Here is a 72089-nt window from a genome sequence, read left to right as displayed (position 1 = left end):
TATTTTTGGCTTGACTGACCCAACATTGTCAATTGAATTTGAAAATCTAATGAAAAGTCAGTTTGAAATGAGCATGATGGGAAAAATTAATAATTTTCTTGGTTTGAATATAAGACAGAACAGGGATGGAATCTTAACCAATCAAGAAAAACATACGTAGAACTTGCTTGAAAATTTTGGAATGACTAATAGCACGAAACTAAGAGTACCAATGGCAATATGAACAAGACTAACTCCTTCGTTAGATGCTCCTGCTGTTGATTTAACACTTTATCGAAGCATGATAGGGTCTTTATTGTACTTAACTGCAAGTAGACCTGATATTATGTTTTCGGTTTTCAATTGTGCTAGATATCAAGCTAATCCCAGAGAACCTCATTTGACTGCAGTGAAAAATATTTTTCGCTATCTTAAGGGAACAGTTTCGTTAGGACTTTGGTATCCTTCGAAAACGAGATTTTTCATTCAAGATTTTTCAGATTCTGATCTAGGAGGATGTACTTTGGATAGGAAAAGTACGAGTGGTGGATGTCAACTATTGGATGGGAAGTTGGTGAGTTGGCAATCGAAGAAACAAACTTGTGTGGCTATATCAACTGCTGAGGCTGAATACATTGCTGCTGCTGCTTGCACATCACAAATTATTTGGATTCAGAGTCAACTTCGTGACTATGCAATAAACATGAAAAAGATTCCCTTGTATTGTGATTCGCAAAGTGCAATTCGCATTTGTCATAATCCAGTACAACATTCAAAGACAAAACACATTGCTCTTCGATATCATTTTATCAAAGATCATGTGGAAGATGGGAATATTGAAATTCATTTTGTTAAAACAACTGAACAACTTGCTGATATTTTTACAAAACCTCTTGATGAAAAATCATTTGTTAGAATTTTAGCAGGTTTGGGGATGATTGATGCGAATTCAATTCCAAAAACTCAAGCATGAAAGTTTCGTTCAACAGTTATCAGTCAAACTTGATCAGATGTTACTGTTCATCCAGAGGCTTCACATGGCTTCGCGTCCACATCTTTTCGCATTACGATCATAACAACTAAGGTTAGGTTTACGATTCATTTTGTAGTTTTTAATTTTTGAAAAATCAAAAATCCAAAAAGATTTTATGTTTATTCATTTTTGTTTTTGAAAAATTAAAAATCCAAAAAGATTTTATTTTGTTATGTTTTTAATTTTGAAAAATTCAAAAATCACAAAAATATTTTTGTTTTCTTTGTTCTTTAAATATTGTGTGCTGTGAGTTTAGTACAAGGCTTAATGCGAAGAGGTCATGATTATGTGTTTCTACGGGAAGGTATCAATTTTTTTTAAAAAACTAGTTAGCATGTCCCTAGAAGCATGCTTTTGTATGTAGACCAAAAGCCTCAACAAGACTCTATGTGTGAGAAAAGAAAGCCTTAATGAAATTATCACATGAAAATTTCTTCCCAAAAAGGCTTATATTCGCATAAGTCAAAAGAGCTACCTTACTCTTCTCATATGAGTTAAGAGTTTTCTATTTTGTCCATTATAACAGAGGTATACTTCGATTCTTAACCAATCTTTTTATACCAAACAATTCTTTCAATCAAAATTTTTGAAGAGATTTGTCCTTGAGGTCTTTGATCAAAACCAATCAAAACCTAGACAAATCACAAGTCTGTGTTTATGATCTAACATCATGAGACCGTGATGGAAGTGAAACCCAAAAATCATAAACCTTAAGGAATTGACGTGGAACATCGTTCCAGATTTTAACGAAACTTTTGTTTCTGTACCAAAATTTTGAAACTCCAAATCATATTTAATTCGCATGTGTGGTCTTGATCAAACATTCGCAACCCACGATGTTTGTTACCCAACAAGATCCAGTTCAAATTTTTTTTATGAATATGATTTCTGTGTGAGTTTTATTCGCAAATCCAAGCCAACTTGTCACTGCCTACATTGTTCATACAAGTAATTTCATTTACAATTTCTCACCTTATGTTAAGGCTGATATGTAATGAAATTTGAAACCAACCCAAAATATCTTTTAAAAGAAGCCCTTTGATACTTATCTAAAAGTATTCGATTGTAATTCACGGGAAACTACACAAGCTGTTGATTATCTCTCTTGATGATTAACGAAGCAACCTTTGCCTGGGGTTTAACTGCATTCATGTCAAATTGAATTTTTGACATCACAGAATTCCAAAAAAATTGTTTCTCATCTTATTCTGTTGACACAATGCACACACGAAATCCTTGAGGTTCTGAGTAAAACCAACTCAGGCTGATGATTTCGCAAATCTGGCATATGACTTCACTTTACATCCCAAAAGTGAAAGAGCCTTGCCTCCATGCGAAGGGTTTTAACGGTTCAGATTCTATAACGGGAAACTTGACAAGCTGTGTACTCAAGATGGTTGGTATTCTATCCGGTTTTCAAGGAGATGTGACAGTTACTTTTAGAAGCATGGCTATCTTTTGCAGTCATGATCCGATTTTCAAGGTGCCACATCGGATAACATTAAATGTATCCCGCTTTAATTTCAAATCAAATTAGGGAAACTATAAAAGGGAGATCAAGATCATTGTATACGGTTACGCAAACAGAACTCTCACACACCTAAAAAGATTCAAACTTGTTCAACTTCATCTCTTTCAAACCCTAACAATGGCTGCCACTCAATCCAACACTGATGAAGTTCTTTCTCAATCTCTGATGAAAATCCAAAGCACCAATTATCAAGTTGATCCGAATGTCTCTTCTTATCCTGAAGGATTGAAGATGCTCATCGTTGCCCTGAAACGATCATCCCTGTCCACTGCCATGTTTAGTTCCTTCTCTGTTCCGATGACATGGTTATCCTTGGCAGCTTCAACGGCATCATACAACCATACTACTGATGTGATAACCTTCAACTTGATAAACAACAAACGGGTAAAACTTTCCAAGAAGATGTTTGTTGAATTCTTGCAGATTCCGAACAATCCTCCATTTTTCAAACCTGTTAACCCTCAAATCATTCACATGTTCAATGAGATGGGCCATCAACTAGAGCTTGAGAAGATAAGTGACTTTCGAAATTCTGGGTTGCCGTGCATATGGAATTTCTTGTTTGGTATTTTTCTCAGATGCCTAACAGGACGCACAGTTGGTTTGGATAGGGGACGAATGGAAGTATATGCCATGGTTATGGGCTTGTACTATGATATCAGCGTCGATTATGTAACCCATTTATGGAAGGAATTTGTTAAGAGTCTCGAAAACACAAATTCTGAAAAAGGGATTTTGTGTGCGAGGTATTGGAGCTTAATTCTGGAGAAGGTATATGAAAAAAGAAGGGATTCCAGTCACGGAGGATGTTGAAGTTGCTGAATTTTCTCTATATCAATTTCCTAAGGTAGTGGAAGATGATGAGGAAATTTTTACTCATGTTGCTCGCATTCCAGATGCGATGCTTAGCAAGGTCTCTCAAACTCACAAGGTCTTGGTGAGATATTTGAAAACAATCGATTAATCGGTGCCTACTGGAGTGTTATTAGATGTTGTTGCACCATCAAAGAAGAAGAAGCACACAAAGAAGGATGCGAAAGGTCCATCTTCGCAACAGGCTCAGGATGCAGATGTTCATATTGAAGAGACTTCATCTAAATCGAAGAAAGAAACAATACCTTCCAAGTCTGGGGTATTGAAAACGATTCGCAAGACTGAGGTGAGCAGTAAAGGAGTTATAGTTCGCAATATTCCAGCTCCGGTCTCTCCAGGATCTAAGAGACAACGTGCTCAAGATGTTGCGAAACAGATGCAACAAACATTGTTGAAAAAGCGAAAGCTTATTATTCGCAATGAATCCTCAGATGAAGAAGTGGTTCCTGACACCCCACTAATCTCTACACCGGTAACACTTTCTGATCCACCTGTTTCAAATTTTCAAGTTTCGCAAGTTTCCTCACAACCACTCGAAATAGTCACTACCAAATCAGTTTCTGAGGAGATACCTATTTCTAATACGGTTGTCAACGTATCTGATACGGGGGCACCTATCACGAGTGTTGAAACCACTTTACCAATCATCTTACCCATTTCTTTACCACTTGTTTCATTTCCATCTACAACTCTATCCACAACCTCATCAATTTTTGATCATCCACTTCAAAACCCATTTACAACCCTTTTTCCCTCACAATCACCAGAAACTCCTCAACCTTCGCAACCTTTATCTAATAATGAAACTGAAGGAGGAGCCTTTGGAGGAGTACTTGAAGACATTCATTTTGATTCAGAGGAGGAGGATATTCCTGATCATATGCTTATGACAGGAAAGCAATTTAAAATCCTGAATCATAAGTTGAATGCCATTATTCAGTCGCAAGTTGATTCTGGCAGGATGTCTTCTATCTCAGCAATGGAGGTTGATATAATGCTTAAGGGTGATGAGAAGCGTATAATGGAGAAGGTTGATCAGTCTGATAAAAATAATGAGCTTCGCATTAAAGCTCAAAGGAGTAATTTTTCTTCAGTGGTCCAGGACTTAAAAACTGTTGCAAAAGAACGCCATGTTCTCTTTGTACAGGATGTGAAGAAAGTTTGGGAGGATGTCAACTTTAAGCTTGAAGAGTTGAAAACCGAACTTGCGAAGGAGCTCAGGGATATTACTTCTCAACATGTTGAAGTTCAAAAGAAGATTGATGTGGTTGCTACAGAATTGCAAAAGGTTGATGTTGTCCCTATCCTTGAAGCTAATCACAAAGATACCCAAGAGAAGTTTGATCAGCTGATCAAGTTGGTGACTGAGCTAAAAACTGTGGTTTCGCAATCTTCATCTCATCAAATTCTCACTCCTGAGTTCTTGTCTCAAAAGGTTAATACTTTAGAACAAGCAATTCAGAAAGCTCTTGCACCAATCGCAAATTTTACCTCTTTACTACCGAAGAGTGCCCCACCTGCTTTCACAGGGGTGCAAGGGGGAGAGAAGAATTCAAGTAAAGAGGAGGATGCGAAGACAGTAGGAAAAGTTATATCTACCCAGCTTAAATCTACTCTTCCAATAATTACTATGCCTATTTCCTCAACTACAATAACCACAAGACCGATTGCCAAAGGAATTTCGATTGGGGAAAAAGAAGGAGGTTCGAGTTCAAAACCTCAAACAGATGTTGTGGGAAAAGGAAAAGGGATATTGTACGAAAAATCGAAGGAGGGGAAGAAAGCTGAGGCAGAGGCTGAATTAGAGAGAATGAGACAAGTACAAAGCATCATGAGGCAAAGGGCAAGTGATCCTCCCACGATGAACAAAGGAGATCCTGCGAAGCTGTACTCTTACGAAACCATAGAGTCAAAAGTTGTGGGGAGGGAAATGTATGAATTCGAGAAGAAGCCAAAAAGAAGTTATGATGTTGCGAATTTAGACAATTGTCAGCTAGATTTTCCAATCAACGAAATGCTCTTCATTACTGCTCAGTACAAGATTAGCGAGAAGTTTGATAATCCTGATGATTATATACACATGAAAATCAGATTTCATGTTGTATTGGGGAAGAATCCGGATGAAGTTTGGTCTTTAATGAAGATCAAAAAGGTGCTAACAATCAAGAAAGATATGATGTTTGAAGACATGCTTCAAATTTTCCGTTACTTTGTTATTCGAGCAGACAACAAGCAGTATGACTTCACTGTAGCTGATTTTCCTCTGATGAACTGCAACGATTTGATTCAAGTGGCCCTGATTTTGAAGCATATGGAAGAGAATAAGCTCAAAGGCTCTGAGACTGAAGTGTTCAAGATAGGCTTCGCACATGTTAAGACATACATCGACAATTACTTCGATTGTTTGGCTCTTGCTGATGAAGAATTGGCGAATGTGTTGGGAAGAGAAGTGAACGTTCCTTGGGAAGAAACCTTATCCCAGTCAGCATTATCGAAATATGTTGTTGGGGAAATATGCCTGAAACCTTTCGGCATGGTGTTTTCAGGAAGAGATACGAAGGGGAAGCCCAAGAAATTCTTGTTTAAAGTCTCAGAGGTGGAAAGATATACTTCTTCGCAATATACACACTTTATTGTTCGTATGAACAATTGCAAGAAGAACAATGAAGGAGACAAGAAGGATCTCAAGAAGGTGATTTCCTGGTATGGAGAAGTGCGAAAGACAATTCACTCTGTTGTTCAAAAGCTTATGGACTGAATAGCTTCGACTGTTTACAAAGGGGGAGATTGTAGAAGCAAAATTGTAAAAGTCGAATAGTGTGTTTGTTTAGTTTCGCATCTTTATGTTATTTTACTAAGTCAATTTTGTGCGAAGTGTAATGTTTAGACTTAGTATATTTTTTGTACACTCATGTTCCCTATAAATAGGGACTGGGGATAGAAGTAGAGGATAACTTTCAGAAACGCAAATATCCTTTCTGCTTATTTTGTAATCAGTCTTCATCAATATAAGATCTGATTAATATTTACTCTTCGTGTTCTAACTTTTCAATCACTCAAATCATATTTGCTTTCATAAATCTCGATAACAATTCTCTTCATTGAAGTATTTTGACAGTACTTCCAAAATCAAAAATTGGATAAGACTCAGAATAAGAGAAAACAAGAACATGGAATGAGAGATTATGAATTTTGTATGTATACCAGAAAATCTGATGCATTTACATAAGCTTGACCCCAGCTAGGGGCTCTGCCCTGTAACATCATGTTTCTCATCATTTCTTATTTCAGGTTTGTGGGTCGGAAGTCGATTGTGTAAAGGCTTTGGGCCTTAAGGAGGTAAAGATTAGAACTTATGGAAGGAGGTAATGATGGTTGAGAGATCTAACCCTTGAATTGTGTTTTGGGCCGAAGGGTAAAAAGTGAAAGTCATAGTATGAGTTCTTGCATGAAATATGAATTTTTGTTCGAGAAGTTTTTAGTCCAAACTATCTAGATAATATTGTAGGGCTCTTCAACACCTTTTTGTTGATATAAAAAATGTTAAAAACGGAGTTGGAACGAAGAAGTTATGACCGTTTAAAGTTAGGATGATTTTGGGTTAGCTGTGTACGCTGGGCGTACGGGGAGTACGATGGGCGTACTAGGCATCTCTGGTACGTTGGGCGTAGGCGATCAGAATCCAAACCCTATTTTCATGGTTTGAGCCCTATTTAAGCTTCTTAACTTCCCCAAACCCATTCCACTCTCAGCCTCCACCCCTTCAACATCCTCCCTTGAAACCCTAACCCTAGTTTGAGCCTTTTGAGCAGAAAAAGGTATTTTTAAGTGCTTTGGAGTGTTCTTGGTGCATCTTGGAGAAGAAGTAGCTCTTTGGAGAAGTGTTTGTTGCGTTGGAGCTTGTAGATCCAGACCTTGTTCACCTTGATCTTTCTTATGGAGGTATAAAGTTTGAATCTTAATGATGAAATTGTTAGATCTAGCTAGTTTTGGGTGTTAAGAAATTTTGGTCACTTTAAGTGCATAAGGTTTAGATCTTGAAAGTTTGTGACCTAATTATGGATAAATTTGGAAACTTTATCCATCTAAACATCATAATGATTCAGATCTGAAGGTTGGAGACTTGGACTAAATGGATTAAGTTGAAAAAGATGCATTTTTGGTCCCTTTGAGACTTAAAGACTAGATCTTGTTTGTTGGGACCATTCTAATGGATAAAGTTGGAAACTTTATCCAATATGAAGCTATTGGGAACCATAAAAATGTGATCTTGGTCCTTCTATCCCTTCCATGAAAGAGTTATGATGTCTTAATGGATTAATAAGTTAGGGTTTTGGTTGTTGGATCTTTTCTAGCCATGGAAAGTCATAAAGGTGGAAAATTTATGACTTAAGTCGATGTTTTGAGTCTAGATATGAGCTCTTGACAAAAGGTCTTAAGTGATAAAGTTCTTAATGGAGAAATAAGATCAGGTTGCATACGTTGGGCGTATGTAGCTGCGGTTGACTTTGACTTTGTTGACTTTTGACTAAGTTTGACTTTAGGTCAAACTTGAGAGTTTTGGACTATTGATTAAGGTTTTACTTGGTTTTTGGTGATTAGTGGATTTGCAGGAGCACGCAGTGCAGAAAGGGAAACGCGTCTCAGTTTTTTGGGTTCTTCATTTCAGGTGAGTTTTGCCTCATTATACCCGTGGGTCGAAGGCACTAATACCGACCCACTAGTTTGGTGATTTGTTAGTAGACGGATGCCTTAGGGACTGTATATAGTCATGTAGGATAGACTGAGGACTCCTGATCTAGGTTTTCTTGCTTATTCCTCGTTTGGTTGTGGATTTAGAGTAGGATCACCTGTTTGGGTGTCTATCTCACCCCTGAGTATATACGCACGTGTATTCCTTAGATTGTTGGTACTTAGTATGTTGTTATGCTGTAGTGATCTGTTAGATCTGTTATGACATCTGGATTCCATGTATTTCTACTTTGGTCCTTGGCCTAATTAAAGTTTGCACTATTGGTCCCTTATTAAAATATTCACACTTCATGAACCGGATGACACCCTTCAAAGGTGACACCTTCAGGAGGACCGTATCCCTGACTTGGAACTCCAGGGTCGAACGGCGCTTGTCGGCATAACTTTTTTGCCGACTTTGAGCAGTCTGAAGTCTGCTCCGAACCTACTGGATCCTCTCCGTCGTCTTGAGTACCACTTCGGTACTCCCCATGACTCTCGGTCCAACCTCACCCCAACAAATCGGAGTCCTGCACTTCCTCTCGTACAACATCTCGAAAGGAGGGCGGTAGATGCTCGTGTGGTAGCTATTATCATAGGAAAATTCTGTCAAGGGAAGGTAGGTATCCCAGCTACCACCGAAGTCTAAAACACATGCCCGCAGCACATCCTTCAAAGTCTGGATGGTCCGATCGCTCTGACCATCCGTCTGCGGGTGAAAAACGGTGCTAAAGTGCAAACGAGTACCCAACTCGTTGTGAAACTTCTTCCAAAATCTGGAAGTAAACCGCACGTCTCTGTCTGAAATCACGGAGACTGGAACTCCATGTCGAGCTACCACCTCTCGGATGTAGATATCGTCCAGCTTCTCGGTCGAGATGCTCTCCTGGATCGGTATGAAATGGGCACTCTGTACATAATCGTCTCCCCGAGATGAATAGAAAACCTAGATTTGTGCGCCTCCTCCATCAGCACCTGGCGCACACCTCCATGATACGGAACCCACACCCTACGGTGTAGTGTTAACAACCCACGACTATCATAGTCGAAGGAGGAAACCTGACACACAATACACTTGCTCTTCCGATGTTCCTCCTTCATAGCCTCCTGCTGGGCCTCTCAGATCTGTTCCAACAGTGGAGTCACTATTGTCAACAACCCACGACTATCATATTCGAAGGAGGAAACCTGACCCACAATACACTCGCTCTTCCGATGTTCCTCCTTCATAGCCTCCTGCTGGGCCTCTCGGATCTATTCCAACAGTGGAGTCACTATTGTCATCCGCAAACAAATGTCTCTAATCGAGGTTGTCTTGTGGCTAAGAGCATCGGCCACAACATTGGCCTTCCTCGGGTGGTAGAGGATCTCACAATCGTAATCCATCGCCACATCTAGCCACCGAAACTGCCTCATGTTCAGATTTGACTGATCCATGAGGTACCTCAAACTCTTGTGGTCCGTGTAAATGGTACATCAGACCCATAGAGGTAGTGTCGCCAAATCTTGAGGGCAAAGACAACCATTCCCAACTCCAAATCGTGCGTCGGGTAGTTCACCTCGTGAGGCTTTAGCTACTTCGAAGCCTAAGCGATAATGTGCCCTCTCTGCATCAATACCGCACCCAACCCTGAGATGGACGCATCACAATATCCCACAAAAACCTCCACACCCTCTAGCAGGGCGATGATCGGCGCCTCGCATAGCCTCTATCTCAAAGTCTCGAACGTTGCCTGCGGGTCAGGCCCCCAGCAAAATGCAACGACTTTCTTCGTCAACCGGGTCAAAGGCACGACTATCTTGGAGAAGTCCTGAATGAACCTCCAGTAATAGTCTGCCAATCCCAGGAAATTCTGAATCTCAGATGGAGACTTCGGAACCTCCCATCTCATCACGGGCTCCACTTTACCTAAGGTTGTTAGGTAAAGTGAATATACCTAACAACCTTATATAAGCTTAGGTACCTAAGCTCATCAAACTACGTCATTTTGCATTAAATTTTCATTGCAATCATCCAAGGTTCTTAACCTTCATCCCTAAACTTGATTTACTTCAAAAAAATTTGGAAATTCATCGTTATATTTCTCCTACATCCTCTCATTTGTAGCGATAGGATATGAAGCTCATCAGGTGGTATTCGATTGAAAGACATGATGTAAAAGAAAGATATTGGTGAATGTCCAAAGATTTTGGAAGTAATCAAGTTATAGGGTTGAAGTTTAAGAACCTTAGGCGATTACAATGTCAATATGATACAAACCGATGTAGTATTATGGAGTTAGGTACCTAAGCTAATATAAGGTTGTTAGGTATATTCACTTTACCCATATATATATATATATATATATATATATATATATATATATATATATATATATATATATATATATATATATGTTGGAACTTTATATATATAAAGGAATTGCAAGTTGGCAATTTCCTTTGTATCCCACATTTGTGGGGAGAAGAAACTTTTGAGGGTTTATAAGCCTATTCCCTTGGTAAGCCTTCAAAGGCTTTAGTGGATCAAAGGAATGGGCCAAGCCCACGCGCGCGCCTAGCCTAGCCTAGCACTAGCCGACGCCGCGAGTGCGCGAAATGACGCGATTTAGGCGCACTTTGCACTTCGCACGACGCATCGGTCGCTGGGAGCTGAGGAGCTTCTATTTTTGGTGAGTTCGGGTCAAGCCGATTTGACCGACCCGGTCAAATGGTTGACCGAAGTTGACTTCGTAATGGATGAGTCATCGGGGAATTCTAGAAGGATCAGGAAACGGCTTGCTTGGAGAGCAAGCTGTCGCCCTAGGGTTTCTGGGGCCGGCCTATGGGGGCCCGGTTTATGCCTTCTAGGGTTTCGATACCTAAAAATATAGCCCCCTAGGAGCCATTCAGAACACACACGAAATCTGAAAGCTCTCTCTGTAACATCCCAAAATTCAAGACCAAAAATTTCTTTTTAATAAAACATTACTTTAAACAAAGACATCATTCCAAAACATAATCTGAGTATAAGTTTTCAAAACACTTGTTTATTATCAGAGTAAACATTCCCAGGCTGACTAATCTATAGTGTGTGCCATGCGATCACCCCGAGCTCCTCCCTCCGCTACCGGAAGTACCTGAAAACAAAGCTGAAAACCGTAAGCACGAAGCTTAGTGAGTTCCCCACCTTACCACATACCACGCAAAAACACATACTGCACATTCTGGGCCACGCCCGCTATCTTGGGCCTCGCCCTTCTACTTCGGGCCTCGCCCGTTATAACGGCCCCGCCGCTCCAGGCCCCGCCTGGCTTCGAGCCCCTCTCGGATACAGATCTGTTTCACTTAGGCCTCGCCTGTCACAGGGCCTCGCCCACTAACATATAATAGCACATAAACATATCACATAACATTACATAAGCTAAACATATACTAACAACTCTTGCTCTAAGGCCTCGCCTATCTCTGGGCCCCGCCCGAGTCCTGATACTGATGAGTGATGGAACCTTGTCCATACTCCTGCTGATAGTGAGGTTCGGGCCCAGCCCACCCTCACTCCTTTCCTAACTTGGGCCTCGCCCCTGCTCTGCTGCTACTGAGATGTGGAACACCATCCACACTCTGCTATTGGTGCGATACGGGACCTCGCCCTCTCTCACCTCCCTACCAGGCACATACAAGTATCACACAGACAACAAGTATAAACTATCACATAAACCGCTCCTTGGGCACCCGCCCTCTGTCCTTGGACCTCGTCCAAATATCATACTAGCATGCTGTGCCTAGGGCTAACCCCCGGGTCTTCTACTCATAACTACATGGGCCGGTATTGTGGCCGTAGACCCATTCATACAAAGGGAAACTCACCTGATACTGCTGAACTGCTGCTGCTAACCCCTTTGACCGCTACCTGACTGCTAACTCCGAACTGCTGCCCCGCTAGCTCCCCGAGCTACCAATAACAACCCAACACTTAGTCTAACTGACCTCCAAAGGTCAACCAAGTCAACTATGGTCAAAGTCAACCTTCCAGGTCAACCCTACTCGCCGAGTCACCCTACTGACTCGCCGAGTTCATAAATCCAGAGTCCTTCCACTCGCGACTCTACTCGCCGAGTCAGCCCCTGACTCGCCGAGTTTACTGATTCCCGATTCCTGTCCTGTCCAACTCACTGAGTCCTGGCTCGACTCGCTGACTCGAGTCTTAACTCGAAGGGTTGGGGACCACTCGACCTGACTCGCCGAGTCTAAGAACAGACTCGCCGAGCACACGACAATCTTCATCCAACTCGCCGAGTTCATGCCTGCCTTCATCCGACTCGACGAGCTGTTCATCCCACTCGTCGAGTTCCTCTTCATCTTCAAGCTACTCGCCGAGTCCACTAGAAGGACTCGTCGAGTCCACTAAGATCCACTTACATGCAGAGGACTTCCGAGTCATGCATGAGCTCCAAACTGTAGATCTACCCTCCGCAAGCCTATTTCCCACGTAAAGTTGCAAACTTTACATGTAGAGAGGGAGATCTAGGCAATATACACCCATAGCTAGGGTTTAGGACCAAAAGACTCCAATTTCCACTCAATGGTTGATACTTTCTGGGATTCCATACCAAAACAAGCATGGATCTGAGGTAGCAACCTCAGATCTGGACCTCAAGCTCAAGATTGGTCTTAAACATGGCTTAAAAGCCCCAAAACTCATATCCAAGGAAGATCTAAAGGAGGAAACGAATTGATACCTTCCAATGCTCTAAAATGCTTCCAAAACTTCAGATCCAAAGCCACTCCCTGATGCTTCAAAGATTCCCACTCCTTCTTCTTCCTTAAAACCACTCAAAAATGGCTAAAAGCTTGAATGAACACAATGGGGGCTTAAGGTGCGGCGTTCTGGGTGTGAGAGGCTGTAAAGGAGCCCTAAGAAGAAGATTGAGATGCTTAAATAGGCTCCAAGCCCCGGATTTAGGGTTTTCCTCGCACAGACCAGACTCGCCGAGTCCACTTGGCCGACTCGTCGAGTTGGTCACTTTCTTATTGACCCGGATCCCGCTCCGACTCGCCGAGTCCTTCCTTGGACTCGTCGAGTCCCTCTTAAATTTAGGGTTTCCTTTACTTCTTGGCTTTCAAAATCCTGGGTGTTACAACTCTCCCCCACTTAAACTGAACTTCGTCCTCGAAGTTTACCATGGCCCACCGCCTGCGATCTGCCTCCAATACCCAACACCAGCCGCCTACCTGCGCTGGTCTTCCACCGAATACTGCATTGAACCCACAGAGGTTCTCCAGTTCTTTCCTTGCGCAAATCCCTTGCCTTCCCAAGGCAAAGCCTCATAACCGACTTTTCCTTTGACACTGTGAAGGTCCTATCCTTCACTAACTCCATCACCTCCCTGCTATTCCCAGAACGGGTCATCACCGTCAGCACTCACTGACACTCCTTCCTGCCAACACTTGGTGTCGAGCACCCCTCGACTCAACTAACTGAACTCCACCACACGCTGCATACTCGCACTGCCACCGACTGGCAATTCAGCTATTCCTCGACTGACTTCCTGATAAACTGGGACCGCCCTGGTCCCTACCAACCTATCAATGACTGGATTACCGGTTCCCACCGGTAGCTAGTCCCAACACCATCACTGGTCGCTCTCAGCGACTTCCAAAGAACCTCGACCACCTATAACTGCTCAAACAATCCTGCCATCCAGGCACCACAAACCTGGGATCCCCGATCCCCCTATCTTGACACTAGAGTCCTTTCCAGGTCCCACCTGCGCTGCTAGAACTCACGGGCCTCGCCCTCGGGTCTCACCCAACCATACTACTGAGTAACCCTTCTCCCAGGTCTCATCTACACTGCTGATCTCATACGGGCCTCGCCCACGGGTCTCACCCAACTATATCCTGGAGCGGCCTCTCCCAAGGTCTCACCTCTCTAGAGCTATACAGGCAACTCCCTACTACTCTCATCCACTACCCATTCCTGATCCCTACCTGATCACTAGGAGATAAAGGGCCTCGCCCCGACTCCGCTAACGAAACTACTAAGGAGTGCTACGGCTTACCCGTAGTCTTACAACACCAACCATAGCCGACTACTAGTGAATGCTACGGCTGCCCCGTAGTCTTACAACACTTCCTACCACTGACTGCTAATACGAAGGCACCCACGTGCCATTGGCTTCTTAAGATCCTTATTCCGACTCCCGCGAGTCCTTCAGGCGATCCACAACCTGAATTCTCAACCATAACCAACCATTACCATCCCACGCGCTAGCTGATATGGAGTTTCTCAAACTCCCAACCCTGAAATCCTCAATCCATCAAACGTTGAACTACTTCTTTTCCCTCTCGGAGGTCACGTACTCGTTCTGGGTCTGCGTACTCCTCTCTGGGCACACCCGGAGGATTCTCCCCCACTCCGATCCTGCTTATCCCTTGCTGCTCAACACTCAAAGAAATCCCGATCTTTGCTACCATTCCATAACCCATCTACTGAGAAACCCCAAGCCCGCCATAGCTAGGGTTTTAGACAATCCATCACAATCACTGCACCACTCTGAACTAGCGAAACGTACCAAATCCCTCCCAAGCATGCTACAGTTACTGCATCCTTCGAAACCTTCTTCAATAGAGCACATCCCCCTAACTACCATACAAATATCCAAGGTATGCAGATGGCATATAACTCGATCACAATCAACCAATCAAAATAAAATACTCATACCGATAATGATGCAGAACCATAACAATGAAATCATGCACAAAACAAAAGAACTGAGAATGGAAATTGCATACCTGCAACGTCCGGCGATGCTCGCATCTCCAAAGTCGTCATCTGGAAAGCCCTGCTCCCTGCTGCAGGTGCCTCTACCCGGCCCTGACGGCCATCTGCGATCCTCAAGGTTGCAGGGGCGGGTGCCATCACCCGTCCTGCTGAAGACAAACTGGGGCACTGGACCTTCTTGTGGCCCCGTTGGTTGCAATGAAAACATATCATGTCTGATCCCTGCGCGGCGGTAATAGTACAATCCCTGCTAAAATGACCAGTCCGACCGCACTTGAAGCAGCCAGACTCACCACCGCTACCACTCCTGCACGCGCCCCCGTGCGCCCTGCCACACTTTCCGCACCGACTGCGGTCCTGATGATCCCTCGATCTGAAATCCGATCCCTTGGGCCTTTTGCCCGAACCCGCTGATACCTGAACCTCATCCGGCTTCCTCTTCCGGATCTGCTCCAAATCAATTTCCCTTTCCCTAGCCCGAGAAATCATATCTTCCAGCGTCTTACAGCTGGACCTGCTCACGAACTCCCTGATGTTGTCCCTCAACATCTCATGGTACTGAGCCTTCTTCATCTCCTCATCCGCTACATACTGCGGTACAAGAAGAGCCCTCTCCCTGAACTTGGCGGTGATCTCCGCCACAGTCTCAGTAGTCTGCGTCAAATCCTGAAACTCTCGTGCCAGCTGTTGCACCTCAATAATCGGCGAAAACTCCGCCCTGAACCTGGCCGAGAAATCGCTCCAACTCATCGCGTCCAACGCGGCATCATCCCCCAAAGCATGACCAATCTCCTCCCACCAATCCCTCGCTCTGTCCTTCAGAAGACAGGAGGCGAGTCTAACCTTGTCCCCCTCGGGACACTTGCTCGTACGAAAAGCGTTGGCAACATCAGCCAACCATCTGCTGCTAGCAATGGGGTCCCTAGCCCCATGATAATCTGGTGCCCCGCAGGCTCTGAACTCTCGAAATGTCAAGGTACGCGCTCCCATCAATGCCATCATCTCAGTACGGAAGGCTCCCAGCCTCTCCTCCAAGATCTCCAGTATGCCCTCCTTGACCGTGCCAAAGATCACAGGAGTCTGAGCTAGAATACTGCGCGTAACCTCCTCTGATATCAACTCTCTCATCCGCTCCTCGAGCTGCTCGGTCCCTGAACCCGAGCCTGATCCCTCTCCGGCGCCTGATCCGCCCGCTGGTCTCTCTCGCAATGTCACCATGCTGAAAATATACCACAACCAATATCAGAATACTCATCACTGATACGAGACCAAACATGCCCTACCAGGTCCCCGGTCTTGCCTCTGCCCTTCCTGAATCGAGTACGGATCCTCTGCTTTCAGTAGTACGGGCCCATACTACCTTCCACATCTATCCGTACTTTCCTCAGGAATTGCTTTGACTCCACCAGGTCCCTTATCCACTAATACTGCTCCCAACTCTATCTCATCCTAGGCTTACCCTAGGGAAACCTCTGACTCAACTCAAACCAGTCCTCAGCTGCTGAAGGTCTCCTTGTGTTGCCAATTAGCCATCACCTGAATACCACCACATGTGACTAGGCTCAGATAATCCTTCAAGTATAAGACTCGTTCCTACAACGGTTGGACTCAAACAAGAGCTGCGCAATAGGACCAAATCCAACACTCTGAGATTATTCAACCCTGATCACATGTGGCGTGTCGTATCCACCTAATGGCTAACTCCCATCACTCAGAATCCCACAATGCACAAAGCAAGCAGCATTCGGTCAAGGGAAAATCTAACCATAACATACTCAAGCAATCATATCCACATAGCAAGAACCTGAACTAGCATGCAACACAAACTCATAAACTCAGGCATAACCTAAACAAGCTATCCTACTACTGTCTAATCAGCATTATCATGCAGCTCAAAAGCACAAATAACAGGCACATAAGGCATCATCCCTAGATCCTTAGTCCTATTCTAGCATGCTGTTCTATCCACTGATAATCATAACATAACTTGTATGGGTATTTTGGGGTACTTACTTGAGCTCGGTTGATTGCATGCACCACACCTCTTTTCTCTTTTCAAAGTTCTTTTCTTTCTGAATTCTTTTTGCTTTTCTAAAACTGTTTTTCGTTCTCAAAATTCTTTTTAACAAACTGTCTTTTCACTTTTTTTAAAAAACTTTTTATCCGACCCCTCAGTTTGAGTTCAGGCACACCCGAGAGTATGCCCGAATCCCTCAAACCAAGGCTCTGATACCAACTTGTAACATCCCAAAATTCAAGACCAAAAATTTCTTTTTAATAAAACATTACTTTAAACAAAGACATCATTCCAAAACATAATCTGAGTATAAGTTTTCAAAACACTTGTTTATTATCAGAGTAAACATTCCCAGGCTGACTAATCTATAGTGTGTGCCATGCGATCACCCCGAGCTCCTCCCTCCGCTACCGGAAGTACCTGAAAACAAAGCTGAAAACCATAAGCACGAAGCTTAGTGAGTTCCCCACCTTACCACATACCACGCAAAAAACACATACTGCACATTCTGGGCCACGCCCGCTATCCTGGGCCTCGCCCTTCTACTTCGGGCCTCGCCCGTTATAACGGCCCCGCCGCTCCAGGCCCCGCCTGGCTTCGAGCCCCGCTCGGATACAGATCTGTTTCACTTAGGCCTCGCCTGTCACAGGGCCTCGCCCACTAACATATAATAGCACATAAACATATCACATAACATTACATAAGCTAAACATATACTAACAACTCTTGCTCTAAGGCCTCGCCTATCTCTGGGCCCCGCCCGAGTCCTGCTACTGATGAGTCATGGAACCTTGTCCATACTCCTGCTGATAGTGAGGTTCGGGCCCAGCCCACCCTCACTCCTTTCCTAACTTGGGCCTCGCCCCTGCTCTGCTGCTACTGAGATGTGGAACACCATCCACACTCTGCTATTGGTGCGATACGGGACCTCGCCCTCTCTCACCTCCCAACCAGGCACATACAAGTATCACACAGACAACAAGTATAAACTATCACATAAACCGCTCCTTGGGCACCCGCCCTCTGTCCTTGGACCTCGTCCAAATATCATACTAGCATGCTGTGCCTAGGGCTAACCCCCGGGTCTTCTACTCATAACTACATGGGCCGGTATTGTGGCCGTAGACCCATTCATACAAAGGGAAACTCACCTGATACTGCTGAACTGCTGCTGCTAACCCCTTTGACCGCTACCTGACTGCTAACTCCGAACTGCTGCCCCGCTAGCTCCCCGAGCTACCAATAACAACCCAACACTTAGTCTAACTGACCTCCAAAGGTCAACCAAGTCAACTCTGGTCAAAGTCAACCTTCCAGGTCAACCCTACTCGCCGAGTCACCCTACTGACTCGCCGAGTTCATAAATCCAGAGTCCTTCCACTCGCGACTCTACTCGCCGAGTCAGCCCCTGACTCGCCGAGTTTACTGATTCCCGATTCCTGTCATGTCCAACTCACTGAGTCCTGGCTCGACTCGCTGACTCGAGTCTTAACTCGAAGGGTTGGGGACCACTCGACCTGACTCGCCGAGTCTAAGAACAGACTCGCCGAGCACACGACAATCTTCATCCAACTCGCCGAGTTGTTCATCCAACTCGCCGAGTTCATGCCTGCCTTCATCCGACTCGACGAGCTGTTCATCCCACTCGTCGAGTTCCTCTTCATCTTCAAGCTACTCGCCGAGTCCACTAGAAGGACTCGTCGAGTCCACTAAGATCCACTTACATGCAGAGGACTTCCGAGTCATGCATGAGCTCCAAACTGTAGATCTACCCTCCCCAAGCCTATTTCCCACGTAAAGTTGCAAACTTTACGTGTAGAGAGGGAGATCTAGGCAATATACACCCATAGCTAGGGTTTAGGACCAAGAGACTCCAATTTCCACTCAATGGTTGATACTTTCTGGGATTCCATACCAAAACAAGCATGGATCTGAGGTAGCAACCTCAGATCTGGACCTCAAGCTCAAGATTGGTCTTAAACATGGCTTAAAAGCCCCAAAACTCATATCCAAGGAAGATCTAAAGGAGGAAACGAATTGATACCTTCCAATGCTCTGAAATGCTTCCAAAACTTCAGATCCAAAGCCACTCCCTGATGCTTCAAAGATTCCCACTCCTTCTTCTTCCTTAAAACCACTCAAAAATGGCTAAAAGCTTGAATGAACACAATGGGGGCTTAAGGTGCGGCGTTCTGGGTGTGAGAGGCTGTAAAGGAGCCCTAAGAAGAAGATTGAGATGCTTAAATAGGCTCCAAGCCCCGGATTTAGGGTTTTCCTCGCACAGACCAGACTCGCCGAGTCCACTTGGCCGACTCGTCGAGTTGGTCACTTTCTTATTGACCCGGATCCCGCTCCGACTCGCCGAGTCCTTCCTTGGACTCGTCGAGTCCCTCTTAAATTTAGGGTTTCCTTTACTTCTTGGCTTTCAAAATCCTGGGTGTTACACTCTCCCTCTCACTGCGGTTTTTTCTTCTAGTTTCCGAGTAGTCGCTTTGTGTTTGTCGATTTCCAGTGCTGTTGGAATATCGATCTAGCTGCATTAAATCCTGGGGATTTACTCTGTTGCTTACAGCCAATACAAGCGAAGTAAAAACCTTTAAGGACAGGAATCTGATCCGTGCAGTTGCTTCAAGATCAAGTCAGCAATCAACAGGTCGGTTTTACTTTTCTGTCTTGTGTTTAATTCGTCCAATAACAAGACAGTCTTCTTCTACCTTTCTTATAATCAGATCTGATCGAGAAGGATAGGTCTGGTTTCGGACGAAACTTGGTAAATTTAATAATAACTGAATTTATTATTCGCAACTAATCGACATATAATTCATAATATTATTTGTCGGTTTCCTTGCGTGTCTTTTGATTTGATATACAACAATCTTAAAGGTTTTTATTTGTGATAAATCAACAGACTAATGGACACTACTGCTAGCCTCCACTTCATGAACCAAGAGTTTGCCAAACTTGACCAATTCGATGGTCAAAACTACACTCGTTGGGCCGAAAAGGTCAAGTTTATGCTTCATGTCTTGAAGCTCTCCTTTGTGTTGGACCCAAAACTGCCACCAATTCCAGATAATCCAATTCCCAAGGAAGGGGAATCTGTGGACCCAGCGGTCATTGCAGAACTCGAAAAGCAAAGGATTCTGCGTAGAGAATCCGAGGAATTGTGTGTGGGTCACATCAAGAATTCCCTATCTGATCGGATCTATGATCTTTACTCGCCGGTCAAAGATCCAAAAGAGCTATGGAATGCATTGGAACTTAAGTACAAGGCACATGAGGAAGGTACTAACAAGTACCTTGTGTCCAAGTACCTTGAGTTTCAAATGGTTGATGATAAATCGATTATGGAGCAAGTGCATGAACTCCAAGTCATGGTCAACAAGTTGAACGCACTCACCATCTCTCTTCCAGAACTCTTTCAGGTTGGTGCGATCATCGCAAAACTGCCACCCTCGTGGAAAGATTTCTCTAAGAGAATGATGCACAAGTCTGAGGACTACTCCTTGGATGATCTGATGAAATACCTCCGCATTGAGGAGGAAACTCGCATCAGGGACAAGAAAGGTAAAGTTGGACAAAGTGTGCATCAAGTGTCAGCTGGGAGTTCTTGCCACAAAGGCAAATCTGGGGGTCAGAACAAGAAGAACTTTGGACCCAAGAAACAAAGCTTCAAGAAACCGGGTCATCAGAATCCTAACTCAAAGCCAAAAAGAGCCGGTCCTTGCCACGTCTGCGGAGAGATTGGGCACTATGCAAGAGAATGCAAAGATCGCAAATCAGTACCGGTTGCACACGCAGTCGAGAAGGTGACTGACATGGTGGCCAATGTGAACCTTGGAGAGATTTTCATGATCTCCTCTCTTACTCGAGCAATCTATGCTCGAGGTTGGTTCGTGGACACTGGAGCCACTGTGCATGTTTGTGGGCATCGAGAAAGCTTTAGCACCTACCACCCCATGCCACAAGGGACGGTTGTCGTCTGTGCTGACGGACACAGAGCTGAAGTTCTAAGAAAGGGTGATGTTCGGTTGAAGTTCACACGTGGTGAATGGGTGACTCTTCGAGATGTTCTTCATGTTCCTACTATCTCGAAGGGTTTGGTTTCTGCGGACAAGTTTGACAAGGCTGGGTTCAAGATGGTGCTTGAGAGAGGCAAAATTGTGATCACTAAAGGCAGAAGACATGTTGGGAGGGCGAACAATACTTCGGGAATGTATCGCTTGTGTCTTAGTGATGAGGGTAATGTGAGTGGTCCTAGTGTTGAGTGTGGTGTTTCTAGTGTTGCTAGGGTGTCGAGTGTTGGTAATGATGTAATTGATGGATTGGTTGCTAATGTGAATGAAGTGAACTTTTCTGGTTATATTGTTTGTTCAATTTCTTTATGGCATAAATGTTTAGCTCACACTAATGTTAAAAACATTGAAAAAATGCAAACTAAAGGTATGTTAAAATATGACTCAAAAGATTTTGAAAAATGTGAAACATGTGTAAAATCAAAGTTCACAAAGAAACCATTTCCATCAGTTAAGAGAAACACATCTTTACTTGAGTTGATTCATTCTGATATATGTGAGTTAAATGGAATCCTTACTCGAGGAGGAAAAAGGTATTTCATCACATTCTGTGATGACTTCAGTAGATATCTACATGTTTATTTGCTGAGATCAAAAGATGAAGCTTTTGATGCATTTAAACGATATAAGGCTGAGGTCGAAAATCAACTTGAAAGACACATCAAAATTCTTCGCTCGGACAGAGGCGGAGAATATTTCAACCAAGAGTTTGACACATTCTGCGAAGAGAATGGAATCAAACATGAGAGAACATCACCATACACCCCTCAACAGAATGGTTTGGCTGAAAGGAAAAACCGAACTCTTTGTGAGATGGTCAACTGTATGTTGAACCAATCGGGTCAACCAAACAATCTGTGGGGGGAAGCACTATTAACTGCTTGTTATGTTCATAACAGGATCACTAGTCGTGTGATTCCTACAAGCCCTTATGAGTTGTGGAAAGGTAGAAAGCCTAACCTAGACTATTTGAAAGTGTGGGGGTGTGTTGCTTATTATCGGACTCCCGATCCTAAGCGAACCAAATTGGGAGCACGAGCTAATAAGAGTATATTTATTGGATATGCTCAAAATAGTAAGGCTTACCGATTACTAGATATTGAGTCTGGTGTTGTTGTGGAATCCAGAGATGTGGAATTCTTTGAGGACAAGTTTTCTAAGGATGAAGAAAACTCTAGTCATACAACACCTACAAGTACCTCTCGAGAAATACTCCCACCTCCTCCCATTGTGGAGGAACCAAGGAGAAGTACTAGGGCTAGAATTGAGAAAACCTTTGGAGAGGATTTCTATTCTTATTTGGTCGAAGGAACACAAAAGAAAGTGACGAGAGAGGTCATCTTTTCAATTAATTTGGATGATGATCCTAAGACCTTTACTGAAGCCATGACGTCTCGGGATGCTCCTCTGTGGAAGGAAGCAATCAATGACGAAATGGATTCAATTATGGGTAATGGAACTTGGGAGTTAGCTGATCTACCCAAGGGGAGAAGACCCATAGGATCCAAATGGATATTCAAGAAGAAATATCATCCTGATGGATCCATATCTGCTTATAAAGCAAGGTTGGTTGCAAAGGGCTATAGGCAGCGAGAAGGGATCGATTATTTTGATACCTATGCCCCAGTTGCTAGAATTAGTTCAATTAGAACTCTCATAGCAATATCAGCTTTGAAGGGACTGTGCATTCATCAAATGGATGTGAAGACAGCCTTTCTGAATGGTTATCTCAAAGAGGAGATTTACCTGGAGCAACCTGAAGGTTTCATAATACCTGGACAAGAAAACAAAGTATGTAGACTTGTTAAGTCTTTGTACGGGTTGAAACAAGCTCCTAAACAATGGCATGAGAGATTTGACACCACTGTGACTGCCTTTGGTTTTCAGCACAATAGTGCTGACAGATGTATTTACTCTAAACATACATCTGATTACATAGTAGTTATATGTCTTTATGTTGATGATATGTTGATCATTGGCACTCACCTAGAAGGTATTCTTGAGACGAAGAAATACCTATCCTCGAACTTTAAGATGAAAGATCTTGGAGAAGTAGATACTATTCTTGGTATCAAGGTGAAGAGGACAAGAGGTCAGATATCTCTGAGTCAATCTCATTACATAGAGAAAATTCTGACAAAGTTTCAACATTTGAACATTAAGGAATTTAACACTCCTTTTGATTCAAGTGTGAAACTTAAGGTGAATTCTGGTCGAGCTGTGGCCCAACTAGAATATGCTAGTGCGGTTGGGAGCATGATGTATGCTACTCACTGCACGCGACCTGACATCGCATTCGCTGTAAGCAAGTTGAGTCAGTATACAGTTAATCCAGGGATGGAGCACTGGAAAGCAGTGGGAAGAGTACTAGGGTACCTGAAAAGGACAAGTACTTTTGAATTGACATATTCGTCATCTAATGGAATACTTGAAGGTTATTCTGATGCCAGTTGGATTGATCACATCAGTGATTCAAAATCCACAAGTGGTTGGATTTATACTCTAGCTGGTGGTGCTATTTCTTGGGCGAGCAAGAACCAGACATGCATAGCTCATTCAACGATGGAAGCTGAGCTAATTGCCTTAGCAGCAGCAGGCAAAGAAGCAGAGTGGATTCGAGATCTAGTTATGGATATACGTTTGTGGGATATTCCGATGCCTTCAATACCCATGTACTGTGACAGTGAGGCCACATTGTCTAAAGTATATAATGCGGTATATAATGGGAAGTCAAGACATGTAGGTCTGCGTCATAATTTTGTGAGACAACTAATTGAAAGTGGTACCATCAAGGTTGTCTATGTCAAGACAAGTAGGAACTTGGTAGATCCTTTTACCAAACCTCTGATGAGAGATTTGGTTACATCTACCACGAGAGTCATGGGTCTAAAACCACAATAGAATCGTTTAGTGATGGAAACCCAACTTGACATTAGTGCTCCTAATTTTCAAGTTTAAAGGGTAACAACGAAATCACTAACGATAAAAGGTACTATCATTCATGATAGATCCATGTGAGGTAGGATAGTGCGTCGTTGCCGAGAATGAGGTTGAGTTACGACTCTTAACGTAGTTTTGGAGACATCTAAGCAACGAAGATGTTGTAAAACTATGCCTATATGATCTAGAGGTGGTGCCGCCTCAAGTGAAGATTAGTGGTTTATCTTCTAAAGGGTCATGAAAAGGATTTATAGCGCATGGCCATAATAGCGCTCAGGGAGAACACAAATATGACTTGTGGTGTGTGGGGGTAAACCGGAGAGGTCATTAAGGTTCATGGTTTAAACCTATAAGGATACCATTGTATCGGTCTCTTCTTGTTTGTTCTCATTAAACTAGGGTTTAATCTTCGTGACACCCGAGTGACATCATCTGTCTGAGTGAAAGGAAACTTACCAACTTGGTGGGGGATTGTTGGAACTTTATATATATAAAGGAACTGCAAGTTGGCAATTTCCTTTGTATCCCACATTGGTGGGGAGAAGAAACTTTTGAGGGTTTATAAGCCTATTCCCTTGGTAAGCCTTCAAAGGCTTTAGTGGATCAAAGGAATGGGCCAAGCCCACGCGCGCGCCTAGCCTAGCCTAGCACTAGCCGACGCCGCGAGTGCGCGAAATGGCGCGATTTAGGCGCACTTTGCACTTCGCACGACGCATCGGTCGCTGGGAGCTGAGGAGCTTCTATTTTTGGTGAGTTCGGGTCAAGCCGATTTGACCGACCCGGTCAAATGGTTGACCGACGTTGACTTCGTAATGGATGAGTCATCGGGGCATCCTAGAAGGATCAGGAAACGGCTTGCTTGGAGAGCAAGCTGTCGCCCTAGGGTTTCTGGGGCCGGCCTATAGGGGCCCGGTTTATGCCTTCTAGGGTTTCGATACCTATAAATATAGCCCCCTAGGAGCCATTCAGAACACACACGAAATCTGAAAGCTCTCTCCCTCTCACTGCGGTTTTTTCTTCTAGTTTCCGAGTAGTCGCTTTGTGTTTGTCGATTTCCAGTGCTGTTGGAATATCGATCTTGCTGCATTAAATCCTGGGGTTTTACTCTGTTGCTTACAGCCAATACAAGCGAAGTAAAAACCTTTAAGGACAGGAATCTGATCCGTGCAGTTGCTTCAAGATCAAGTCAGCAATCAACAGGTCGGTTTTACTTTTCTGTCTTGTGTTTAATTCGTCCAATAACAGGACAGTCTTCTTCTACCTTTCTTATAATCAGATCTGATCGAGAAGGATAGGTCTGGTTTCGGACGAAACTTGGTAAATTTAATAATAATTGAATTTATTATTCGCAACTAATCGACATATAATTCATAATATTATTTGTCGGTTTCCTTGCGTGTCTTTTGATTTGATATACAACAATATATATATATATATATATATATATATATATATAACACAATTTGTCATATTTTTGTAATTTTACATATTTTAAAACTTTCTAATTATTTTAACAAATGGTATAACAAATAAAAAACAAAGTTAACTTCCAGTCAGGAGGTATCCGTTCCTAAATTTAAAACACGGTGTACTTGTAAGAAGCATGAACGGGTCCACCATAACTTGATAACTTAATGGAGAAGTGTTTCATGCGAGCGAACATGGCTAAAGCCTACATGGCATGAAACTGTCCGTGGTAATTGGTGAAGGATCCGTTTGTATCAAAATGAGTTCACATTGTGGTATATACACCGACATGTATGTGCCTTGGTCATGAGAGAAGGTTTATTTATAATATTAAAATGAGTATAATATTGGACGAAAGTTTGTACATAATACTATTATATATATATATATATATATATATATATATATATATATATATATATATATATATATATAGAGTATAGATTTTATTAAAAATAATTATTTTATTGATATTAATTTTGAAATATTACATTGTATTGCTTTTAATTATATGATAATATAGATATTTATTAAAAACATATGATCTTAATCTTGTTTACCCATAGATTACATGTGAAAAAAGTTGAATATAATTTTAGATTTATTTTTATTTTTACTTATTAATATGATTGATTAATTTAGATCGACCTATATTAGAACCACACATTCTCAATGACATCCACTCATAGGTTGTGCTTGTGCGTTAATAAAACTAAATATCATATTTAGTTTAGTATTATTCAATCGTTATGGTTATCTATTTTAAAAATAACTTATATTTACCTCAAATTTGTTAGAAGTTCAAAAATTCATATTTGTTAGAAAAAATAATTTTCGAATTTGTATTATGTCTATAAAATGAAATCAGAAAAATCAGAAAAGAAGTTCCAACATGTGAATTTTTCATTTAATTTTTGTTTTTTTTTTCAAAGTTATGGTTATTTTATAATTTTCATTGGCCAAAAATAATCATTGTATAAAACTTTTTCATTTCTCTACAATTTATGACCAATACTGTGAATAAATAGTTGAAAGGAAAAACTGGAAATAAAAGTTTTACGACATGTGTCAAGTAAGCTGTGCCTGCTGGATTAAAAACTGTTAACTGGAAATGACTTATTTAGCCTCATTGTTGTTTTATGCAAAGTTGGCGGGTTTTTGGATTCATGCCTGATTTAGTACGGACAACGTGCCTTGAATACCGCGCCCACCGTACACGTATAAGCCTATAAGATTTCCGCGTCCAACACTTGTACTTCTGAAAATTGTCAATTTCACTCCTCACTGTTTTAGAAATTATCATTTTGGTCAACTTATCAATATTATGTATCCATTTCACGTGCCTCCATTAATGTAACCCATGTGTCATTATATTTCTCATAACATTCGACAATAAATATTATTTTCTTGTTTTTAGTTTATGATTTTGACAAGTGTAAATTAGACAAAATAGGTTGTTTTTTTATTTATCAAATTTATAAGTTATAAATGGCTAAAATAATTAATAAAGTTTTGTGAAAAATAATTATTGATAATAGTAAACTTGATTTTGATATTTCATGGTAAACATATCTAATTTATAAAAAAAGCTTTTAATTCCAAAAAGTTTCTCGACAGTCATTGGGCATTTGGGCTCGAGTCCAAGGGTAAGTGGGTCATATCAACAATTTTGGTATAATAGATACCACACGTAATTTATAGATAGTAACAAATGTTCTTATTGTTGCTAATAGACAATCATTCGATCTTATTGCATAGATCGTTCTTTGCCAATATGTTTCCAAATTCATAAATGTGTGTCCATCTAAAATTTTGACCTATAAACAAGGTCTCGGTTGATGCTTTCGGGAAGAGAAAAAGTAGGGTAGAAGCTTGTTTTCTTATAATTTGTTCCCATAACTATCAAATGTCAAAAACATTGGTCTTCCCATTATTTTTACGCAATGGGATCACAAATCACAACAATATACTTTTGTATCACTAAAGTACAACCATCACCGAGACTAGAAATCTATATTTCTTCAGCATTACGTTGTTCATGCCTCAAACTTTGCCACAAATCTCATACTCTTGAACCCATAAACTGCTGTACAAACAAAAAAAAAAAACAATACAATTTTAAAGGACTTAACATGAATATATGACTCTCTCTATTAAATATATATATTGATGTTTCTTTTTAATTTAATGCCAAAACAACGACCTATTACCAAAAGTAGGAAAATGAGGTTTTCCTCATCAAGTCATATAACTTTTTATAAATTTATGATGTTAGGTGAGTAGTACAACACCATATGCGATGTGATACTATTCATTAACATCCGAATTTGGTTTTAAAGTAATTTCCTTTGTACAAATCGGTCCTTCAAGTTTTGATTATTTGTACAAGAAACACAAGGAGGGAGTTAATGGTAAATTTACCTTGACTCCTGGTGGGGTGTTTCCGGGTTTAGCTGTGGTGGTGCTCCCAAAAAGGGTAATACCAGAAGAATTGAACTTGTTCTTCTTTTCTGCAGGTTTTAGGATTTGGAAAGAGCACATTAAAGTCTCATCGACACTCATCATAGCCCCTGCATTGTCAAATTCCCCACAATAATTTGGTGCAGAAAACACAGTTACAAGTTGTCTGTTAGCAAAAAACTCGTACCCATCTTCCACCACCTGAAAAAACCAATCTAAATTACACCACAAATATCTCTTCAAAAGCTACATTACATAAAATAAAAAGGGTTAAACGCTTATTTATGCAACAACAATGTTTCAAACTTTTAACCAATTTATGCAAACAATGCTCAACCTTTTCACCAATTTATGCAACAACTTTTTAAACTTTTACCTATCTATGCAACAAATTTTCAAACTTTTACCAATTTATATAACCATTTTTCACCTTTTTACCAATATATACAACAATCTTTCAATCTTTTTACCCATTCATGCAACAATGTGTCACCTTTTTACCAATTTATGCAACAATGTGTCACCTTTTTACCAATATATGCAATGATAATTCAACTTTCTACCAATTTATGCAACAATATTTCACCTTTACCAACTTATGCAACATTGTTTCAACTTTTTACCAACTTATACAACAATATTTCACCTTTTTACCAATTTATGCAACAACGTTTCACCACTGAACAAAATATAAGTACTATGTTGCATATTTTGGTCCTATAATGAATCGTGATTCCAAATTTCATCCAAAAGACCACATTGTTTGCATAAAGAGTAACATGATTAGCACTTAACCCTAAACAAGAATATAATTATAAATATAAAACTCATCATACCTGGTGAGCACGACAAACAAGATCAAGATCATGTTTCTCTAAAAACTCAGTGACAATATCAGCACCAAAAGTATACGAAACTCCACGATCATTCATACCCCAACCCTTAACATCAACACAAGGATCCGACCACAAAAGATCACATAACAAACCACTATCGGGTATATCAGTAGGCCTTCTTAAGTTTCTTATCTGATCCAGATTATTTAAGTCAGGTGAAAGGCCACCATGCATACACAAAATCTTTTCATCAATGAGAGCAGCCACAGGCAAGCAATTGAAGCAATCTGAAAAGGTCTTCCATAATTTCACATTGAATCTTCTTTTGCATTCATCATAGAATCCGTATATACGGTTTATTGAAGCACATTCATGGTTACCACGTAAGAGGAAGAAATTATTTGGGTATTTTATTTTGTACGCGAGGAGAAGACATATTGTCTCTAGGCTTTGTTTGCCTCGGTCAACGTAATCACCAAGGAACAAGTAATTGGCTTCAGGAGGTAATCCGCCATACTCAAAAAGACGTAGAAGATCTGAATATTGACCATGGACATCACCTGATAACCATTGAAGAAGTAAAAAAAGAAAATCTAAAATCAGAGACTCCGTATTTTACATACATCATGAACTTGTAAGAGTTGACCAGATTCAGATTTAGTCCACCTCTTAACATCAATCAGAAAGCAATACAAATTTAACATTTTTGTTGTTGTTGTTGTACTATCGATAGGGAAGTAATTCTAATCGTTTGTTTATGGGCATCTAAAATACAAAAATTGAACTTCAATAGCTCATTTGATTGTGTAATCAAATGGATAAATAGATGACAAAATAACGTAATTGACAACCGGAAAACAAAACCTTAGAACTCGCACGATCTTAACAAAAGGATTTGAAGTAAATCGGGAATCCCATTGAACAAAAAAGGAAATCGATCAAATACAGAAACCTAAAAGGGAAAATGAAACAGATTATAATAATAATAATAAAAGAACAAGAAGAAGAAGAAGAAATACCACAAATCTTTATGGGCGCTTCGATTTCCAGCAAATTAGGCTGTTGCAAGAAAATCTCTTTAGAAGCAACACAAAGTTGCTTGATTTCTGGCTCAGTGAGTTGCACCTGTTTACCAGGTTTGCCTCTAACTTGAAGCAGCCTCTGAATTATATCATCGAGAACAGCCTGCTCCATATGTGGATAATCGGAGAAGAGAAGATGGGCTTTGGATGAAAGATTGAAAGAGAATCTTAAAGACCTAACGGGAGAGTAACAAGAGAGCAAAAGAGGAAATTTTGGTTAGTACAAACACAAAAGGTCAATGAGCGGGGGGTTGGAGCGACCTGGAAGGGTGTGGACGTAGTAGACGTTGTGGTTGTGGCCCCAATCTCGCTTTGAATGGCGTGTCTTATGTGTGTGCGCACGGTGACTTTGCGTGGCAATATGTGTATAATAAATTAATTTATTAATTAATTAATATGTTTAGTATGTGACACATAAATTTATAGGGGCTAATGGCCAAAGCATCTAAAGTTGAAAAGTTATTAATTAAAATGGCAACATTCGACCACATGTCTTATTTTTTCGGATTTAATATAATAATGATCATATGATTTATACAAAATTAGGTGGTTGGTCTATACGGTTTATCAAAATATACTGATTCGGTATGACTATTACATAGTTTCAAAAACTAACATGCACAATCCTTTTGGTCAAAGCCGTCTTAGTTTACAAGTTAGTAAACAAAAGTGCCCCTCACATAAGGGGCAAATTCTCCATTCAACATTGTCATGTCATCTATTCATATAGTGGTTCGTCATTTTGTTTTCATTACACGTCCCTCAAAGTTCTTTCATCAAGTTACTCTCTTGTGAGAAAATGATTTTCAAAGCTGAGGACTTGGTCCTACGTTGAATACAAGCTAAAATCAAACAATGTAGTTGACATTGTGACACGTTAGGGCAAACAGTTTGACCAAAGACCTCAAGAAGGCATACAGTAAGCACAAGCTTGAATTACACTCATTTTTGCTAAGTGTTGCTTCCCGATTATGCTAAAATTGTCCTGCCTCCAAACTTTCATGATTGGTTGATCCTTACTTGATAGATTTTGATGTAGACATTGGGATTACTGAGGAATCTAGACTCTAATTATTATGGTCACCGTGATTATGAAACTAGACTGACTTAGTGTTATATACATTTAGGTCATTGAAAGTGCTCAGGCGAGGTTCTGCCCAAATTCTGAGGCCTCCACTTATATCAGGTGAGTTCATAGTTACTTTCATCTTACACATAAATATGAATTATATAGATAATTACATGCTTGTAAGCTTAGTATCTATGTAGAGACTATTATATGTTAGATAAGATATTATGAGATGATATTTAATTGATTTAATTATATACGTATTATACACTTATGAATATGTATTGGATAGTAACAGGTGATGGTAGATAGGAGATGATAGATAAATAATGGTATATAAGTGATGATAAATAGGAGATGACTAGGAGATGCCCTGACCTTGACTTGCGATGTTGCGATGTAGTCATCTATCAGAGTATAGATAACGACCACTGACTAATCTAAACAAATTTGTAACACCCTGATCCTCAGGTATTAATAATGACATTTCGTTTTGGATTTTTGGAAAACCTACTCGGCGAGTTGGCCTCTCTACTCGTCGAGTAGTAGCAGGTTTAGGCGTGAGGTTTAATGATCTACTCGCCAAGTCCATTAGGGTACTCGACGAGTAGATGCTGGAAGATAAAACCCTAGATTCCAGGGTCGTGCGCCATATTTAAAGGGTCATTAGCCTCCCTTTTCCTCTCCTTTACAACTCTATACCTCCTTAAAACCCTGATTTGAGTGTGAGTGTGTTCTTTGTGATTTTGAAGCTTGAAGGAGGGATTTGGTGAAGGAATCACTTGAGGAATCAAGCTAGAAGAAGCAAGGGCTCGTGGGGATTCTAGATCTACTTTTGTGGAACACTTTCTGAAGGTATTAAGCTGTCTCTTTGCTCATTTCCACCCAAAACCCTCTTGTGCATGGATTCTAAGAAAGGGCTTTTGTGTTTAAGCCAAGATCTGAAGTTGTAACTTCAGATCTGAACTCCTTTTGGCCTTAAGATGCATAAAGTTATCAGTTGAGCTTAGCATGTACCTTCTCTCAAGTGTATGACCCCATTTCAAGCTTAGATTTGCTATTTTAGGGCCTTAAAGCCTTGCATGCACGTAAAGTTTGCAACTTTACGTGGAAAGCATGCCTCAGGAGCCTAGATCTGTAGTTTGGAAGCTTTGCATGGCTCAAAAAGGGTCTGTATGGCTTGAGGTCTGATAGGACTCGACGAGTCACAGGGGGTGACTCGGCGAGTCATTTGAAGGCAGGCATGGACTCGACGAGTTGGATGAACAACTCGGCGAGCCCGATGAATATTGCCATGAACTCGGCAAGTTGGATGAACAACTCGGCGAGTCGGATGAAGATTACCTAGAACTCGGCGAGTTGAAGGAACAACTCGGCGAGTCGAGTAAGATTTGCCCAATGGTTGGATGTTCGTAGACGTGTCGAGTGGCAAGCAAGGAAACTTGACAAACGACCTTAGACTATCGATTAAGACCGCATGAACTCGACGAGTCACCTCGATGACTCAGTGAGTAGATGTTATTCTGGGAAACTCGGCGAGTCACTAGTTGTACTCGGTGAGTTAGGGTCAACATGGACCGTTGACTTGATCTTGGTTGTAGTTGACCAGGATGGACTTTGGGAATATAACTGAATATTATATGACACTTTTTAGGCAGTTGCGTGGAGCAGCCCGTGGGGTACATTTGGTCGCAAAGTGTCAGTTCAACATTCGTGACAGGTGAGTCTTCTCACCATACCTATGGGTCTAAGGCACCAAGGTCGGCCCATTATGTGATTATGACATAGGTGGTAGACATTCTGTGTTCTGTCATGTGATTGCATGTTATGTACGAAGATCCCGAGGGGAGCCCGTGGCATTGGATGTAAGACCATATAGGGTAGCCCATGGCAGTCCTAGGTGAAGACCATGTGGGGTAGCCCATGGCATTGGATGTAAGGTCATGTGGGGGAGCCCATGGCAGTCCTAGGCAAAGACCATGTGGGTTAGCCCATGGCATTTTCACAGGTTTCATGTATGCATGGCTTACGTGATATATGTGTAGCTTTTATAGCTAACAGGATATATGATATGTGGTTTGTATGTGTGTGTGGTATGCTCTGGGAAACTCACTAAGCATTTCGCTTACAGGTTGTTGATTGTTTCAGGTACTTCAGAGCTGAAGGGCAAAGGCAAGGTGTGATGATGTGGCGTGCACTCTACCTTTCTGTTTGTGTGATGGGACTATCTGATGTTTTCAAAAGTACAATGAAATTGTAATAATTGTGATTTGGGAAACAAATGGTTTGGAAATTTATGAATTATGGGAATTGTTTGAGTAATTAAAAATGAAAAAAATTTCTTGATAAAAATTGGGTCGTTACAAAATCATGTGGAAACACCGACATGCTCATAACCTGTATGTAATGAATTACGAGTTCAAACGATGTAATAACTAGGTATTCATGTGATGATACGCTAACCCTTACTAGACACGTATTGGGGGAGTAATCCCCAAAACAATACAGACTATGTTATGTAGGCGATGATCCTTAGGAAAAGCCCTTAGCAAAAACATATAAGGAAATACAATGTAGGCGATGATAGGTAAATGTGATGTAAGAGATAACCCTTAGGATATATCCTTAGGGAAAAATAAATAGTAAAACGGGGATGAGTAATTGGGTTAATTGTTTGATAACTAAACATATTAACTATATTATTGTAGGTTGAAAACCCTATGTACTCACCAGGTTTCCCAACCTGACCCACTCAGTTTATTTGAATTACATGTTATTAAATAAATATACTCGGATAATGATGTATGAGAGATTAAAGGAAATGTAGACCGTTAGAATATTGAGACATTGTAAGTATCCGTTTACGCTTATGTTCCTATATTGATTATGATATCCTGAGTTTTATAAATAAAACATGTTTCTCTGAGAATGCTTTGATAATATTATTATCATGTTTTTGGGACAGATTCTGCATAATTAATATTTTTAAAATAACTCTAATTTAATAAGCACAAACAAATCGGTCTTTTTTGCCGTAAAAATAGGGTTGTCACAGTTGGTATTAGAGCATTAGTTTAAGCGAACTAGGAGTTTGTAGGATTTCTAGACTAAAATTTAAAATGTTAAGCAATGATTGTGAGATGTATGTCAATTATATTTGAGGCATACACCTGAATTGACACAAGTACTAGCTTATTTTAGGATAAGATACCTAGTTTGCTTTTATGTTCTAAATGGGTTGTATTATAGCATGCCTTAGGAATACTTAAATTACTATTACATGACTAGATTAAGGGTCTATTGCCGAATATAACTTAGCATAAAGAAATTTTATGTGTTCAGGCTTCTAAATGTTTTATTATGGCATTAGAATTAGCATATAACTTTTTGGAGTGATAAGGAGGATGATGTATCAAAAACCCTCCCATATTTATATTCTCATCTCGGTACACTAAACGCCTACTTTGGTATATAGAACGTCATGATGAGGACACATAGTGGTTTAGGAAACGATAACGGAAACCGTCAGCTTGAACCCGTGTATTCGATCGTGCACCTGGAGCAGTACCAGTAATTGAACATGTCACAATGGCAATGATTAGGGCTCTGTTAGCATAACAAAGGGAAGAATGAGACAACTCATTCTAGAAAATAGAAGATAGCCTATTGTGCCTGTCATACGGCCTGAGCTTAATGAGGAGCAATTTGAAGAAGGAAATTACAGTAGGACAGTGAGTCATTTAGAAACCCAAGTGGTTAGAAGGAATAACCTTGAGATGGGGATTGGAGGAAAAGGATGAAAATACAAGGACTTTATGGCTGCCAAACCACCAAGTCTTTTTGGAAGCCCAAATACAACAGAGATTACCAACTGGATCTTTGAGATGGAGATGGTATTTGAGAGCAGCAACTACAACAACAAGCAGAGGATTACCCTTACAGTCTGACAGCTAAAGACTGGAGTATTGAACCGGTGGACGTTGTTAGCCAATACCATGCCTAAAGGAGAGGCTGATAAGATGTCGTGGGAAGAATTCCTTGTGTAGTGAGGAATATTGACTATAATTATTGTTGGATTAGATGTCTAAGCCCATAACTATTATTGGTATGTACTTGACCCGAGAGTAGCATGGTCCATTTGGGTTGCATATCATCAGGACAATTTGTTAGGATGGACTTTTGAGAGAAGGTTATTTATGGTTTATTAATATATTATAAGTTATAATATATTAATATGAAATCATATGTTTTAATTAGTATCGATCAAGAATTAATTTGGAATTAATTTAGTGATCAAAAGAGACTAATTAAATCTATGGGGACTAATTATGATAATTAGTTATATTTATATGTGTTGGGCTTATGACCCATTTTGGACCAAGTTTATGTATGGATACATAAAGAGTTGGGCCACATGAACCATGGATCATAAAACCCATGGGTATGGATTATGGGTTTTACCCATAACCCTTGGAATCCTACATATAAATAGGTTACTCCATAGCCAAAATCACCACTTCTTTTCTTAGAGAAATATGGAGGTGTTTTGGTGCATGGAATTCTCTCTCAAGAGCCACCTTTGTCCTAGGTGTGTTTTGATTCCATTTGAGGCATTTCATACTATTGGTGCTAAGCTCTTAAGGCCAAATACATCAAGACTTCAAGCCACATAAAAGGTATGTTTCCCTGACTAGTATATTATATGGTTTATGTCAAATGCATGCTAGTTATAGGTTTAATGCCTTGGAAACCATTTGCATGTATAATTAGTGAAAACATAGATCCAAGGTATTTAGGGTTGTATGTGCACCATAGGATGTTGTATTATACCAAAACCCAACAGTGGTATCAGAGCCATGGGTTGTTTTCTACTATATTTGATGCAAATGTATTTTTTTTCAAGTTGATGAAAAAAAAAGAAAAAAAACATGAAGTTTGTCAAATTTTATGATAATTACTTGATTTTATGAAAAACTAATTATTTGTAAAATTTGAGTCACTTTAATACAAGAGTTGAATTAGGTCAATTTATTAAAAGATAGAATGATATGATTATTTTATTTGTTTTAAAAGTTTGATCTAAGTGGTTTTAAGGAGTTACAAATTTTGTCATAAAATTTTGGAACTCAAAAGTTTTTTTTAAAGTTATGATCTTAAGAGTTTTGAAACTTCCATAAGTTATGGATGTGAAATGTCTCATTTATTAACTCTTTAGGTTATGAAGTCCAAGAGTCTTCAAAGGATAATTGTCAAAGTTTCAAGGTTTGTATTAGTTTATATGATTATCTAATTTCTTGAAAATTGTTGATGTGAATTATCTTTACTTATGAGTTTAATCTAGATCATAGAAAAATTAATTGATTATTGTGTTAATTGGAATATTTGATCTTAATGGTTTTTATGAACTCCATAACTTGTCCTCAAGTTATGGAAAGTGAAGAGTTTTTCTTTTTAAAGTGCCATTAAGTCCCATAGGTTATGAAAATAAAAGAGTCTCTATTTTTAATGTCATCATTAAATGATTTAATGTCTTCCATAACTTGTCCTCAAGTTATGGAACTTGAATTTTTTTTCATTAAACCTTAATTAAACTCATAAGTTATGAAAAAGCCAAGAGTTTTGAAAGGTTTCAAAACTTGTCCTCAAGTTTTGGAATTTGTAAAGTTACCCCCCATGTATACTTTAATTCCAAACTAGACCTTAGAATTTTAAAAGTTAAAATTCAACCTGTAACACCGAAAATTTCAAACAATTTTTCATTTAAAATAGTCGTTTAATTCTTAGAAACACTTGTTTAAAATCTCATTCATAATCGAATTACAAAACATGACTCCATTTTCACTTGTATAGAAAACCAGGATCCTCAAAACATGACACTTTCTCTGGTGTGTACAATCAAGCCGGTGCCGTCCCGTGATCCTGAAAGAAACCTGCAACACATACATAAAACAAAACACTGTAAGCACGAAGCTTAGTGAGTTCCCCAAAATACCACACATAACACATATTAGCCACTCGAGGCTATAACTCTGTGGGTCCGTGGACCCTGCTCTGTGAACCCTCTGGTTCTAACTCTGTGAACCTTCCGGTTCTAACTCTAGGAACCCTCCGGTTCCAACTCTGAAAACATGCACAACATAAATCACATAGAAATAATGCAGTACAACACATAACATACATAGAATACAAATACTCTATCACATAACTCTGGTTACCTACTCAAGGTAAAGTATAGTGAGAAGACTCACCTGGCAAGCAGAAAGCAGATATCCCCACACTTGAATCTCGAACTCGCCACCGCCTAACACGTAAGGCATATACTCTCATGAATATAACTCTCAAGACTAGAATCAACCCTCTCATGGCACCCTCTTAAGGGTAAAAGACTATTTTACCCCTCTCTTGGCCCAAAGGCCACATCGCTGACCAAGCCCTAAAAGTCAACGGTCAACTCATGGTCAAAGCCAAAGTCCTCAGTCAAAGTCAACCCTCCTGGTTGACCCTGCTCGCCGAGTCAACCCGTCGACTCGTCGAGTTCCCATGCTCAGAACTTCCCCAGTTCGCGACCTAACTCGCCGAGTCACCCCGCGACTCGCCGAGTCCAACAACTTTGAGTCCACTCACACACAACTCATCGAGTCATCCTTTGACTCACCGATTCTCGACTCAACCAGAAAATATTGGGACTCTTCAACAAGACTCGCTGAATCCAAGAACAGACTCGCCGAGTCTAAGGCTATCATCAATCTACTCGTCGAGTTATTCATACAACTCGCCGAGTTTCAGACCATCTTCATCCGACTCGCCGAGTTGTTCTTCCAACTCGTCGAGTCCCAGCTCATCTTCAAGCAACTCGTCGAGTTCACCCATGTGACTCGCCGAGTACCCCCGGTCTGAATCCATACAGAAGCATTCCAGACCATGCAATTGATCCAAAACATAGATATAGCCTCCTACAACTCATCCATCACGTAAAGTGGCAAACTTTACGTGAATCCCAAGAGATCTATGCATTTTGCACATTGGGCTAGGGTTTGGGACATGATGGCTCCACAAAACATTCCAACACAGGGACTTTCATGCTCTCTGATCCTTCTCCATACCAGATCTGAGGTAGCAACCTCAGATCTAACCTCTAGACTCCAATTACATCCATAGACAAGTTCCCACAAACCCCAAAATGAAGAAACAACATAACAACAGCCCAAGAACGAGATATTACCTCCAAGGAACGCCCCAACTGCAATGAAACTCGAATCCAAGCAAAGCCCCTTTCTCCAAGCCTTCAAACTCCCAAAATTCTTCAACAAACACCTCCTTCAAGCTCCCAAATGAGATATGATCTCTCACACACGAAGGCTAAGGGTTTCTGGACTTGAGGATGAATAAAGAGGCTGAGGGTGGGCTGTTATGTTCTTTATATAGGGCTTAACCCCGGAAATTAAGGTTTTCTCCACTCAGCGCCTATTCGCCGAGTCCTCCTTACTGACTCGCCGAGTCGGCTACTTAACACGCGACCCAGTCGCGACTCTACTCGCCGAGTCCAACCATGGACTCGCCGAGTCACTCTTTCCCAACTTACTCTTTTAGCCCTTCTACTCTACTCTTGATATTTCGGGATGTTACACAACCCTTATACTTTAAATATTATAAGTTAATAATATTTATATATATGTATAAGAGTAAAGTCAATCTTACCGTTAGTAGGCCTCATTCACGAAGCCGGTCTATAAGGGGGGTATAAGGTTACTGCCTATAAAATGGCAGTTTAATGGGTGTCCACTCTCACCCACTGCTTCCTTGACTGGTGGAGGGTCGTTAGCCGAACGGGTAGGACAAAGACTATAATTCTCCCTTCATTAAAAGTATTAATGATAAATACTAAGTAACTAAACCTTTTATAAATACCCAATCTTAGTTACTTAGGAAACTTCAAAGGCTTTCTGTAATGCTTTCTGTTGCTGATGTCATTCCAGCTTTTGTCCTGATTGTAAAATATACTACTTTTAGTGTATCTCAAGTAATTAAAGAGTCACGTAAACAACCAAAAGCAATAAATCTGTGTTTTTTTTGTTAATGAACTATTAATGGTGTACCTGAATGTACCAAGTCTAGCAGTTGTGTATGTAGCTTGTCTAAGTAATTCATCAGAAAGATCATGTTCAAAACAATTTGCTTCACAAATCAGTAGAAGAAGAATGATGAATGTAGTACTAAGGTATGATAAAAGAAATGAGAATTAAGGAAGGGGTTATGAAGAATCAGAGTAAGATCAGCCTTACAAATCTATTGAGATGCAAACGGGGGAAGAGTTTGGCGGGGATTGGAATCTCTGTCCCCGCCCGACGGATACCCATTTAGTAAAACTTGTAATCAAACCAAGCCAATCACGATCTAACCAAGCTCAGCTAGTTTATACTTAAAATACTCGAGAATTAAAGCGTTGTTTTCTAGTAGTGGTTATATGTAATTTTGTTTCCCAAATTACTTTAGCACCACTTTGCAATGTACACTAACGAGAATTATGTAAATGTTTGCAGATCAGTTGCACACAACAAATAGTAAATTAATGAACTATTCTTTAGTTAGTATACAAATTTTGTTTGAATATGTAAAATGATGAAAAAGAACATTTTTACATAGTATTGGTATATTTGTTGTTTTACATAACAGTTCCTCTTTTATTATTTATACTCTTATAAAATTTTATATCAAGATTCAAAGGTGGTAAAAGTGTAAAACAAGTAGTATTCGTATGTGCAGCAGCATCGATTTGAACGGTCAAAAAAGTTTTTTTAGTATGTATGCTTTGAAGCTGCTTAGTAAGTTTATGAAAAAAAATAAAAATAATAATAATAATAAAGAATATCGGCAAAGACGCATGTAGGGAATAAACATTTTCTGGTGCTTTGTATAAGGCATAAGATGAGCAGTACAATATAAAACTTACAGATCAACTTGTTAATGTAGTTGTGATTAAGAACTTAAACAAGTATAGTCAGTCTTATTTTACTTTTTGGAAGAAACAAAACCTCCAAATCCCATCAGGGTCCACCTCGATTTCCTCCTCTACTGCCTTCTCTTTCTGTTAAAAAAACACAACACGTCCTTCCTGCATTACTATTTATTTCCTATTATCTTTATTATATAACTTTTATTAAGTGGGGCCACAAAAGTTGGTGAAAATTATATTACCTTCTTTTCTTTTTTCCTTTCTCGCCTTTGACGCTTCTTTTCCTCCTCTTCTTGCTGTTGTTTTAAGATCCGGTCATCAAAATCTGTTTTTTATATAATAACATCAGCTACCAAGTCTTCACAAAATGGATATGGTGAGGGTATTCATGTCTTTTGCACTGACTGAATCCATCCCTATCCCTTTCTTTCATCACCTTTTTGGGTGGGACAGAATTGTAATTTTTTATTTTGTCTCTCATTTACATTTTTTAATAAAAGTGGGTCTGACCTTGCATTCTCTTTGCCATGATCCAACCTCTCCTGGTGGAGCTATCCCAACACAGGCACCATTTGATGTGATACCTGCAGCTGAAGGCGGACCTGCCATGGGTGGTGGCACAGGAGTTGCCACCACATGTGCCACCTGGACTGCTTGCGTGCCCATTGGCGATTCTAAAATCCCAGATTTTAGCCCTTTTGAAGTAAAAATGATTGTGAATGAATCAAAATTAACTTGGAACTATGTCAGTGTCAGAGTAAGTAATTTGCAAAAATCCACCGAAAAGAAAACTAAACACAACTCAAGATCTTAGCTTTTTCCCCCTTTGAATATGTGATGTCGTATTTACCTTACAACAAATTAACAATGATCTAAAAAACACTATTCTATTTAACATTTTCATCTTCCTATGCCAACAGATAATCATCTCTAACCAGTTTCAGTTTCATATTTAGATGATAAAGTAACTTCATATAATAAATACTATATATCATATATTCAACATTAATTATATATGCAATAGTTCTGTGGCTTCTGGCTGAGGTGTTGTTTGTTCTTCAATAATCGGTTCACATTTCTTCTCAACACCCCCTTCAGTTTTATTGTTAGCTTCAGGCAGTGGCAGAGGCGTAATAACCACATGTGGTGCTGGATCTGTTGGAATAGGAGCATTTGAAGCCACTATCTTTTTTTCCTCTGAACCTGGTAGGGCAAGCCTTGCACTGCACCATTATAGATGAATGCTTCATTATTTAAACCATTAAAAAAATAAAAAATATATATGTGGATAGATTCATGTACCTTGCAAAAGCACTAGCAAAGTTTTTATATTCAGCTCTCATTGGACATGCATTATAGCTTGGTTTACTTTTTGTGCAAAAAACCTTTCCAAATGTAATCATCTGGTAGTGTAGCTCATATCTATCAAAGAAGCACATATTAGTGATTATCTTTTTATATTTTATGACGTATGTATAGTTACAAACTTACAATGTCAATTGATCCAACTTGCACAGTCTGGGCCAAAGATATTTCTGAATGGAATGCAACACTGGATACATCTCAAGTAGATGCAGTTGTAGGGACTCTGGTTGTGGTTACAGAGGAACCCACCCCGGTCTCACTGCTATCCTCCCAACATTTGTGTCCACCTGGCAAACATGATATCATGAATATGTAAGAGTAAGACTTCACTAACATGTCAAATTTTATAAAGTTTCATTTTTTGAAGTTTGAACATTAACTTACACGGAAGGCAAGATGATGAAGTGTCAATAGACATTGCCTGCTTTCTCAAGCTGTCCCAGTTCATTGCTATATTTCTTTCATCCTCAGCTATCCGATTTTTTTTCCTTGGACATATTTTCCTCTGCCCCACTTGTTGATTCTTTAGATCTTCTGCTTCTGAACTTGACCCTGAGCTTGACGTATTTGCCCCTGCCCCGTTTGGTGGTTCTTGAGAAACATTCAGCTCCTTTGAGTTTGCTTCAACTTTGATTGGCATTCCTTCAAGAATGACGGATTCCTGTTTTTTGGCATCATTTTCATCATGTGCAGTTGTTAGATTATCCACTTCTTGTTTTTGGGTACCATTTTCACCATGTGCAGTTGTTAGATCTTCTGCTTCTGAGTTTGACCCTGAGGTTGACGTATTTGCCTCTGCCCTACTTGATGGTTCTTGAGAAACATTCTGCTCCTTTGAATTTTCATCAACATTTTATGATGTCTTTTTTCCTCTACTACTTCTAAGGGTTTTTCACATCCCCCATCTTGGAAGATAGTTTTAAGGGGGAATTTTGCTGCAAGAGCCATGAAGGCAGAACTGCATAAATTATAAGAAAGACAAAGCCCATATGTTGTTATTATTAGCAGGTTTTATTTCTAAAGGTAAATCAGACAACACAAACCTTGAAAGATGATTCGAAACATTCTATGTGAGAAATACACCAAACACCGAATCAACAACAGATCCTTTCCATCTTGAAAATCGTCTATCTCCTGAAAAAGGTAAAATTTAAATAAAGTCTTTTATGAATATTTTTTATTTTAATCTGGCTATAGATGATATATATATATATATATATATATATATATATATATATATATATATATATATATATATATACCTTGAACAAGATGCATACGCGCAATGAATGAATCAGCACACCCACGAAACACTCTTCTTTCATTTCCCACCATTTTTCTTTATCTTTTTCTAGATTCTCGCCACCACCATCACCACCACCACCCTCACTCCCTTCCTTCCCCATTAGTAACCTCCAAAGCCTGCCTGTTTCTGGATCCAGGTCAACTTTAGGGCATTGAATTCTTTTCTTTATAGCCTCAAATGGAATAATGGCATCACTACCTCTGTATAAAACAAGTTCATTTTCTCTTTTCTTTTTTCATCATAGATATGCATATGCTGTAGCTTATATGTAACATATTCAACTGAAACTTCATCTTTCTCCACCCTCCATCCACTTAATGCACCCTGTTGCTATGTCAAAATGTCAATGCCAATGGATGTGACATTTGTTTCTTATAACATTCTTCTCTCAATCTTCAGAAACTTAACTTATTGTATGTAATTTATAAACCAGTTTTTTAAACACAACTTACATTATTATTCTCCTCAGTAGTAATCTCCTCAACATCCAAACTAAATTCCAGAACAACAGATGCTGCTTTTTCCACCGTATCTTCACTCTGTATAATGATGGTATTGTTTGTTAGATCAGTAGACATGTCCTTATCCTGCAAATACCAGCAAATAATATAAGAGAGAGAGAGAGAGAAGTAAGCATGAATAAGGAAGTCCTTGAGATTCATGAAATAGTAGAATTCTAGAAGAAATACCAGACTGCATCGACAATGACAACCAGCAATAAAACACAATAAACTCTCTTCTCTCTCTTTTTGCTCGTTTTTCTTTTCTTTCACATTTACTGTTCAGTCTTGTCGCGCACACACACACACACACACCATCTGGGAAGTAGGACGACGTGAACGATGGTGGAGGTGATAGTCGACGGTGGCTGGTTTAGGGCTTTTAGAGAATATGAGATATTTTTGTTCAGAGAGAGAAAGTGGAATCGATGAGAATATAAGCTTCGGTTACTGTATACCAAAAAAACCAATGTAAGCTTGAATGAAAGTAGAATCGATAAGAATGTAGAGAGCCCCAAATTGAAACCTTGTCCAGTAGAATCGATTTGAGAGTGAGTGTTGGATTTATTGCTTCCCTTTCCCGGTTCGCTTACCCTTTAGTTACCCTAGTCGATCGATTCAAGCTTTCACGAAAAACCCTAGGTAGCAACTGATGGAGACAAAAAGGATGGGGCGAAGATAGGATTGGATCCAATTTCAAAGAGTAACAGCAGATTTCACTGAAAACCCTTTCCCGGTTCGCTTTCAATAAAAAACCCTAGGTAGCGACCGAGAGAGACAAGAGGGAAAGGAAGAAGCGTCGATAATCTGGGCAAGAGGGAAAAAAGAAAAAGATGTGGGATTTTTAATTTTTTAGGATTTCATTCCCCCCCCCCCCCCCCCCCCCCCCCCCCCCCCCCGCGGATGGATTCCATTAAAAATTATAAAATGACATCTTTAGACGACACACGCTTTATTATAGGTGCCCTCCGTGTTTTTATTTTTCTTCGTTTAGACACTAATTTAAGGGCACGCAATAATGCGCGACATAAATCCTTAAATTTTTTGAAGAGACGACACTTTTTTAATGTCACTCCCTTTTGCGTAATATAAATCAGTGAGTGTCGTTGTTTGCACGTCGTAAAAGGGTCTTTTTCTTGTAGTGAATGTTGGTGTAACTATGATGGTTGGTTCGTTGAAGGTTGTCTAAGTAAACATATAAGCTGATAAAGTTTTCTTCGTGGTCACTATCTGAGAAACTAATCTTCAAGCAATCATAATATTAATTACGAATGATCCGAAGTAAGCAACTAACTACATGTGATACCATTTATATATAAAGAACAATCTTTTAGGTGTCTGAAATGTGTGTTAGTGATTTCATAATGTCACATCTATATACATTGTTGACTATCGTCCTTTAGGACTTTATCAATCGAGAATGTATGAAGCTCCGAAATAAATACTAAATGCTCTATTCCAAAGATTGTGGTCATTTTTCAAAAAAATTATAAGTTGGTTATTATCAACTAGGTGTAAGACCCATGTATTACATGAATTCATTTTAAAGAAAAAAAAAATATAAAATTCCAAACATTTGAGAAGTTTGAATTTATAAGAAAAAAATAGAAAAATATTGAATTCTTAAAATTAAATTGTTTGTTTTTCTTTTAAATTAAACAAATAATTTAGATAAATAAACAAAATAAACTAATTAAACTTTAATTTAGAAAATTTGAAATTAGAAGGAAGTCAATTAATGAAATTGATATGCATTTATTATTACATTTATTTCAATTATTATATTTAAATATTACGTGGAAATTAATTAAATGAAAAAACCCATAAAATCAGGGGCGGATTTAGGGGCTTCCGGGGTGGCACTGGCAACACCTAAATTTTCCGGCCGCAGTGGAAAAATTTTCGAAATTTTTTAAATTTTTTATTTTTTCTACTATCGTGCAATCCCTAATCTTCCCGTGCAACCCCTATTATGAAATCCTGCACCCCCCCTGCATAAAATACCATGTGGAAAAAAATTAATTGAAAATAACCACACAAAATGATATGTGGCCAAATCAATAAGAATATGACATATGGTAAAAATTATTTATTACGAAAGATTTATTTAATCTACCCTAATAAATAAGAATGATTTTGACACATGTCATTCTCTCATTTAATTGGCCACATGTCATTTTGTCATAATTTTGAGATATATTTATTTTTCACTTGTCATTTATTTCATTTTTCATTTTTAATTAATCATAAATTTAGTTTCCATAAATTAAACCTACCATAACTATTAATTTTAAATTTTAAACTTTAAATTTCAATTTCAATTTCAAATAAATTTACAGTTTAAACCTTTGTGTTTAACATTTTGTTATAGTTAATAATTTTAATACACGAGTTTGATAACTAAATACATAATTAATTTTTTTTTTTTTTTTTTTTTTTTTTTTTTTTTTTTTTCATGTTTCGGTCATATTTAACATTTTCTTTTAATCACTGTATAAACTAGTTTATAATAATCGTAAACACCTTAACGATGAAAATTAATTAGTTAACCCTTTGGGTATCGGAGAAGGAAGTCGAACATCAACCACCGCCAAACCCCTCTTCTCTCTCTCGCCGTCGCTGTGGAAAAGAGTCGAATATATTGGGAACAATTCGTCAGTGATCAGTTAGCCATGTCTAGTAACCTATTCCAAGGGCTTCCTCCCCCATCGGCACGGCCGCCACCGCCTCCTCCCCCGCCAGAGCAAGCGGCACCACCGCCGTTGGATCCTGCCACCACCAAAGTTTCTCCAACTCCACCAGCCCGTGCTCTCAAGAGTGCCCTTAAACGTTCCAATCCTCCCGACTCCGGACCTCAAGGTATAGTACGAATTTCTTTAGAACATTTTTAGGGTTCGAAACGTTGATGCTATAAACGATTTTTTAAATTAAGTAGATATTAATTTATTTTGTTCGAAACGTTGATGCTAATGTATAAATTCGTTGATTTGCTGGTTATGGGTTTTCAGCTCCTGCCCCAAAGAAAAGCTTGAGGTTTAAAACGATCGCCGACACTTCTGAAACCCAGGTCATAGATGCCATGAAGAAGATATGTTCACATATAAACAATGCTTCGAAATTCAACAAGGCATCAAAGCTTGCAATTCAGCTGATCCAGGCTGGAAGCGTTAAGCCTAGTAATAGTGACTACTTCTTTTCCATACTTGAAGCAGCGATGTCTTCACCAACAACCTGTAATGATCCACGGGTGAGGGCAGATTATCATGCTTTGTTCTTAGCTGCAGAAGACTTGAAAGAAGTAAGGAGTTTAAGTCCTTCTGATCTTTTCATGTTTATATGATCGTGAATTAGGACAATTGCAAGTCTAAATATATGATCATTTTGATTTGTAGATCTTTACTCAGAAGCAGCAGAAGCATTTGAGTCTATGGACTATAAGAGCGGTTATGGCAAATGATCTCTTCACTGATGATAGTTTCGTGGTATGCTCTTTTTTGACTTCATAATCAAAACTTCATATGTTTTACAGTTTCATGGTGTTGTTTCTTTAGTTTTCAAAGGCTTGTGGAAGGATCAAAGAAGCTATCTCAAATCTTCCTGTAGCAACAAAAGACGATGACATAGAAGAAGCTGCAGCCTTGAAAGATGATTCAGAAATGGTGGAATCAGATAGTCAGACAGAACAACATTCTTCCTCAAATCCTATGCCCGAATCAAGCATTAAGGAAGAGTCTGATCCCTTTGGATTGGACGCTTTGATTCCAAATGCATCAAAAAAAGATGAAAAAGTGAAAGCAAAATTGGATGCTGAATCAACAGCATCTAAAATAAGAAAGGAAGAAGATGATGAAGCAAAGAGATTCTTGAAATTAGAAAGAGCAGCATTGATTCTCTGTTTAGAGATTGCAGCAAAGCGTTATAAAATCCCATGGTTAGATTTTTTTTTTTTTTTTTTTTTTTTTTTTCTTAAATACGGTTTAGATCTTTTCACTTTTGCTTTTATATTTTTTAGGTATTATTTGGTTTTGGAGATGGAAATTAATGTCTGTGTTTATAATTATGTTGTTGCTTGTTGACAGGTGCCAAACAGTGATAGACATAACTGTGAAACACGCATTTGACAATGTAAGCCATTTTACATCAAAACAAAGGAATGCAATTGAGAAACTATGGGCTTCCATAAGAGAGCAACAAACTCGAAGGAAACAAGGGAAATCAGTATCTGGGAAACTTGATGTGAATGGTTTTGAGTGGCTGCAACAAAAGTACTCAACCGAAAAGATAAGCATACGCCATTCCGTTGGTGGCAATACTCGACGTGCGGAACAATGGCTTGGCTGATTCCATGGAATTTGTATTCCTATTCCGGTTCTTGTACTCTTTGTATCAAATACATCATCACAAGTACACCCCAATATTGGTATTGAATTAGTGGTTTTGGTTTTTCTGTCCAAATTCACTTTTTTGCCCACCTCTAAAACACTTGTTTAGATGCTTGGTTCATTTGGAATATGGTTTTATTTCCATACCAAAAAAACGTACTACGATGCTCCAACAATCTCTGTTACAGATTTTTATCATATGGAAAATTAGAAATCTCTAAAAAAACACCATACATTTTCAGCGTCTGAAAATATAGAAGACCCTGATAAAAGTCCGTACATTTTCTTACTTGGATTATGTCTAGAGTCTCCGGAAAGCACTTAGAGATTCTCATATTTAGACTAAAACTGAGACACCTCTTGTATGTGTAGTTTGAAGTAATCATTTAAAATAGTTTGAAAAACAACGTAGATAAAATTATGCAGATAACGTCCCAAAACATGAAAGTATCTTAACGGTTTTAAAAGTTAATGTAAAAAGTAAAAGACAGATTGACAATTCAATCAAGATGCAAAGGTAAACTGCTAATTACTATTTCAAACATAATAATAATGTCTTCTAAAAGTACTTAAGCTCTTTAATCTCCAAAGCTGTTAAATCGACTCTTAACTTGAATGGATGCCAAAATAATAGGGTTAGGCTTGGGGAGTCTAATGAGCATCAACGGGGAACGGGGAGTATATAGATGCTCATAAAACTTATACACCATGTAAAAACCCCATAAAACCATTAAAAACTCATTAACTTAAACGCAACTTCAATATATATTGAAGGAAAAACAATATTGCAACAACAAAGTACAATACTGATGTTGTAATCATCAAAATTTGAATAAACATCATAATGAATAAATGCAATGAATAATATGAAACTAAGCCCAACTCCAAGTCAACTAATCTCAGTATCTCACAACACGAAAGCCCCTTGTGAGATTAGTTAAAGCTAGAACTATAAACAAGGTAATGTCAATCACAACTCACGGACATGCATCACTGGTTGAAAAGAGATAAGAATTAGTTGATGCTGGCCCTAACACTAACATATATCTATTTTATATTTAATTTTAAATAGAAAGTAAAAGATAATTTTGAACAAAAATACAACAAGATAAAGCTAGAAAATGAAATACATGTTTTATTAGTTGGTTAAACCAATTGCATCTTCTTCTTCACGTATTCGTTATTAGCATGGTGCCAAAAGTCCGCCTTCAAGTGAACAACATTTTGTATCCTTTTACTCCCTGAAACTAATCCTTCAAACAAATGCATACTTCCATTGATTAGAGCCGAGTATATATTGACCTTCATTTTGATATTAACCCTCCCATTAGAAAAAAACGGATTCCGAAACTACCGTAGACATTTGAACGGTTAGTAAATCAAGAACCAAGAAGATTATGAATAGAATCATGGTTCATTTTCTTTCCATGAAGAATATCTATGGTTCTTAAATTTCTTAATTCCGATATAGGGAAAAAAGTTTGATTCCAAGTTTCCATTTTGTTAATTAAGGTCAAGTTCATTGTAGTTTACTAGCATCATCTAGTAAAGTATTATAAAATTGGATATTCATATCCCGACGACGACTAGATGATTCCCTAGCTAGTCGTTGCTCTTCTCGAAACATCATTTATTGGGTTACTTTGTTGACAATATTTGGTTGAATACACATGAAATAACCTTTGAAAAAATATCGTTGGAAATAACAACTTGATTTCGGGTAAAATCATTTTTTTCTGGTTAATCATGTCAACAATTTGTTCGATTAAAGCTTGTACACCACCAATATTTCTTTACCACTTTGCAAGTCGTTGCCATATGATTTATCAACGGGTGTTCTCTTGTAGGGTTATATAACATAAGACATCTTTTGCATCGGACCTTTTTTTTCATTGATGTTTATCTTGCACAAATTCAAATTACACTAAACGGATTTAGTATATATGCATAAGTTTGTTAGGATGCCATTATGAAGAAAGAGTTAGGAATCAAGAATACTTTAAAAAAAAGTTGAGAATAGCAAACGTTTTTAACGGTATGTTGAAACCTATACTACCAACATTTACTTACACTAAGTTTACCCATATGTTGGGAGCCTAACGGTTGAAGAGTGGAATTCTACACATGAGGTCCATGGTTCAATCAATGGCACGCCTAAGAATCGTTAGTGTACCGCGACTGAACCCATCCCATATGAGTTTTGGGACGGGTTGATGTGGGTCATTAGATGGTATAGTTTACCATTTTTATTTATACAAAGTATAAAATGATTATTTTGGGGCTTTTATTGTTAGAACTATGTATTCGTTTCTGTGAAGAAAATCTTATTCTTACGGGTTTTAAGGCCCAAAAAAATCCAGATAAAAATCCAGTTTTCTATTTTTGAAGGACCCGCATACAATTAACAATCTTACGGATATGATTTATATCCAATAATATTTCGGATTTTCAAAAAAACTGATCCGGTTTGTTCACTTCTATCGGGGCAATTGCAAAATTATTAATTTGCTATGAAATGACCTCCTGTTTAAGGTTTTATCTTTATTTTTACATTAACGTTTCTTTCAAAAATCACTCCCAACAATAAAAAGGACCTTTTTTTTAAAATTATTTTTTTTATAATACTTTTTGTGATAATATAAACGATTTCGAAGTATATGCAATATTTTAAACTGTATATTAGATTTTTTTTGGGACAATAGCAAAATAAAATTCCTACCAAACACGAATTTCGCATGGCAATTGCCCCAAATTATTGATTATTTGTGAAAAAAAGAGCTATTCTCTTGAAAGCATTTTGTCATCATGTCACGATTTTATTGAAATAAATACGAACCACCACTAATTAGTGTCAATGGTTTTACGTCTATGCGACTAGGTCATGCATGAGGGTTGACTTCAATCCTTTACATGTGCCGGTAAGCATAAGTACGCACCACAACGTATGGACCTGATCAATCCTCACCACTTACCGGACATTAATTGTCACATCTCTTCCATAATTACCAGCTACGCATCCACTAAAAAAAGAAAATTGAACGCTGCCTTCACTCTTTTGCATCCAAAGACCAAAGATGTCCCTAGTTCACGAAAGGCCTTGCCGGCAATTCACCTTGGATGAAATACAGAAAGCCACCGACAACTTCAGTGAGTCTAAAATCGTTGGAAAAGGAGGTTTCGGAACTGTGTACAAGGGCGCTGTTGGTGATGGATCGACGACGACTCTTGTGGCAGTGAAACGATTGACCCCAGAATCAAAACAAGGCATTGGAGAGTTCGAAACGGAGATCCAGATGCTTTCCAAGTGCAGGCACTCCAATCTTGTCAACCTCGTGGGGTATTGTAACGAGCATCAAGAGATGATCTTGGTGTACGAATATATGTCTCAAGGAAATCTTGCTGATCATCTGTACATGAATCGTGGTTCTTCTTTGACGTGGGAGCAACGTGTCAAGATATGTATTGGGGCTGCGCGTGGGCTAGATTACCTGCACACAGGCACCGGAGTCTCGGATAGGATTATTCATCTTGATGTGAAGAGCGCCAACATTTTGTTGGACGATAATTGGGCTGCGAAAATTGCAGATTTAGGATTATCAAAGGTAGGACCTGCAAACCAACCGCAGTCTGAAGTGAATACAGCTAATATTCGGGGTACGTGGGGATATGTAGATCCTCAATTCCTTAAGACACACAAATACTCAAGAAAAGCAGATGTCTACTCCTTTGGGGTGGTGCTAGTGGAAGTGTTAAGCGGGACATCTGCCTGGCGTGATAAGATCATCCCCAGTCCTGAGTTGACTGATCGAGCCGATTGGATCCTACAACACATGAGAAGTCAAACCCTTCATCAAATCGTTGATTCAAGGGTAGTAAGCCAAATTCAGCCGAAATGTCTAGAACGTTTTGCCTACACCGCAAGTAAATCTTTGCAAAATGATCCTAAGAAACGACCTTCAATGTCTGAAGTGGTAGCTCTGCTCGAGTCTGCGTTGGCTTTCCAAACTTCTTCTTCAATGGTTCAGGGTGATATTTTTCAGTTCGAGTCTGAAGAAGAAACCTCTTCCATAACAGAATATCTAGGTAACATTGATCATACATTTCCTTTCCTACATAGTTGACTTTTTCATTAGTAATGCATATTATTTCTCTATTATGCACATTCGCTTTCATGGCATAACTACTCATCGTGTTTCTATGGTTTTAATTGGGAAGTCAAATCATGTTTAATATTAATTATCATAATTTATTTCAAGTTGTAAATTTAAATTACATCAAAATGATTAAAGAGTTGAAAATCAAAACATGAAAACTATTGCCTCTTAATTTCTGTGTCTTAAAAAAACTTGGTTTTAATTTGGTGCTACCATGGATCAAATCAGGTAAGGCGCGCAACATATTTGGTGAACCAATCGGGAACAAAACACTGGCGCAAATGCGCCTTAATCCAACTCGTGAAAACAAGGCACGGATAGCTTACAAGATGATGAACGAGGGTAACAAATATGATAACGCCCTACGTTTTGTGAAAGACCTCAAGGCACAGTGGGGCAATGGGATTACGTGCCTTTGCATGCTTTACAATGCAACAGGAGAAACTCTAACATACGCTGCAAGTCGCAATTGGTTTGGTGATATTGGACCATCACCATACCCAACTTTCATTCTGAATGGACAATGGGGTGCGTATTTGCACACAAAAACCCCAAGAGTGCCTAGCGGATCTCAGGCTGCTGTAGTGTATCGTGGCAAATACTCAGACAATGCTTCATGCGACCGAATGATTACTTGGTCCATCCCTTGGCAAAGATTCACCCAGGACAACGCGGTATGCATATATGCTACAGAGATTATGTCTTCTTTTAATCTAAGCAGATGAAATCGTATTAATTAATTAATTAATTGAATATTATATGTACTTGACAGGCTTATTGTGAGATCAATGAGGTTGGACACTTTGATCATGGTGCTGTTTGGGATGAGATTTATGACAAATCACCATCAGCAGGCCGAGAAAGCAGCTATACATGGAATGATTGCTATACAAGGGTCACGGTTGAGAGTGACACTTCCCCTATATATAAAGCTATTCTCACGCGTGTTGATGCAGTTGCTTCATCTGCCTAGCTAGATTCAGTTAGTTTATAGATGCAACAAAATAATGTGAGGATCTTTAATTCGCTTGTACGTGAATTTTCCTGTGTGTTCCATTCATCGAAAATTGAATGTGCTACTGAACTTTGGCATTCTTACTTGAGCAAAATCTCAAAGGCTGACATTGCGGCATTAAGTTATCTTTGTCACGTTTGCTTTTGTATTCCTACTAATTAAGATTACCAAGTCGATCGATCGTATGCAAGTGAGTTGCGGTCACCCGTTGAAGGTTACTTCAAGAACTATATGGTAAAGCATATTCGTTAAATCTTAAATTTTAAAAGATACATATAATAAGCACTTTGTATAGTTATATTATGCATTAAAGAGAAATGGATGATAACCCACACCTCCCACGATCAGCAACTATCCACCCCCCCCACCTCCCGCAATCGATAACCACCCTCTCCCTCCGTCTCCCATGAACTTTCATTATTTATGATTACCATAACTTTTATTTGTGGTTTCAACTTCCATTATACGTACTATTATCAAACCCATTCCTCCCCCTTCCCCACCTGACACGACCAGTAACCAACCCTCCCTCACCTATGATCGGTGACCACCCCTCACCCCACTTCCCACCATCCATAATCACCCTCTCCCCACCTCCCACTTTTTGTAACCACTAAACTGTAAAACCTACGTAACATTGTTGTGGTGGACTGTAAATTGGTGTTTTAGGTTGGGGCTCTCATTATTATTATTATTATTATTATTATTATTATTATTATTATTATTTTTTAATGTTTGCAAGACTATTGAAAGCCTCATTTGAGGGCTAAAGAGCATATCAAGTAATTCAACAACATTCCTATGTTATTCTTCATCATCTTCTACAGTTCTACTCCTTATCTTCTTTTTACATCCACACTACAAGAAATTAAGCATAGATGTCATGCATGTCCAGAAAAATGTGGACGAGAGTTTGTTAGGTACTCTCCTAATGAACGATAAAAGCAAAGACACATCAAATGCACGAGAGGACTTGAGAATTCTAAACATTCGGAGAAATGAATGGTTGCAAAAAAATGGTGACAAGTTTCATAGACCCCAGGCAAGATACTCTTTCACGAAATCTATTCGACAACTCTTTTGTCAATTTATAAAAGAGGTTAAACTGCCGGATGAGTTTGGTTCTAACATCAGTACGATACCAATACTAACATTATTGGGTTGAAATCGCATGACCACCACATTCTTATGCAACGTTTGATACCGATTGGAGTAAGAGGGTTATTAGACAAAGATACTTATACACCTATTGTAGACCTTTGTACGTTTTTCAAGCAACTTTGTTCCAGAACATTGAAGGTGGAGGATATGAGGAAAGCAAAAGTAGACATTATTGCAATCTTGTGCAAGTTAGAATTGATTTATCCTCCAGTGTTTTTTGACATTATGGTTAATTTACTTTTGCATTTACCTGATGAAGCAATTGCTGGAGGCCCAGTTTGTATGAGATGGATGTTTCCCTTCGAGAGGTATATGAAAAAACTAAAAAACTATGTCAGAAACAAGGTGAAGCCAGAATGTTCTATAGCTGAGGGTTATGTTGCTGAAGAAGCTTTATCATTTTGTTCGATGTACCTTCGAGATGTAAAGAATCATCCGGAAAGAAATGTAGATGTTGTCATTGAAAAAACAAAGTTTTGGATGTTTGAATCTAAATGTCGACCGACCAGCACAACTCAAATCAAAACTCTTAATTTAACGGAAATGCATAACATGGAATGGTTTGTATTGAATAGCTGTGAAGAAGTCAAACAGTATATCAAGTAATTAATCTTGTCTCTAACTTTCATTCTTAATTTTTTATTTTATCTTTTTAAATCTATATCTTTTGGTCATCAACATAGGAAATTCAAATCTGAGCATCCCCAAAGTGATGAAAAGAGAGAATTTCGTAATTGGTTTCGTGAAAAGGTAATATAAATTAATAAACAAATTTGTTTCATTGATCTAACGAATACATAATACATATTAATTTATAATTGTTAGGTTCATCAAATGAAAAGAGAAAAATCTCCAGAATTCCACAAAGAGTTGTTGGCTCTTGCAATGGGCCCACAAATGAATGCCTATTCTTACACCGCATGCATAGTCAATGGTGTTAGGTTTATGGTACTTAGTCGTGACACACAACATACAACACAAAACTCTGGGGTTTTAGCAGTGGGTGAGAAAGGCGAGAAATATTATGGCCAGTTAGAAGAGATTATAGAGTTGAGGTATACACATGATTATTCAACTGTACTATTTCGTTGCAAGTGGTTTGATACTCGAACAAGAGTTATTTCTAGTGATAGTTTCCCCAGTATCGACACACGACGCGAAGCATACAAAGATGATCAACTCATATATGCGTCACAAGCCAAACAAGTGTTCTACATCAGAGAGCCAAACAATAACCATCGGTGTGTTGTCGAGCATGTTAATCATCGAAGTATTTGGGATCTACCATCGAACGATGACCTTGTTCAAAATGTTGACAGTGTCTCACACGAAAATATAGACGATGTCGATGTACATCAAAATATCTCTTCATCCGATGCTCCACTTTTTATCGATTTCAGCATGTACTTTCAAAACATTCCTAGAGTCATTGTTGATGTAGAAAGTGCATCTGAAGTTCCTCCGCCAACTGGTAGAGTCAATGATGTTTCTGATTGCGAGACTGATTACAATGACACCGATTCTGATTATGATACCGAAGAAGACACTGAAGGATATGAGGAAGATTCTGATTAGAATAGTTCTTATGTAATGTGTATTTGTAATATGTGTTTGTAATATGAACTTTATTTGGATTTCTAGTTTAAATAGAAATGTTTATTCCTATCTAAATGTTTATTTCTATGTAATGTGTATCTGTAATAAAAATTGTATTTGTATATCTTATAAATTTTCAGGAAATGATGAGAGTGTGGCTTTTGTTTATGTTTACCATGGTTGATGTCATGGGTCGTGGACATGGGGGAGACGGAGCTGAGGACCCACCTTTCTCAGGTGGTAGAGGTCCTGGCCAACACGAGCAGGACGGTAAGTCTTATCATGAATTTTTATTTACTATTTTTGTTCAATTATCATAAATTAAATATCGTTTCTAATAATTTTTAATTGCATTTGTAGTTGAGGAACGTGCTCGAAGGAAAGTTCGAGGAAAAGCTAAAAATATAAAGCTTGAAAAAACAATCTTACAGAACCAGGGGAAACCAATTGGCATGCAATATGATAGGGATATCACATTTAATCCCGTAGGAGAGGCGGGAGACATGTTTTCCTGAGAAGTTGGAAAAACAATGTGACAGATGGTCCCTTTTGACAAATGGAGTTGGAAAAGAGTTTCCCCTAATATAAAGGACACTGTATTACAACATTTAACGGTAATTATTTATTTAAATATATTTTATAGGTTTAACTATAATTGTTTTTTACTTGGTTATTATTTTATTTTATTATTATTTTTTTTTTGTAGAAAAAGTTTGATCTGAATCAAATGTACTAGGATGTACAAGCTAATCTATTGACAGAGAGTTTTCAAGCAACCTTGTTAAAAGGTTATCGAGAGCGTAAAGCCGACGCAAAAGAATATTTCAAGATGGCCGAAGGGTATGAAGATATCCCGAGAGCATTGGCTAATCCTCCGAATGGTATGCTTGTTGATAACTGGGCGAAGAGAGTTGAGTATTTTCAAACTGACGAACACATAATTGCTTCAGAAAGGAACAAAAAATCCGTGAAAAGCAAACAAATGTGAATCGTGGGGGTTCGAGCTCGTATAGCAGTACTTGCTATAATAAGGTACCGTACGATACATGTAATTATTTATTTAAAATATAATTTAATTTTTAAAGTTAAATAGAACCTTAAGAGGGTGGAAACATTTCGCAAAGCTCATACCGATAAGAATTGTGTATTTGTTACTGCTGAATCGGAACAACAATATGTAAGTATTTAATTATAATTTTATCATATATTTAAATGTTTATTTATACTTAATTGTTACTCACTTTTGGGAGTTACAAAATTGGTTAGTGAAGAGCTGTTAGAACAAACTCAAGGTGAAAGTGAGTTAACGCCCGCTCAAGAAAGAGCTACGTTCGAGAAAGTATTAGGAGATCGATGTGGCCACATTAGAGGCATTGACCGCAAACCTTCTGGTCTCCCGACGATTCCACAGCCTTCGCAACCATCACAACCACCATCACAACCATCACAAGTAAAATAGCAATCTACTTTAGCAACGTAAAATGTATCTTGATTTGGTAGTTTTGGTTTTGTGGTGATTTTTTGCCAAAAAGTTTGGTAATTTGTTTTTTGTCCCAAGTGCAAAATATAGCAATGTACTTTGGTTTTCTATCTTAGTTTAAAAATAGCAATCTACTTTAGCATTGTAAAATGCATGTTGAATTGGTAGTTTTGGTTTTGTGGTGATTATTTGCTAAAAAGTTTGGTAATTGAGTTTTTGTCCCAAGTGCAAGAAATAGCATTGTACTTTGGTTTTCTATCTTTGTTTAAAAATAACAATTTACTTTAGCATTGTAAAATGCATGTTGATTTGGTAGTTTTGGTTTTGTGGTGATTATTTGCTAAAAAGTTTGGTAATTTGGTTTTTGTCCCAAGTGCAAGAAATAGCAATGTACTTTAGTTTTCTATCTTAGTTTAAAAATAACAATGTATTTTGATAGTTTTTGTTTATGTTTGACGATCTAACTTATAAGTTTATATATATTGTTATTAATTATGTAGTTGGAAAATCTTCGTGCAATGCTCGCCGACCCGACATGTAGAGATGAACTTTATTCGTTTTTTCAATCCCAAAATAATCAAGGAAACGATGGGAACGACGATGATGGTATGTAAGGATGAGTTTTATTTGCATATGTTGTCACGTTTTGCTACTTGGTAGATTGTAAAAATTTTGTTGTTTTGCTACTCGGATATTATGACTTTTGATATTTTATTGTATTTGGATGTTTGTTTGTAATTTGCATTGACACTATTATGTTTGATATTTAATAGGATGTTTGTTTTGTAATTAGCGTCAACACTATTGGTTTTGATATTTAATCGAATATTCTTATTACCGACGATACTTTTACCTGTGATATTATCACCGGCAACCAAAATCATTAATTAAAAAAATTAAAAAATTGAAAAAAAATTACCGACGACAGAAGTTATTACCGGCGACACTTTTACCGGCGACCAGCTTATTAGCGGCGACAATACTCATTAGCGGCGACAGAGTCAATAGCGGCGATTTTTATCATTAGCAGCGACAAACTGATTAATAGCGACGAGGCAGTAGCGACGACTCAGTACCAGCGACGCGTCGCCGCTATTAGTATTACCGGCGACTTTTGTCGCCGGTAATGACCTTTTTCCTCGTAGTAAATGGCTACTTGACTTAAGCTCTAATTATACAATGTTGATGCACTTCTATCCAAATCCTCATTATATTATATAATATTGTGACATATTTTTTTTCCACTATCCCGTCATTGGTTTAAGACTCGAAAAGGCAACATGATTTTTTCACTTTCAACTTCCTCTTGATTTCCTTGAAAACGTACATACTTGATTGCATTCCATCGAGAAGGAAAACCAATGTTGGCTTGAAATCTAATAGAGTACATCTTCTTCAATTAAACTTGATTACATTCCCTTGAAAAATTTCATACTTGATTGTGGTTCCTTAAACTCATTTGAAGAAATATTTGGTGTTAAGTTTTCCTATTTAAAGTAGCAAGCAAATCTTCGATTTAAAGTCTAGAATTGGAGGTGGGATATGAACCTTCATATATGATATCGTTTTAGTGATTTTATACTACCCTATTGGTTAAGTTAAGAATTTTGTCGAACAATTGGCGAGCAATACCAAAATCCTATTCCAAATAGCAAACAACTCTTCAAATAACACCATAAATACACCGCAAATGTGTTTCCACTGCCAGTTTTGTAATGTAGCTCTACCGGTGCATGTAGACGTATGAAAGATGTTTGATTTGATAAAAAAAATTTATGGAGTATCAAAATAAAAAATTAATAACATAGTTACTTTCGTGCTACGTCATCATGCGAGATGGTCACCATTTTACGATTTAGTATGACAATCCGAAACCAAAAGGGTTCCAGTGAAATGGTCAACACCAAACAAAATTGAAAAATATGATGTCTTTCAGTTACTTTTCCTTTAATTTATTCCAAATCGGTCATGGGACATTTTACTAGTTTAAGTTTAGTGACATTCTATATAGGATTTTAGGCCAAATAAAAAACACAACAAATATAGAATTGCACATTGGCGGTCCCCCAATCGGTCTCGGGTTGGTCTCAAGATGGTTCTCTGTTTTTTTGAACCTGTCCTTTTTGGTCTTAGCCACAGCCAAGCCTCAATTCAAGGACACCCGGATAACTAGAAGTTGACTTTGACTTTGACTTGGACTTGGTCATGGGTAAAATAGTCATTTTACCCTAACAATAGATATCAGATTCCGACTGAGTGTTTTGCGGGGTAAATAGTCAAGCCTCATTTTACCCCCGACCCCACAGTGACCGTGAGTTTTTTATACTTAGAGACTAAACTTCGAATTTCGGGATATCATAGGGACCATTTATAAAGTTTTTTCTTTAATAAAAGAAAGAATAGAATAAGTTGGGTAATGTGATTAAAAGTATGTAATTAACACAAAAGTTATATGCATAGAAAGTTTCACTTTTGGTATTTTTTGGGACCCCGCGACGATCTGGGAAAAATAAGGTTTTTTTGGGCGAATCTCGGAACGGTCCATTCTTTTTTTGAACTGTCCGGATAGTCTGCAGCCGGTTCGATCTCATTTCAGTGGCTTCTATCTTGGTTTCTTTTGGGACCGATCTAAGACTTTAGACCACTTTAAGACGAGTCTTTTTGTTCAGTGTCTTAGCAAATATGTCCAATTACAACTTACCTAATTGGATTTTGAACCTATGTTTGTCCATTCATAGCAGCCCAAAAAAATGTTTTAAGTTGTATATCGCCCATGATAGTTAATTTTGGGCAGCCCATTAAACTTTTTTTCTTCAGTTCCGCAAATAAGAATCATTTAATTTTCGATCATTTGTGTTGGTGACAAAGTAGCTACTTCAAGCAGCCCAAAGTATCTTGTTAACCTAAATCAATGTCATTCGAATCAGTAAAAATCCAAATAAAGATATTCATAAATTGAGTATCTAGAAATAGAAATTAATTCTAATGAAAACTAAAAAAAGTATGGAAGGATGGTATGATATGGGGCTGGATTTAGTAGTTACAAATTAATTTTTTCATTGTAATAGTTGGTACAAAAAAATTTCTATCAATACCGTACTAAGTATAATTGATACCAATTTGTTTGACTACCAATAAATTTGATTGGTACATGTTGGTATTGGTATATATCAACATGTATGAGGGTTTTGTAAATGACAATTTTCGTGTTTTTTGAGCATTGTGAAACTTCAATGGGGAATTGTGTGAATATGAGTTTTCTAATGGTTGAGATTGAAAATTCATTCCAAAATGATTTGATTGATTTTATCATAAATTTATAAGTTAAAACGGTGAAGGGATATTAAACATGACAATATAACTTGAAGACTTTAACTTTATTAATTTAGTAAATGCTAATATCAAAGCCCGTAAATCATAAAGACTATGTAGGTCAATCATTTCAAAACCTTAAATAAGGATAAAATTGTAAAAGAGGCTTAAACTGGATGGATTGGAATATCCTCCCGTTCAAATCATTGTAACTTTTATTTAGTTTTTGTGCTCTTCTCTTGTTTTGTACTTTTACTCCTAGCTCCTTGCTAGGTGTGCTTCGCTTTTTTCTTTATATATGTATTTCTCGTTTGCCGGTTCAAAAAAAAAAAAAAAAAACCTATTAGTTAATTTTGTTATTTAAATAAATATTTAATTACTCCATAAAATATTGAATTAATTTCCCATAAATGCCATGAATTATCTTCAAACCCTAATACCGTAATACGGCCGACTCCTATACAACAACCACCGTCATCTCCATTATCATGCCAAAGTAATTGACTCATTTTAAGCCTAGATTTACCCCCTGTTATAAACACAACTGACACTCTCTCATACAAACCCATTGGTGTGTGCTTGTGAAATCAATTAATCGACAATTGCTGTGTGGATAATCACATGATCGACAATGTTGCTCCCTTGTTTGAATTGCCGCATGAGGTAAGCGATGGTCATATAGATATAAATTATGTATTGTCCTAATCTATATAAAAATTTATAGGCACCAATTAGACAAATGTTATAAATGATGAGCATATCCTAATATAAATTAGTATAATATTTCGTCAAAAGATAATAACATGTTTATAGATTTACCAAGATAAAGTAACACGAAGTTATTAAACATTTACCAAGATAAAGTAACACGAAGTTATATAGGTCTAAAAAAGTTTTCCTTGTTAAACGTGGGTTTGTTCTTATGACAATCATTTTGATATTTTAATTTAAAAACAAAAAATTGTTTTTTTTTTCAATCAAATTCAACTTTAACGCCTTGTTCCCGAGTTTAATTGAGTTTCATTAAACGAAAGAAAAGAAAAGGAAGGAAGATATGGAGAGAAAAGAAAGGGAGGGGAAAGAAATGATTAACTTTTTCGTGTTCCCGAGTCCGCAGGAAAGGAAAGGATATGATTATTTAACCGTGTGTTGTTATCCTTATCATTGATTCTTTTCTCTCCAAATCTCTCCAATTTGGGAGGAAGATTAGGAGGGAAGATTTTACTCCGATTTCCTTTCTTTTATTCCTAAATCATTCCAAAAAAAAACTCGGGAACACGATGGTATATTTTTTCTCTCCGATTCCCTCCCTTTCTCTCCACTTCCCCCGTTAAATGAGACTCGGGAACGGGGTGTAAGTTCACAGTTGCATTCAATTGCCAAGTTAGCAAGCTTATTGACAATCTTTTTGATTTCTTAATTTAATTTAATTTTTTTTTTTTTCAATCCATTTCATCTTTATGTTCACAGGTTGAGGTTGCTAATTAACATTTATTAATAGTATATCCCAATTTCCATGAATTGGTTGTGGGCTTTTGGTTGTATATTCTTTTAGTTATAGATTATAGTAAAGTTTATGTATTTCTATTACCATTTCTTGATCTTATTGTCTAACTACTCGAACCGTTTAATATTTGTCTTCTACCTTTCACTCTCTGTGATAAGTCTTATTATGTTTTCGTAACTTACAATCTATTTGGAAATGAAACTAGTAAGAGACAAAATGGTTTTATCACCTCCTATTTTTTGTAACATCTTTTGTAAGGGATATAAGGCTTGTGTTTTGAGATACAGGAAAATTAATCATAGAGATGATAGATCATATGTAGTTGTTAGATGCCTATGTACTAAAGTGTCAAATCTGTTTTAGATATCATGCAATTAACCTTAGAGTGGATAGATCATATGTAGTTGCCAATGAAAAAATAGACCAACTACTTTTGAAAAACATGTCTTATTTACCATATATATCATCATTTAAATATAATATACATATGAAAATCATTAATTTTTTCTATAGAAGTGTCATTCTCGTATGCTTAATACACATACTATTAACTGATACTATTGTTATATAATGATAGAAGCAGATGATGAAATCACGGATATTGATAATGAAGCAAAGGACAAGGTAATGCTTGGTTTCACATATATGATAAAAAATTTAATATTTGAAAGTTTATTATGTTTTCTTTGTGGATTTAGGTTTTGAAGAAGCTGACATTAATGTGAAAAAAAAAAAAAACAAGGAAAATGAGAGTATATTCTAGCAGAAATTATTCTACCAGAATGTTTAAAACGATTACTAACAATATTATTCTTTAAGAAAAAATTAGTGATTTTATTAGATTTGATGGTTTATTTTATTTTTAACCATACTAAGTTTTATTATTTAAGAATAGATGTAATTCTTAGCACTTATTAGTCGTATTCTTTAAAATTAATGTAATTCTGTTTCATATAAAATTTGTAATTATTAATTTTGATAATATTTGTTTATTGTATTCTGTAAGAATAAAATGTTTTTCTCAAGATAATCATAAACATAATCTTTTAAAATGTTTGAATTAATATAATTATTATCAAGAAAAATGAGATTTTTTAAAGTTAAGAGAATTAATTATTCCTTAAAATCTGTAATTTTCCTTTTTTAATTTATGTTAATTGACTAAAATACCCTTATAATAAAATTAGATGATATTTTTCAGTTATATTAATTCAATAATAGGTATTAATCATTTTTTTAAAATAATTAAAATGATTGGTTCACAATCAATCCTACATCCATACAATAAATAGCTAGAATATAATAACTTAAGCATATATATATATATATATATATATATATATATATATATATATATATATATATATATATATATATATATATATATATATATATAGAATCGGGTGAAGACTCTTTTTTCGGTGAAGATTTGTGAGGATGCCTTAAAAAAATTGAAAAATAAATAAATAAAAAATACAAATCATAAAATCGAGCATAGTACTATATCGGAGTGAAAAAAATTAGAATTTTTTTTGGATCATTAAAATTAAAGCATGGGTCATTTTTATGATCCATGATTCGTTTTTTATGACCTATCATTCAATTTTAATGATCTAATTTTTTTTTCCATTTTTTTTCTCCGATATAATACTATGCTCGATTTTATGATTTTGTATTTTTTTTTTTCAATTTTTTTAAGGTGTCTTCACGAGTCCTCACAAAAAAAGTGTCATTATCTGAATCATACCCTATATATATACTAGGTTAAAACCTGTGTAATGTACGAGGCTGATTACTTAAATTAACAATAATAGATAGTAAATGACGTAGTATAAAACATAAATAACAAAATTCAAATATATGTATATTAATAAAAAATAAGAAATAATATTCAGATTGTTTGAAAGGGTTGAGATTTTAGTGACAAACCTAATTATAAACATTAAATTTCGAATGACTTGTTTGAAGGTACATTGCCAAATGATAGACTCCTAATTATAACATTGTACTTTGAAAGTACATTGCTATAATTTGGATAACTAAAAGTAAAAGATAACAATTACAACAATGTATTTTCAAAGTACAATGCTATAACTTTTGTAATTAGTCACTATATTAATATAAAAGCATTAAAATAAACAAGTACTGAAACCTTTCTTTGGGTTTTTATGTTATTATGTGCAAAATTATGTAAAAAGCTTCAACATTTTGTTAATTTCTGCACCAGTTTTTGTGATCAAAATAATGTGCTCAAATTGAGTTGCAGGACCGCCATCCTTTGTTAAGGTAGTCTAATTATCTTCCCATTTAACAAAATTTGTTGTTCTAAGTGTAAGAATTGGTTATGCACAAAATAACAACATACTTTTCTGAATTCTAATAATTTTTTGTTAGTCTTTTTTTCATGCGAAGCAATCACTTAATTATAAATAGTAAATGTTTGGCCTTCAATCATGCTACCAAGCTTCTCATTTCCTTTATAAAAAATAAATCAAAGTTTCAAAAATAAAAACTTTTTATAAAAATATATGGTTAGGTTTTAGTAAATATTCATCAATTCTAGTAATCATCAATTTTATTGACAAGAGTTGAGAGTAAAAAAGAAGAATAGAAAATAACTAAATGGTTAATATCTTAAACTCTAAATACATTAAACCAGATTTTTTGGCTTAACCCAATAAGTCAAAAAGAAACAACTAGGTATAGCTCTCCAGATTAAGTGCTTAACTCATTAAGCTCATTAAGTAAATAAGACACATCCCCTAAGTAAACTTTATGGATGAGACTAAATGGTCATTTTACACTTACATTAAAAAAAACTTCACAATATTCATCAGATTTTTAAATAAAAAAAATGCTATCTTACATTTAAGTAGACTGTAACATCGATATTTATTATATCTCCATCCTGCATAAAAGAGACGATACCCATAACTATAAGCCATAATTATGGAATGGAACCTGCAATTAACGGGAATCAAGTACTCCATGACACATACACTCATTAATTGATATACACACATTTTCTATAATGATTTGGTTCACTATCAATCTCATTAGTTGTCACTAATGGTTGTAGATTACATAACTCCAATAATTTGAAATAAAAATGAAAATCAGGTTAAGTTCAAGTTCTTAATCTAACTAAAGTTTTTGCGTGCTCAAGATCCTTAGTAGAAAGCTTACAAACAAATCCCATGTGAGCAATGCCTTCTTCATCATGTATTTGGAAGCCACTTGAAATCTTTGGTAACGGTTTTGAGCTTACATATATGTATGTGATCAGGAATAGGAAGATATGATGATACGTTTAGACGCCTTAAAGGTGTTCTTCATTTAATTGGTGTTGAATCTAAAGAACACATGAACAATTCATAAACAATTGTTAAAAGATTGATGACATTGCACTTGATCTAAATGGATGTAATCACATAAAAAAAATCATTAACCTTATTTATACAAAAAAAGATGACAGTTTTGCCATTTGACAGAAATGATTAAAACTATAATCTAGAAGGAACAAAAAAGTATTTTATTCTTCTTTAAAAGTGAATTGCTATAATAGATGTAACAACATTACAAAAATCATCAAGCTTATTTGTGTGTGTGCACTTATTGTAGTGTAACACCCGTCATTTGAGGTAATATTTATTTTAATAATATTTGTAATTTATTTGTTTGGACTAAGGAATGATTAATGGACTATTGAGTGGGCTTAGCAAGTGGGCCGATAAGAATGGGCTACCTGAAGATGTACGTTGGGCGTAAGTCTGGTGTACGTGGGGTGTGAGTCAGCTATGCATCTCTCCTCCTGTGCAACACAAGGCCACAGGAGACAAATGATTATGCCATTGTCAAATTCTTTTTCATCTACCACTACCACTATCACTATCTACAACAACTACTCACTTAACTACAACATTACTCATCTTAACTTCTAACACTATTATTTATACTAAATTGCTATTTATTACATATCAAAATTACATTGCTAAATGCCTTGGGAATTGCCACATCACAACTGAACAGATAAAAAACCATATCAGTTAATATATGAAAATTATATCACCATAACAAAATCTAATACACACTATAATATAAAGTATATAACCAAGCCAAACACAAGAAAAAGAAGACGCAAATTATGATTAACCAACTGTAAATTTCTTATAATAAATGAGTGCATTACATTATGTAAAGTGAGTCAGCTATGCGTCTCTCACTGTTAAACTACTAGAACACCCAACACCCAACATTTTCAAAAATAAAGAAAGAAAACATCTTAAAAAATGTTCCTTATAACTTAGCATTTTAAACCCTCTCAAGAGGAAAAATGAAATTTTCTACTTTGTTAGTACTAAAAAAATGTCTGTAGACATAAAAGATACAATAGGAGCTGTTTTTCTACCCCTTTTGACTAAGGAGAAAATAAACAATAACTTGAAAAGTATTCCAGTCGAGATTAGATCAAAAATAAGAATGGTCCATATCGGAGCTGTAAATTTTTTGATAAAATCCCAATTCCAAGCAGGAATAAATTCTCCCATAAAAATGGCCTTAATTGACAACGGAATCACTGACCGGCAGGACTGCATCTTAGGTGCTGCTAAAGGAAACCTTGCTTACCAAAAGTTTATGTTTTCAGTCTATCCAAAGTTTGCTCTGGATTTAAAATCTGCAAATATAAATAAAACCTTCTCTTTTATATATCACTTTGAGAGAAGTGACCTTATGAGTCCAGGTGATAAACCATTTACAATAACCTATCTCATAGGATATGCCCTGACCAATAGTCACCATAGCATAGACTACAAGAAAGACAAGTATATCGAACTTGACAACGTCTTCTCAGAAATTGGCCATGTCAAAGATAAGCAATTCCGCGACATAAATCCTCAAGAAAACTCTTGGGTTTTAAACATAGCTAGAAACAAAAAAGCTCTAGGAGAAACTCTTAGACCAAGAATTTCTATGGATTCACTTCATGTAGGAGAAAGATCAGAAAGAAAAGATAGTAACTTAATAAGAAATATGTCTTTAAAAATTGAAAGTCTACGTCAAAATATCAAACAAATCACTGAAATTATAAATGAGTAATAAAATAGATTTTCCTCATTTTTATAAAAAAGGTAAAACAGTCAAAATTAAAACTCTTGACGACAATACTGAAAAGAAAGAATACGTTTTCTCTACTTCTAGAAAAGTTGGTATTCAAACAATTGTAAATCATTGCAATAATCTCAACCAGATCGTTGCAAGATGTCTTTTAAAGACTTCAAAAATAAGCCATTACCTTGGTGTTTCAAAAGATATTTCTACAAATATTTCAAAAAATAAAATACCTTTTAACCAATTTAAAAGTGATTTAGCTTTCCTTAAAAATGATTTTGTCAAAAAAGATTTTGAAAAATTATTTGAAACAATCGAAAAACAAAATAGGTTGACTATTAAATTAACCCAATCTATTGATAAACATTCTATCCTCCTAGAAAACTCTTTAAAAATAATCAGTTTGTGGAAGAAGTTGCCAGAAGGGCAAATATTGAAGGCACTCTTAAGGAAACCAACCTTAAGATCACTAATATACAAGACCAGTTAAAACAACCGATAGGATGAGATTAACCGAGCTCAATAGATCGATCAACCTCCTTGAAGAAAAAATAGTTGGGCTGATCATAAACTTTGACTTAACAGTCAATAAATACGTAACCACTACCCAGTTAGAAGTAGCATTTGCAAAAATTATTGCAGACATTACTAAAGAGTTATCTGACAAGATTGATTCTTGCCCTTGTAATAAAGACATTCTTGAACATATCAAGAATATTTCCATTATAGAGCAAAAAACCAAACCTGGAAAATATTCAGGTCTTAAGAAATACTCACCTCCCAATCCTAGTATTGGAAACCCAGACTTAGGTAGCTCAAAAGACTCCCAGAAGATTGATATCTTTAGGAAGGAGAAAAAATGAAAGAAAAAGTCTCCGAGCAGCTCGAGAAATATTTATTTAATCTTCAATATGAAGACTATGATAAACCTGACCAAAAACTCATTCAGCTTCTATCCTTGGAAACTGAAGAATGTGAAGAACTATATCAAAAAGAACCACAAATTTTTGATCAATACTTTAAAATAGCTAAAGTAAATGAACCTGATACCGAATCAGAACAGGAAGACAATCCTAACATAAACGCTATCAAGTTCGAATACTCAGATAGCAACGAAGAAATAGAAGCAGAATCTTCATATATGGCCACAAACAGAGGCGAGAGAAAGAAGAAAAAGAAGTATGAGTTCAAAATGCATGTCCACAATGGTATTCCAAATAGTGGTAAAGGACCCAATACGATCAATGTCCTCAATATTGATTGTATCCAAGACTTAAAACTTAGAGAAAGAGTTATAGAAAAATGGGTTACTAAGATTTCACTAATCTTACAAACAAACCCAGATGAATTTGGAAATGCAAAAATTGTTCTCCTACTTTTAGAACACAAGACTGATGGAATTGTGCAAAAATTCCTTGGAAATAATAATTGGAACGAAGAATTACATGGATTAGACCTTTTTGATAATCTTATAAATGTCATTTACACTACCTTCTTAGGACTAGATTATGTCTCCAATAAAGACTTCACTATAAATAAGAAAGTCGACATAGCAAGAGTCTCAATGACAAAACTCCAGTTACATGATATTTGTCTCCTTGACAAATACACATGTAGATATGAATCATATCTTTTTGATATTCCACAGAGAAGTGAATATTCACAATGGATATCTGCTTATCTTATGAAAATACCAAGCATTGGAGAAATCTGTACTGAAAGATGGAAAAAAGAAGCCATTGGAGAGATTCAGCAAACCAGTCTTTCTTATGCAACAAAAATTGCAAAAGAAGAAATTGACAGAATATGTCAAGACAGATATAAACAATAAAAGCTTAAAACTATAAACAAAGATTGTTGTAACATTCTGTCTGATTTCAAAGATTTTGATATAGGAAGAAAAACTTATACTAAGAAGAAGTATAAAGATAAAAACAAAAAGACATACAAATCTTTTTGGAAGAAGAAAACGAGAAGATTTTCTCTTGGAAAATACTTCAAAAAATCTTCGAAAGAAACACCTAAAAAGAATACTTTCTGCCCACAAGGAAAGAAAAAATGCAGGTGTTAGATTTGCAACGAAGGACACTACGCTAATGAATGTCCAAATAGGAAAAAGTACCTTGACAAGGTCAAGGTATTACAAGCTGCTAATAACGGAGGCTATGAAGCCCTTGAAGAAGAATACAACAGTATACAACGTGTTTTCATTTTACATGTTGATACTAATTCCTCATTATCCTCAGAAGAAGATGAAACAACTACTGATGACTCAGATTAGCCTTGAACAGACTTCGCCTTTTAAGACGGGAGAGGTTAACCATTTTTGTGCAAACCTCCCGAAAAATAATGATTCTTTCATGAATCTCACTAATCCAAACTCTATTTATGATTCTGCTTTCCTTAACTTCAAAGGATATAAGAAATTTAGGGTACACTGCTTTGTAGACACAGGTGCATCCTTATGTCTTGCAAGCAAGTTCATCATTCCAGACGAACTATGGGAAAATGCTCCCAAAGAAATTATCGCTACCATTGCAAATGGTGACACTATAAAAATTAATAAAGTTTGCAGAAACATTAATCTCGAGCTTGCAAGTGAATATTTCAATGCTCCCACTATTTATCAACATGACTCAGGAATTGATGTTGTAATTGGCAACAACTTCTGTCAAGTCTATGGACCATTTATACAATGGATAGATAGAATTGCCTTTCATCTTAACAACGATATGGTAATTGTAAAAAAGGTTACTGAAGCCTTTAGTAAAGGAAAACCAGGTTTTTTTGAAACCCAGGAAAAGGGTTCTAAAGAAAAACAAATTTCGGGTACTAATATAACCTAAGAAGGAATTATTGGAGAAAGGATTGTTTCTGTCCAAACCACCCTTTTCAAACAGATAGAAGATCTTCTTGAAAAATTTTGTTCTGAAAATCCTATTGGTCCAGAAAAAACCAAAGGATGGATGAAGGCTTCAATCAAGCTCATTAATCCTAAAACAATTGTCAGAGAAAAGCCTATGGTTTACTCTCCACAAGATAGAGAAGAATTCTCCAAACAAATCAAAGAATTACTTGATATGAGGTTAATCAAAGAATCAAAATCTCATCATATGTCCCCTGCTTTTCTTGTTAACAAAAAAGCAGAGAAAAGAAGAGGAAAGAAACGCATGGTTGTCAATTACAAGGCAATTAATGACGCAACCATTGGAGATTCCCATAATCTCCTTAATATGCATGAGCTCTTAACTCTACTACGGGGAAAAATATTTATTCATGTTTCGACTACAAATCTGGTTTCTGGCAAGTCCTACTTGATGAAGAATCGCAGCTACTCACTGCTTTTACATGTCCTGATGGGCTCTTTCAATGGAAGGTACTACCCTTTGGGCTTAAACAAGCTCCTAGTATTTTTCAAAGATACATGCATAATGCCCTTCGAGGTCTTGAAAGTTTATGTACTATATACGTTGATGACATCATGGTCTTCAGCAAAAATGAACAAGAACACTATGTTAATGTTACCCAGGTTCTCAGAACCATTTTAAAATACAAAATAATACTTTCACAAAAGAAAGCTCATCTTTTCAAAAACAAAAATTAATTTTTTGGGTTTAGAAATAAATGAAGGCACTCATTGTCCTCAAAAACATATTCTTGAACATTTACATGATTTTCCAAATGTTTTAGAAACAACTGCAAAGATTTCTTGGTGTTTTAACTTATGTTGAAACATATATTGAAAAACTTGCAGCCATGAGAAAGCCCTTGCAGGAAAAATTAAAAAAAGATGTCATTTGGAATTGGTCAAATACTAATACAGATTACATCAAAAAGATAAAGAAAATTTTAATCAATTTTCCAAAGCTTTACCTTCCGAACATTTAAGACAATTTAATTATTGAAACTGATGCTTCTGATGAATTTTGGGGAGGAGTTTTAAAGGCCAAAAATTCCAAAAACGAAGAACAAATTTGCAGGTACACCTCTGGCAGTTTCAAAGCAGCCGAGAAAAACTATCATAGCAATGAAAAAGAATTACTCACTGTAAAAAGAGTTATTACAAAATTCTCTGTATATTTAACACCGGTAAAATTCCTAGTCCATATAGATAATAAAAATTTTACTTATTTTCTCCGAAATAAGATTGCAGGAGACAACAAATTAGGTCGACTAATACGTTGGCAAGAGTGGTTCTCTCGATATACTTTTACTGTAGAATATCTTGCAGGAGATAAAAATGTGCTGGCAGACTGTCTCACTCGTGACTTCAGGTATGTCTTACATCATCCATGATCTCACTTGCTCCTCTCGAGCCCTATAAAAGGATATGATCCCCACGACATTTTCCTTACTAACTTCACTCACAAAGAAGAGAGGGGGAGGATAAAAGAGTTTAAATTTTTTTACAAAATGGAAGACCTCAAATCCTTGTGGATGAAGAAACGAATGCTCCTCATAGAGCTATCAGCAATCGAACAAAAAATCAACTTGTATGAACAAGTAACAACGGTCGCCGATGTACCGGAAAGCGAAAAGCTTAGAAACAAAGGATATTCCAGTGCAAACGGCACCTGGTAAAGAAACAAAAAATTCGTTGAAAGCTGATGCTTTGCTTAAAAGCATAATAAAGGAGACAACTACTCCTCTTCCAGAAGGAAAAACTAGCTTGTTGGTTAATTCCAACCCTTGTACTGAATGAATCAGTAAAATGACAATTTTGTCACCTACTAACAATTCTGTGCAGGAGCTTAAACCAGATTACAAAAAGGCTCTTAACAAAGAAGCTGAAAGATTCTAAGGGCCACACACCGGAATACATACAAACTGGGGAATTACAGAGACCTTCTGCAAGGTCGATAAAGTAACATGCAAGAAGTTCATAAATGAAATAAGTGCACGACTTAGTTTTGCCACCTTCAATGACGAAGCCAATCAGACCAAAAAACCTCTTCTAAAATCGAAAGTCCGGAAGATCAAAGAAGAACACAGAGACCAAAGATTTGACATACCAAATGACGTCGAATATGAAGTCAACAACCCTGCAATCTCCTTTGAAGATTTCAGAACAATCTGGAGTAAAGCTAGAGCGTCATGCCCGGGGGATCTTATCCATGAAAGATTTTTCACAACTAATAAGAAAACCAAAAGTCTGTACAACTTCCTAGAAGGAGCAGATCCAAGATTAATCCAACAAGCCTTTTCGGCAGGATTAATAGACAACATCTATCCAAGCTGCAATTTGCAAGAACTAAGGTTCTTCCCAACCAGTATGGTAGAAACCATTAAGAACTTCCGAAAAAAAGTTCTCAAAGCAAGAGATGATCCAATTTATATCAGATTCATCTCCTCTCTTCCAGAATGGATTCAAGGAGCAACACTTGTCCCT

The 72089-nt window shown here is 37.5% G+C and overlaps 3 protein-coding genes and 1 long non-coding RNA gene across 5 annotated transcripts; 3 read left to right on the top strand and 1 right to left on the bottom strand.

Moving 5' to 3' along the window:
• Nucleotides 1-27273: 27273 nt before the first annotated feature.
• On the bottom strand, nt 27274-30074 carry LOC145065771 (serine/threonine-protein phosphatase PP1 isozyme 3-like). Of its 2 annotated transcripts, none has more exons than XM_079012844.1 (4): nt 29729-30074; nt 28710-29269; nt 27835-28074; nt 27274-27496 (listed from the first exon to the last, which is right to left on the bottom strand). In XM_079012844.1, the coding sequence occupies exons 1-4, from the start codon at nt 29901-29903 to the stop codon at nt 27476-27478; spliced, it is 996 nt and encodes a 331-aa protein (XP_078868970.1). In that variant the 5' UTR covers nt 29904-30074; the 3' UTR covers nt 27274-27475. The 2 variants fall into 2 exon arrangements, with proteins under 2 accessions (XP_078868970.1, XP_078868969.1); XM_079012843.1 differs by having other exon boundaries at nt 27274-27499; nt 29729-30072.
• Nucleotides 30075-45511: 15437 nt separating this feature from the next.
• On the top strand, nt 45512-47487 carry LOC145070594 (nucleolar/coiled-body phosphoprotein). Its single transcript, XM_079017532.1, has 5 exons — nt 45512-45843; nt 45993-46282; nt 46377-46466; nt 46536-46915; nt 47064-47487. Exons 1-5 carry the CDS (start codon nt 45657-45659, stop codon nt 47323-47325), a joined length of 1209 nt encoding a protein of 402 aa, XP_078873658.1. The 5' UTR covers nt 45512-45656; the 3' UTR covers nt 47326-47487.
• A 2828-nt stretch (nt 47488-50315) lies between these two features.
• LOC145069169 (putative serine/threonine-protein kinase PBL22) lies at nt 50316-52669 on the top strand. The gene is made up of 3 exons (XM_079016124.1): nt 50316-51449; nt 51749-52194; nt 52293-52669. The coding sequence occupies exons 1-3, from the start codon at nt 50441-50443 to the stop codon at nt 52491-52493; spliced, it is 1656 nt and encodes a 551-aa protein (XP_078872250.1). The 5' UTR covers nt 50316-50440; the 3' UTR covers nt 52494-52669.
• Nucleotides 52670-60552: 7883 nt separating this feature from the next.
• Nucleotides 60553-62384, top strand: LOC145065468 (uncharacterized). The gene is made up of 3 exons (XR_013688434.1): nt 60553-60747; nt 62169-62215; nt 62290-62384. It is a non-coding gene; the product is annotated as an uncharacterized LOC145065468 (long non-coding RNA).
• The last annotated feature ends 9705 nt before the right edge of the window (nt 62385-72089 follow it).

Source organism: Lactuca serriola, chromosome 8 (genome assembly GCF_051521515.1).
Source record: "Lactuca serriola cultivar US96UC23 chromosome 8, Lser_US96UC23_V15, whole genome shotgun sequence".
Taxonomy (NCBI): Eukaryota; Viridiplantae; Streptophyta; class Magnoliopsida; order Asterales; family Asteraceae; genus Lactuca; species Lactuca serriola.
This window is presented reverse-complemented; position numbering and strand designations above follow the sequence as displayed.

Excerpts from the sequence above, each read along its gene's own strand:
- LOC145065771 (XM_079012843.1), bottom strand. The coding sequence starts at position 29,903 with ATGGAGCAGGCTGTTCTCGATGATATAATTCAGAGGCTGCTTCAAGTT. Across the intron at positions 29,270-29,728 it reads AGCGCCCATAAAGATTTGTG|GTGATGTCCATGGTCAATAT; the intron begins GTATTTCTTCTT and ends AATGGTTATCAG. Across the intron at positions 27,500-27,834 it reads ACACCCCACCAGGAGTCAAG|CAGTTTATGGGTTCAAGAGT; the intron begins GTAAATTTACCA and ends TTGTTTGTACAG.
- LOC145070594 (XM_079017532.1), top strand. The coding sequence starts at position 45,657 with ATGTCTAGTAACCTATTCCAAGGGCTTCCTCCCCCATCGGCACGGCCG. Across the intron at positions 45,844-45,992 it reads TCCCGACTCCGGACCTCAAG|CTCCTGCCCCAAAGAAAAGC; the intron begins GTATAGTACGAA and ends ATGGGTTTTCAG. Across the intron at positions 46,916-47,063 it reads AAGCGTTATAAAATCCCATG|GTGCCAAACAGTGATAGACA; the intron begins GTTAGATTTTTT and ends GCTTGTTGACAG.
- LOC145069169 (XM_079016124.1), top strand. The coding sequence starts at position 50,441 with ATGTCCCTAGTTCACGAAAGGCCTTGCCGGCAATTCACCTTGGATGAA. Across the intron at positions 51,450-51,748 it reads TTCCATAACAGAATATCTAG|GTAAGGCGCGCAACATATTT; the intron begins GTAACATTGATC and ends GGATCAAATCAG. Across the intron at positions 52,195-52,292 it reads GATTCACCCAGGACAACGCG|GCTTATTGTGAGATCAATGA; the intron begins GTATGCATATAT and ends TGTACTTGACAG.